Here is a 56,534-nt window from a genome sequence, read left to right on the forward strand (position 1 = left end):
ACGCGACCGGCGTAATATTTTCAAAACGCGCGCGGTTAATTGCCCGCCATCCGGCATATTAACGCGTCCTTCTCCGTCTTCTTCCTGTTGCTTGGGTGGCGTGCTAAATAAAGAGGCTGAAATTAAGGAACGAGACTAATCGTCTGTTGGTTAACGTGCATCGTCTGCCTCCACCGTTCCTGTTACCGTTTGACTGATGATTCGGGAAAACGACAGAAATTCTTGGTGTTAAGTGGATGAACGCAGTTGGCGGTTAAGGAAATTGTCCTTCAGTGTCTTTCGAAAGAAAAATTGTACTTGGCTCTGCAGAATAAACTTGGGGCTTTCTATTTTTAAATTTTTTGGTGATTAATCAGGAAATTTGTTCGTTCAATTGAAATTTATTATTTAACTATTTGTCAATTTTTAAATTCATATGTAGTACATATAGTTAATTCATATAGTTGATATAATTCATACAGTTCACATAGTTCATATAATTAATTCGATAATTACTGAAAATAAAGATAGACACATTTTTTACAAAAACTAACAATAACAAATGTTCTGAAATTGCAAGTAGCTTTTTCTTTTGAGTCATACTACCTATTCTTACGAAAGTAATAAACACAGCTTATGAATAATCCTAGACATTTATAAATTAGATAATTATACAGTCGTGTTATCAACAGATAAATGTAAATGCAATATAATACACATGTTACAACACATGTTTTAATTTATCCAGACGCTAATTTTATTCATTCTCTGTAATAGCTGCAGATTTAATCAGGATCATAAGAAGTGCAGGTACAAAATGGCTGATTATTTATGTATGAACTGTACTCCCTCGCATGTTGCATTCTTAGATTGGTTGTATCACACTGTAGTCTATGAAACAACTGACAGAGGTACTAAATAAATTTTCATTCATAATGAACACCTCTGATATTCCTTTTACGACATCATTTTTTTTACGTTAGCAAGAAATAGCCTTCTCAACATATCTGAAAATTTTTGTAAATTAAAGAGCATGTCTCTGAATTGTTCATATTTTGGAAGCTTCCGAAATTGGGGAATTTCAGGACCTGAAAATTTATGAATTTTAAGAGTTGATGAATCTCTCAAATTTAAGGATTTGATCATAGAAAATTGGGGATCTGAAAATTTGGGACCTCAAGAAATTTAAGATGGATTTGGAGGTTTAGAAACTTTAGGAAGTTGAGGAACTTGATTTGTGAATTTGTGAATTTGTGAATTTAAAATTTGGATATTTAGGAATTTGATGGTACGAAGATTTAGCAGTTCAGAGATTGGAAATATTGGAAATTTGAAAGTGTAGAAATCTGCTAAAGTATAAAAACTTGGAAATCATTGAATCTGAGAAAAGACTGGGATTTGAAAATGTGGAAACTTCAGAACTTAATAAACTTGACACTTTCAAGTAAACATTTTATCTCTTTAGACATTTGGCTTAACTTGTCCAAAAGAAAAAGAAGTAAAAACTTGAGAACTTAATAAAAACTTGACCCTTCCAAGTGAACATATCCCTCCCTAGACTTTTGTCCTAACTCTCACCCAAAAGAAAAAAATACAAAAACTTGAGAACTTAATAAACTTGACACTTGCAAGCGAACATATCCTTCCCCAGACTTTTAACCTAACTTCCCAAAGGAAGCCTCCATCACTGAAATACACATTCCGCTTTCGATTTACCACAACCCATCAACTTCCTCTCCATTCACTTCTCACACTCCTGCGCAAACAGCTTATCATTCGACTGGCTTCCAATAATGAGCCATCAGGATGCCCCTCGGTCCGGTGTCCCCTAAACTGTCCGTTAACTGGTCTGAAAGGGTTAACGCGTCGGGGCATTATTTTTAGCAGGGAAACGAGGCAGGGAGGTAATAGCGCAGTGACAGGGGAGGCAGGGAGAGTTAGAGTGTTCCTTTCAGCCCTGTCCACGGCAGCATAATCCAGAAATCAGATTAAATGTCGGATATCCTGCACAGGGGACGTCTCCCTTCCCGTGCAGTTTGTGAACAGCAGGAAGCTTCAGTCATTACCTCGCTCGGCAGACCCCTCGCGCATCCTCCGCGACACACTCCGATTCACACATTCAAAAAGTCACAGTATGCTGCACACGCACACCCTTACGTCCCTGTGCATCCACCATGCAAAACACCGGAGAAAGAGAGCAACGAGCGGCAAACACATGCAAACACATGGCTGCAATGACTATGCACCGTGTCGTGGAATTTTCGTACGTGGATTTTCGACTACACTTTCGGTTCGCACCTTTCATAGCCTTTGTTTTCGAGATGAGGACTTTTCATCTTCAAGAGCTTTTGTTTCATATCTTTCTCAGAGCTTTGGAGAAGTAGACACTTTCAAGAGCTGGCAAGTTTCGCATCGCTACTTGTAGAGCTACTACTTTCGCATCGAAATATTTTTCGTTTCACACCTTCGACAGGTGAAATTCGAATCGGGAACTGTTTTCTAAGATTTGTGGATGATGTGTATCAGAGGGAGCAAGTTTACTGAAGAATGTACGATATTATTCAGTTCAAACATACACCTGCACCTTTCCTCGTACTTGCTACATAAGTACATCATTATTTCACTATCTTACTATTGCGATTCACAACTCGTTTACAACAGAATCACAAATTTTTAAACAGAGTTACTGGTATATCTAGAATATAAATATCAGTTTTTTCATACAATTGGTCTTAAAATTAAACTTGCTTTTATCAAATCATATCGGAGGCACGCAATTTGCACAAAAAAGAGTTTACCACATAAAGTATCAGAAGGAAAGATATTATATCTTGCGATAGACTCTCTGGCGCTTTCAAAAACTTGATAGCACGAAAGAAACACTCTACGTTAATTTTTAATGTAAAAGCGTCCAAAAGAAAAATTACAGAAAATTTTCCACGAATCTGACAGTGAAGTTTAAAAGCAAAAGCCGCAGGTTTATCGTGAAAGGTTCGCCGATTACAGGACCTCGGGTCTTCCGGTTTCACGACAACGTCGCCTCCTCGTTTCGACCGTGGGAGATCGTGCAATCTCCCCGGCGTTTCTTCACGTACTCGTACCGTGGTTAATTGGTAGCCAGCAGAAGAAACGCGGAGGCAAACGCTTTAATCGCCGTTATATCAGCGCAAAATAACACTATCTCGCGGCTGAGCAGAGAAACGGGTAGGTGCATCGACTTTTGTATCGCGTAAGCGCGTATAACGTTGCAGTAAAACGACACGGTGCCCGTTAATTCACGCGACCGGGTGTCCGGGTCACTTTTGTTCCCGTACCTCGAATCACATTTCCAACCGAGAAGCTGTGAAAGTTGGGTACAGAACGGATTCAGATAAATTCGACAAAAACTTCTTCGGGTACTCCCGTATTTCAATCCTGAAAGATTTAGGTGAAGCAAGATTTGTTGGAGCAACAAACTTTTTGTGTCAGATTACTGTAAAAATATTTATGGAGAAAATTCATTTGACCTTAATTTTTAATCTCTTCGGTAATTTTATACGATGATTTAAATACTTGACCTGTGTAGCTTCATAATATTTCTGTAATTTTTAAGTTTATTTATTATATTTATATAAGGACTTGTTTTTGATGAATTACTAAACTATTTGACTGAACTACCAAGTAGTATATTTTTGATACTTTTATATTTGTTTATTTTGTCCCTTTTTTAAATTCATCTCCATCAGTCCACATCTCAACTCCACCAGTCCATCAAGTTTGTTAATCGATGAGTAATTGTATGAAGTATTTACTAGTTTGAATTGAGTGTGATATCGAAGGTGAATATGTTGTGAACAGAACTTAAGAGGCACGGGTCGTCGCGTACAGCCACGTGGATTATGGTGGGGATTGGCGTGTGTCGACTTCTCCCATGAGGAGCCGGCGTGAGTCTCCTTATACAGTCTCCCCATTACCGTGCTTATTCCTGGAACTTCGTTAACAATGTTCTTAAATCAAAATAGGGTCTTCTAATTAACGAACACGCGGATAAAAGCAAATTTATGATCGTTTCTTTTACCACCGTCCCGGTTCGCTAATAGGCGATTGACCTATATGTGGAAAAGAACTTACAGTCTCATGACTTTCGAAGAATTTAATGGGAACTTAGTATGGATGTGTATCGACGAACGTGCGTTCTACGTTAATTGAATTAATCGGATGAGTGAGAGGAATGTTACCAAGGTTTTGTTAATTAACATTAATATTAATTAACTTGAAGGTATTCGAAATAGCAAGCTAGAAGTTTAATATGTAGACATAGAGGAACACTTTTACTGTTAAATGAGGGTCGCAGTCTGATCAAGATAAGTAGAATAGGAATTGACTGGTCAGACTGTCCTCCCAAAACCACTACTACTCAAATTACCTAGTACAATGTACAATATACGATCAGTACATTGTATAATTAGGTATATTATCAAGTATAATTTATTGTAATAATTATTATCTATAACAACGTTGCATAATAATTCTAAAAGTACACTAAATTTAATTTGCATTTAAAAAACATACGTTCAAGGCTAAAATTATTTATCAAGAAAGTCAAGCTAAATATTTGCAACGTTTAAGAACATGAAAAACATTAAAACAGAAAAATGTTCAGTATCAATCTTATATAACAGTGAATGCATTTTTTCGCTGATCGAATAACACTGGTGACTGCAGCCATCGACATGCACTCGGCGTAGATTTTTTTACAAAACACAGTGCAAAGTCCGTTTATCTTTCAGTTTGCTCGTGTATAGTGTCGAATTCGATTCACGATGCAGAATGATTTATACGTTCCGGTCAACGTCCCGTGAGCTCGGATTCGCGATGCAAGTTATACGCTGCATGCCCGTGACACGTTCACATGACCCTTTTCCGCGGCGTCACAGTTCTCATGAAACAATATACGAGTATATGTGAATGGGAGACATGTCGTTACGATACTTCCGGCGGACAGTCAGCCGTCACGAATAACATTAAAACATAAATAACTGCGGGTTTCGGACAAATCGATTGGCAAAATTTATTTCTGATATTATACATTCACTTTTGTGCAACACTTCATCGTGGCAATTTAAGCTCTTCTCTCTGGGGAAGATATGTGGAGCTAGAATTACTGCTGCGCTGCACTTTTGTCCAACGTAAACTGTGTCAGATGTTAGGACAAAAATAGATGGGTCCGAGAAAACTATGCTCGAAGAGGTGCAAGTTATAATAGTTAACAGATATCAAGTTATATTATGAAACAGATACGTCAAGTTTCTTTGTATTAATATCTCTAGCAGATATCTCAAGAAATCATCACTTTTCAAGAAAACATGATGGACGTTTTGACTGAATAGAATGGTCACTTATCACTGTACTTCATCACACAAAGAAGAAATAAATGTGCACATCATACACTTGTACGTCAATTTCTATTTTGAATAATAAAACCGTTTCTTTCATTTCACATGGATCATACTGTCACTCCTTACCTGACCAAATGTACCTCTTCGATAAGTGTCCATCTTGATCCCCACCCAACGTGTCAAACAATAAATATCAGACTAAGTCTAGAGGTAAAGATCGAAAGAAGTAAAGTTCGAAAACAATGCTATCAAAATTACAAAGAAAACCAGCGTAATCAAAGAGTATCATTTCACGAAAACGTTCTGATCGTCATTCGTCAAGGATGATTAAAGATGAAAGAGAAGCCGTGGCTAACAAGAGAACCAAGCTCGCGGAAGCGAGTGCGTGGGAGTAGGTAGCGAGTCGAATCGTCGTGACGGATATTACCCGGTAATAAGAGTAAGAGTCACGCGAGCACCCATGAGAAGGAAAATTTACGAGGTCATTACGCCAAGGCGCGTTACTTGACTTTCGCGTCTCGCAAGCTGCCGTCACCGCGAAACTAAAGTCACGCGTGTCTTCCGCGAAATCGGCCGAGATCAGTGAATTCCACGAACGATATTGGCAAGCCGGCCGCGAAACAGGAAACCATAACCTAGCACACGAAACTACGTATTCCGCGTGCAAGCTCGTAATCGGCCTCGTGACTCGCGCGTCACCGCTCGCGATCGATTTCCTTACGCCAAGGACGACTTTCGATTCGACGAAGAATGCCGACGATAACGTGGCGCCTTTTAGTACAGTCGATACAATAAGTTACCGCCTGCTTTTTTACTTCCACTGTTTTTAACTTTCACTGTTTAGAGTTTTGTCATTTTGTGTTGGCGGCCATATTGGTTCTGGATATTCTATTAAATTTTCTTTTCATAATTCTTAAGCTTATTTGTTATTTTTATGTTTTGTGATGCTATTCATCATTTTAGGTATCTGATAGAAGTACTTATAATTAGATTAATGAAGAAGTTTCTGATAGGAAATGTAACAGTATGAGGGACAGGTTACGCTTCATCCATGTGGGTGCATATGGGTGATGTGCTAGCCAAGGTGCTAAGTCTGATGATTAGTGATATGTGGATTAACACGTCAGAATTTATTATTTGTGGATGATGTACAGTCAAGGTGATAATATTGATGATTAGTGAATTTATCATATGGGTTTTCACAACCTACTGTTGCTATATATAATGTTCATATATTGACTAACGAATGATTGCCAGTATTTCAACATTCTCCCAGACAATTCTTAATATATCTTTCGACTTCCGACATTTCAATAAATATTGAAAACCCTGAGACTAACAATGCGGATAATCGTCTGAGACCTATAACTTTCCTACAAAGCAACCTACAAGATTACCGTCATCAGTCTCCGTGTCTAATAGTTCTGTTGTTCACTTCTGTTTCGTAACAGGCAACGCACGTAACAAGAAATTAATGACTACATTTATATTTCAAAGAACAATATCAATCCGCTGCTTTATAAATGTACTAACAATAAATGAAATTTCCTGTAACGATTCTTCCTTAAAAGCGTCATCTAGAACAAAGAGAATCGAACGTCGATCATTCCTCGAACGAGAAAATGACCGTCCGATCGCGTCGTTACTTCTCCCTCCATTTTTGCTCCGCGACAAGAAACGAATAGCTACTTGACCCGTTCTCGGTGTCTCGAGATTAATAATTGATAAGGTTTTTCTCGCGGTCGCGGAATCAATGGAAATTTCTGTCTGCCGTTTTTATCTGCGAACCAGACGACGCTCGACGTCCAGCAAGTGGCAGGTAACGAGGCGCCTCGCATCCGAGAAATGGCGTACGATAACGGTGCTCCAGAAACGATAACCAGTTCGAACCGTCTGACTCGACGAATCGGGATCACTGACATCGCTTATCAAACCGCCAATTCCCAGATGTCTACTTTCGTGAATTTCGCAAATATTTTGCACGACCACAGCTGATCGCAGACTTTTTCGAATCTGCGTCGAAATTGGAACGCGTCCTTCGTCTCGTTTTCTTCTGTTCTTGTTTACGAACCGTAAAATACGCTTGTTGATGCTACTGTTAGACCCGGGTTTTAAAATGTTTTGAAACGATAAGGGTTTCGAATGTTTGAGAAGTTTAAGCGTCGGTAAAAGATAGCAATTTAGGAGAAATTTACGAAATTTGTACGCCAAGATGGTACTAAATGTTTATAGCTCCTGCACTTTTTTATTGCGTTACGTAAACCTTTCTTTCCGTATTCCGCAAGATTTGCATGCAATTAAGATAAAGCATGTGTTCATTGATAATGAAATGACTATTTATTTGACGTATGTACACTTGCAAGAATCCAGTTAGATAATAGAGTAGTGCTCAGGTATAGTAACTTTGCAAATATCAAAATCAATTTATAAATTTTAAATATTATTGAAGTTGTCTTTAAAAATTTTGAAATTGTCAGTACAAGTTGTATTAACTTTTATATCCTACATCTAACGCGTTACACAAAGACTAGTCCATATGTGAGGGTACATCATGATGTATGTAGGTACATAAATGACTGTACATCCATTTTGATTTCTATTCAGCCAACTAAATAGATAAAATAAAATACAGCGAATTTGTAGGATTCTCTGAATGTTGAAAGTAGCAGAGGTAAGAGTAATAGTAACTAGGGCACGAGGAAGGAAAATCACGTGAAATCGTTTCCATCCGCCATCTGTTCATTATCCGGGACAATGAACAGCTGTTCGATGGTCGCGCGCGGCTTTCAAAAATAATCCCCGGCACGCTTGGCCACGTGCCCGCGAACGTGATCGTCCATCGACGAGGAAGATCGGCGTCGGCGTCGCGTTCTATTCCCGGAAACGTATGACGCACGGATGGTCTCGCGGTTTCTTCGCACCGTCGCGTCGCGATAAATCGTTTCCATGAAAGGAAATCTGGCGTCTCGTGATCCTCGTCCAAGTTCCACGGCCCTGGCGACCTCTTGCGACAGAATTCACAGGGGAGGAGATGATCGTGGCAATTAAATCGATAGCGAAGTACTCGTCTCCGGACGACGGAAGGCGTCGTCTGCGCTATCGTTTATCGGACGATTCGTCCGGGAGTCGGCACGTGACACCCTCCACGGACTTTGAACGCCTCGTTAAGATTGTTTACGAGGAAACTTCATTAACGACGGGTGTATCGCGGTTCTCGTGCTGCATCCACGTTTTCCGTGATTTATTGACGAATGTCGGTGCAACGACGTACGTGATAATCGTGGCACCCAGACGGATACGTCTGCGGAGCGTCGAGACGCCGTATCTCTTTCGCGGATAAGTGCGAATTATTTTTCTTGTGTATTCTTATTTCATTTGTTCTCATAAGTAGTTTAGAATTTGTTCAATTTTTTGGACAATTTATTTGTCAGAAATTATTGATATCAGAGATAATTTGACATAAATGGTTAAAGTTTGAAAGAAAGTTTATGACAGACTCAGGTGAGAAGTTTCAACATGCAAAAATTTAGTGCCTCTGAAAAGTGCATTTAGTGCAACTGTCAACACTTGATTAAAAGCTACTAATTGTCCTTATTATATACACATGTATAATGTATTGTATATATACATGTATAATGTATATGTATGTATAATGTATATATATGTATAAGGTATATGTATACATGAATAAGGAAAATAATATTCATAAATCCTGAACAATAACGAAATACATTTTACCACTAATATATCTATGATATATCCATATTTGCTTAAATGCACCATTCTATTAGACAGCCATGTACCACCTTCAAAACAACAGTTAATAGCTTGGACGTCAATATGTATATCAATGACAGTCAAAATTAAAAACTTTTTGTTCCGAGTTTCGCGTACAGATGCATATGCTAGTCAGGTTATTAAATGATAACGGATTGGTGGGTTATCGTCGAACTAATAAAGCCGGCATTACACGGTACGGCGATAAGGAAGCTCGTTTTATTTCCCTTGGTTCTCGATCTTCGTCGTAAACGTGCGTAACACGCAAACCCGTCGAGAAATCGAGATAAGACATGTAGATATATCGGTAAGCCGACGCGTACCTCGTCAAAGATTGCGCTAATAAGCGACAACTCAGGTGACCAGCTGATACGCTAGCTACGATGACTCAAAGCCACGAGGAACGTTATTTCTCCTTACTCGCGACTTCGCGATAACCGCGTGAAAAAATACGCGATCGGATCTTGGAAAATGATCGTCTGATTGGAATATGACTTGCAGTTTAGGACGGGATTGATGGAACGTGTGTAAGGGGATAGTTGGTAAAAATGGGAGACTGATTCTGAGAAATCGTGTGCAATGTGATAACTGAATTTATCATTGCTGAGGTATTGCAATAATTGGAAGTGTATTATGACAATTGTAATTAGGAACAATTGCGAGACTTCCAGGAAGATTATATAATGGTAATTGTTACATATAACGAAAAGAAGTAGTTGATTTAATCATAGTTACCACATTATAGGCAATTAACTGTCTCGATCGATTACTCTAACCTCTTCCATCATTTTCTACTTTCTTTAATGGCAATTGTTACGTATAAAGAAAATAAATAGTCGACTTAATCATAATTACCATATCATTGACAATTAACTGTCTCGATCGATTACTCTAACCTCTTCCATCATTTTCTACTTCCTTTAATGGCAATTGTTACATATAAAGAAAAGAAATAATCGACTTAATTATAGTTACCACATGATTGACAATTAACTGTCTCTATCGATGATTCTAACTTCTGCCATCATTTTCTATTTCCTTTAATGGCAATTATTACATATAACGAAAAGAAATAGTCGACTTAATCATAGTTATCACATCATTGACAATTAACAATTTCTATCGATCACTCTACCTTCTTCCATCATTTTCTACTTCCTTTCAAATTTCACTGAAAATAATATTGATGTCCGGAATTTATAAAAGGATCCAACGTTACCGATTAAAAAGAGAAAAGTGCTAACAGATTCCCAGAGGAGTAACAACGTTCCTAATCACTTTCGAAAACACCATTGTAGCCGAGTTTCCAAGCACGTGTCCACGTCAATCGCGTCGAAATATGGCGACTCACTCTCTCGTTTCGGCCAACTCGTTTAGGTCTGTTTTCTATCGTCGTTGCCACTAACCGGCGTGCATATTTAGTTTACTCCGTGGACGGGTAATAATGACTAGGGCAAACGGACGAGCGGCGTGCAATCGCAGAATGCGCGCGTTGAGAAGCGGTACGCGCGTGACCAGACTAAGCAAATTTACTTTGGCCGCTTTCGGCCACGAAGGATTCAACGAGTGTCCAATGTAAATTAACGACCGACCCGACCTCGAGGGAACACGTAAGCGGCCATCTTGGAAATCCCGAGAAAAATCCGGCTCGTGCTGCCCCGAAAGTGCCCGGGGGAAATTAGCGCCTTTTAAAATCAATTAGAGACTTGGGGAAACAGGAGCTCTTTCGTATATTTTGGGAATTGTGGTGGGTTTTTGGTGATTTTAGAGGTTTTTTAGGAAATGAGGGAATTTGTAGAATTTATGGGTTCTACATTTTTTAATTCTTTAGTTTGGGGATTTGTACATTTTCGAATTTCTGAGTTTACAAATTTCTAAATTTTCCAATTTCCATGTCTCTCAATTTCTAAATTTTTCAATTACCACATTTCCCGATTTCTAAATTTCCAGATTTCCACATTTCCCAATTCCTAAACTTCCCAATTCTCACGTTCTCCAATTCTCACGTTCTCCAATTCCCACATTCTCCAATTCCCACATTCCCCAATTCCTACATTCCCCAATTCCCACATTCCCCAATTCCCACATTCCCCAATTCCCACATTCCCCATTCCCACATTCCCCATTCCCACATTCCCCATTCCCACATTCCCCAATTCCCATATTCTCCAATTCCCACATTCCTCAATTCCCACATTCCCCAATTCCCACATTTTCCTATTCCCACATTCCCCAATTCCCACATTTTCCTATTCCCACATTCCCCAATTCCTACATTCTCCAATTCTCCCATGTTCCAATTCCCCAATTCCCCAATTCCCCACTTCCCCACTTCCCCACTTCCCCACTTCCCCATTTCCCCAATTCCCTAATTCCACTAATTTCCAACTCTCTAACTCCCCAGTTTCTCCAACCATCCTATTCCTCAGCTCCCAACTTCTTCTACACCCTATTCCAACATTTTCCAATTTCTAAATTCCCAGATTTCCACTTCTCCCAATTTGTCAGTCTCCAAATTTCTACAATTCCCAATTTCTGAATTTCGCAAGTTTCCACATTTTCCACATTTTCCACATTTTCCACATTCCAAATCCCCAAATTGTCACGCACACAAATATCCATAACTCTCCCAGAAGCATCTAATCATCCCCTGACAGGAATACAACCCCCAAATACACACAATCAAAAAACAACAAAAGTCAATCTACCTAAACTTTATAAAAATCCACACCATTAGTGTTATCCACAATGATTCCAACAATAACGACTGAACTCTCGCAAGTATTACAAAATGGCCGCAGTCACGTGTCTCCGTACCATCCCCATACAGTCTTATAGGGGTTGAAACACGAATACCCTAACAATTACAGAGTGATCACGAAAAAGTCACGGACCCTGTGCGTGTGTTAAACGACACTTTATCGGTGTAACGCCGCTCGGAACACAGATGCTAATTGGATAATTATATACAACATCTATTAAGCCGTGTAGAACGCGACGTGTTCACGTGTATAATGTCCAGGTTCATTTTGCTCTGGCGAACTCTGACGAAAAATGAGAAAGAAGAAAAGGAAAAACAGCGAGGACGAAGCGATCGCTTAATAACGCCAGACATCGCGGCGAAACCGTAGCCTGTTATAAAATATAATATTCCCTCGGTATTATTTAGTCAGCCAGGCGGACGTTAACTGGATAATTATACGCAGGCCCCGTCGTGCATTAATTTAGATATTATTCAAACTCGGCAGGCCTGTCGTGACGCGAAACGCAGCTGGAGAAAATTCCACGGCGGGAAGAGAAAAAGGGGGATGGTTAAGAAAGAACACTTATTATACTCTCCTGCGACATACTCTCTTCGGAATAATTGCACGGTCGACTATTCAAATGATTCTCTTTCGCGCTGAAACTGTCACATTCGTCTTGGCTTATTTGAGACGGCCGCAGGGGATATGTAGACCACTTGTTTCTCTTTTAGTATCGTTATCGTTTCTCAAATAAGATTTGTGGACGATGTAAGAGGTTTTACATGTATTTTCGAATGATTGAATTCATTGTAATATTGATAAATAATTCTACAGTTTGTGAATGAAAATTTAACCCTTCAAAAGAACAGCAGAGTGTGGATGACACTGATTGTTTCTCTTTCAATATCGTAATCTTTATTTTTCAAATGAATTTCTTAAACGAATTGGTTCTACATTTATTTTTGAATGAATTGAACTTATTGTTATTAATAAATAATTCTATAGTTTGTGAATAAAAATTAAATCCTTCAAAGGAACCACAGGATAAATGTGGATGATACTACTTGTTTCTTTTTCAACATCGTAATCTTCCTCTTTCAAATAAGTTTCCTAAATGAATTGGTTCGAAATTTATTTTCGAACGAATTGAACTCATTGTTATTAATAAATAATTCTAGAGTTTGTGAATAAAAATTGAATCCTTCAATCTGTATAAATAATTGCTACACCGAGTTTTGTTAATTCTTCATCCCTTAGGATAAGCATCCCTTAAAGACATTAAAGAACTACTGAACTAAATGTCCTTAACATACTCTTTAATAAACGTACCATATAAAATTATAGAATATGTACTTTATTAAATACGTATTTTAATTGTGGAATGTATCATGCAGCCGATTATCAAACAAAAACAGGAAAGTACATTACAGGAATAAAAATCGACATTCCCTGAAAACAGCAGACCATTTACAACGATGTTCTCTTTCCAGCTTTTACGACAGGCAACGTCCCTTGCAGAGGCGTGTACACGCAGTAAAGAGTAAAACTTAATTACCAAATAATAATTAGATGAGGCAAAAGTCGCGGCTCGATGTAATTTACGATATTCTAGCTTGCCTCCTACTGGCGATAATAATTTCCATAAAAATTACGAGCGTCCCTAAGAGAGCCACACTTTCTTTCGCTTGCTAACGACGATATCCTTCTCTTTCTTGGCTACTTAATTTGCACGCTGCTTTATGGGATACCCACGGCGATAATTTACCCTTCTCGGAGACGAACACCATGTCGAGAGACACGAGCATTTTTACGGGTTTGCCTGAGTCATCTTACTATCTTACTATTATGGTGTAACGCGTTATATTGCTAGGACTGTGGTTGTTGGTATTGATGGAAGTCTTTGTGGATTCTTGTATTTTTAGATTTTTTAATTTTTGGGTTCTTGTTTTAGATGCGTATATTTTGAATTCTTGTTTTTCAAATCCTTGTATTGCGGATCCGTATGTCCTGAACATATATGCATCGAACATATATGTGTCCCGAGCATATATGCACCGAACATATATGTTAATTGTGCTATGTGCTGAATACCTACGTCCCGATTACCTATGTGTCGAATACCTATGTCCCAAACACATATGCTCCAAACACATATGTCCTGAAGACATATGCCCCGAATACATATGGCCCGAACACATATGTTCCGAATACTTACATATGTATCGAATACCTACGTCCCGATTACCTATGTTCCGAATACCTATGTCCCGAATACCTATATGTCGAGTACCCATATGTCGAGTACCCACATGTCGAATACCTATACGTGGAATACCTATGTCCCGATTACCTACGCCTCGAATACCTATGCGTCGATTACCTACGCATCGAATACCTATATGTTGAATACCTATATGTCGAGTACCCACATGTCGAGTACCCACATGTCGAGTACCCACATGTCGAGTACCCACATGTCAAGTACCCACGTGTCGAATACCTACGTCCCGAATACCTATACGTGGAATACCTATGTCCCGATTACCTACGCCTCGAATACCTATGCGTCGATTACCTACGCATCGAATACCTATATGTTGAATACCTATATGTCGAGTACCCACATGTCGAGTACCCACATGTCGAGTACCCACATGTCAAGTACCCACGTGTCGAATACCTACGTCCCGAATACCTATACGTGGAATACCTATGTCCCGATTACGTACGCGTCGAACACCTATGTGTCGAATACCTATGTGTCGAATACCTATATGTCGAATACCTATATGTCGAATACCTACGTCCCGAATACCTATACGTGGAATACCTACATCCCAAATACCTATGTCCTAAATTCCTATATCCCGAATTCCTATATTCCTCGTTCCCCAAATCCCAGAATTCCCCACCTCCCCACATTCTCATCTCTCTAAATTTCCAATACCCCAAAATACCCACATCCTCAGATTTCTACACATGTACCTATCCTCATCCTCATTTCACTACAATCTCCATACCCTCAAACCTCCTTCTTTCCCATAAGAGAAAGTTCCACATCCCAACCTGACATAAATTATTAATCCACATTTACAACAAAGTTCAAACAACAATTTTACCTAAACATCTAAAAAGTAAAGCCTATAAAGAATTGATTTTCTAATTGATTATCGAGTACACAGTGGAATTTCATGTTTCTCCAGCAAAAGAAATTGATTACACAATTACCGCTCGGTACACCATGCAGCATAATGATTAATTATACTACTGGTCGCGCCTCGACAGCGAATTAACCGCGTAATTAATAGCTGGCTGAATAATTAAATATCAAGTTTTGACGAACACAAGGACGGAATATTACCGTTTAACAAACGTTTCACTCCGCCGATGTTTAATCGGGACGAGTTAATGAGATATTAATCAAATTTCCTGATCGAAGAAATTGGAAATTCCTGCAATATCAAACGCATAATTACCGATCACAAAAACATTACTTTTTTATCTCCCTACATGAAATTCCCAAACGTTCTATAAAAATTGATTCCGGTTTGCTTTTTATTACCGCTCGTTTTATTTTTGTTTAAGAACGCGAGAGGTTAATACATCTTTCCCGTGAGAGAATCTTAATGAGTTCTTCCTGAATTGATGATCCTGAATTCACTTTCGAGGTACCCAACTTTCGCTGTATAATTAATAAACGATCGCTAATTGCTGATCAATTAATTCGATGGAAGTTTAATGCAACGACTTGTGACCGTCGGTTCTTGGTTAGCGATTTCACGTCCGCAGAATTGATTGCGAACAAAGAGGTAGTCGAAAGTATGAAACCTTGTTAAACCTTTGATGCATTAATATTTACAAGCATAGGATAATAACATTGTAGTCGGTGAATTATTGCCGCTTGAGAATCGACACTCGAGTTTCTTTTTCCTCGTTCCTCTAACCTGATATATAATGATTGAAATTATTCATTTACTGCGAACGTTTCCCTTGATACTTCGTAAATTCGTTTTATTAATTAATTACAGGCAGAGATACATAGTTTCTTTTGCGGAGAGAGAAGTTTCATTTACTAATTTTTAGGTTATGTAAAATACGAGTTAGGATATACTGAGGTCTAAGAATATTTTCTAAAATCAAAGTAAGATTTAGAAAAATTACAATATAAATCCTCGAGATCTTATAAAAACTTGTATTACATTTAGAGTTAAATGCATTGTAAACTAATACTTCAATTATGTATTTGAATGAATTCAATTTATCTCCACTGCGTAGAAGGATAGTTTGTTTCAAAGTCCTTTGAAAATCGACAGCGTCGACAACAAAGAAAAATATACATCCTGCGGAGTTAAAAGGAAAGGGTAAAATAAAAATTCCAAGCGGTAAAAATGGTGAAAAGGAACATTGTCCGTGAAGAAACGGGAGGGTTCCACTTGACTATCTTCCCAGGAGAGTCCTTTGTGAAACCGAGGAGTCGCTGGTTGCTCGTCTCCGTGGTTTTTTGCGCCAGCTTAATTCTCATCCTTCGGTGTTGTCTCGAAAGAGAACTACGGATAATTTTAGCGAGTCACCGTGTGATGATACTCGTCCGTGTTTCTCACATACTTACCAACTCTGATGATAGCACCACGTGGTGGTCATTAAAGCTTCGCGAAAGACGCGGAACGCGAGGACAGCCTCCTCTGCAACGAGAAATATAATCCCGCGTCTTGTTGCTGGTGCTCCTTTGAAATAACGAGACACGAACCCTCTGCGATAATTCCATCAAATAGAAAATTATCGCAAATCGCCGTGCTTCCACGAACAGATTACTGTAATTACGGAAGAAATCGATTCAGCAATTTATAAATTCTCAAATTTGCACATTCATCAAATTTACGCGCGCTAAAATTATTTCGAAGACAGTAAAAAATGTCTTGAAGAAGGGAAATAATTTCTAAGCTAAAAAGAGGTTACTGTTCTAAATAAACGTTCATCTAAAGCTGTTCGGCAGCTAATCAAAGCTTCTTAAGTAAAAAGCAAATGACGAGAGGTGTCCAAAAGAGGAGGCGGAGGCGGCAAAGAACGACGGAACGTCCAGTACCGTCTTTCTGGGCCCGTAATGAGGCCCCTTACGTACTTGTAAGAATGCTACCAGACGCGTTTCGCGCATCGGCGAACGCGTTAAACACGCCAACTGCCGGTGTCGTTCGTGCACGGCCTCTTCTTACTTTTATTCTCCTCTCTTTAGCTCCTTTTCCCGCGTCATTGTTCGTACTGCGTAGTATTGTTCCTTGCATGGAAGCTTCTCGTTTCTGGTCGCTCGCCCATGGCGAATTTTTCAAGCGGGCTTCAGTGGCTGTGACTTAAAGAGTGCTGCCTTTGCATCGTATTTGCATAAACTGATGCATGACTCCATGCTGAATTGCAATCGTGTTCCTTTGCATACGGATGCTGTTCGATACGTGTTCCACGGATCGTGCCGGTACTTTCCACAATCGCTACCAGAAGGACAACACCTACTACCACTTCCTCGAGAATCCTCTCATACGTCTCCTTTCATGCTAATGTGGAGGAAATGTTCAGACGTGCGCAATTGCTTAGATATCGCTTTTAAGTTGCTCTACTTTCTTTCATAATTTTATCATATTATGATTTTCTTTATGAAAAATATTTATTATCTTCAACCTGTTTGGTTGTGACTGAACAATGCATTACTGTATGTGACTGAAATGCATTTAATTTATATTTAATGTTCATTATGTTACTGGAGATGCAAGGAAAAGTAAGACATAAGAATTGTATACTATAGACATTCCTATTTAAAATTTGAAAAAATTAGAAAGTACAGAATGTAGACCTAAAATGTAAGATGAAACATCATCTAAGGGCATAGAACCGAAAAATGAGAAGGTTACGAACAATTATAATTACAGCGTCTAACTCCGCCGTCAAAACGAACAGACGTATTCATGTCCTTCACAAATAGATTAAACAAAAATGTCACCAAAGTCATTGTCCAGATTCCAAGAAGAGCTCCATTGACACCAGAGACGTATTTCAACAGAAACCAAAATTGTTTCATGGGCACCGTGACAGAAAACCAGTGACACATTCCGCGAAGAACTCGCGCGAACCCTGCTACGTGCTCGTCACACACAAAAGGGCAGCGAGGGAAAATATAAGCGGCACTTTTTATCAGTCCAAGTCAGCTTTGTGCTCGTATCGTTCCCTGTACACGTTATTGTTTCGCGACAAGCGTGCTTTCATGCGACACGCGCGTGTACCTGTGTACCAGCAACCACGGTGGCAATATGCATATGCGAGCGGAGTATGTTAACGACGTTCGAATAGCCTCGGCTACCACCACTGATTTGAATAATACCCGCTGAAATTATTCGTGAACCTTGTTTACCGAGGATGAGTATCCGAGGAGCTTGTAATCGAACGAATTGTCTCGTAAACTTTTTCACTTGGGACCTGTGGAGAACTATTTACTCAAAGTGGAATAATATTTATTTCATTTATTCTTGCTGACTGGTGTGCTGATGATATTGATAGCTTTTTATATTTTCTTGCATGAGACAGCAAATGTCAATATTTAGTAGCTTGTCTAGTAATTTATATTTAGTGCTTGCTCAAATTGTACGAATCAATTTATGAAGAGTCTTGATACCAAAGTAGAATAAGAGACCGTTGATCAGACTTCTTATGAATAATAGAGCTTCCAGCCTAGAGGACTAAGAGACTAATCAGCTTCATGTTTTCTATTTTTCCATTCAAGCAGCGTTTCAGCAGCAAATAAAATCAATACATTAATTTTTAAATAATGTAACACCAAGATAGAGTAACATTAGATGTACTATTAACAGAATTATAATACATAAATTCACAGAAGTTCAATACTCAAAGAAAATCAGAATACGAAGAGGTCGAAGTGATTTCGCAATCAGATCGAAGCAGCGACATTACTTTTAAACACGTGCCTCGAACGAGGCTGGTAATCAGCCTGAATGTTATTACTCGTTAGCGGATGCAGCGTGTGCCACAAAAAAGAGAAATACAGTTCGGAGGACATCGATTTCATCCGTCGAACATTATCATCTTCACGATTTTATCCGACGAGACATCGTCGTGTAATTTTCGAGCGCAGATTACATAGGGTGGTCGGATCCGATTCCGATCTCACGCCGCGAGACATGCTTTTTAACTTGCTAAATCGTTTTTCTCTCTGGCAATTGTAATTTTCGTTGTTCCGTCGAATACGCGACGCTTGTCGTGCGTTCCGAGACATCGAACGATTCGCCGCCCTCGAATTACCCGCTTGTCGAAGTCGACAGAAAAACAGACGCTCGATAAAAACCCATAAAAAACGAGCACTTGATGGAGAATCTCTGCTGGCTATCAAAGAGCAATGGATGTAATTGCGTTCGATCGATTTGCTTCGGAGAATGCTGTCGATTCTGATCTCCGAAGCTGTCGCATGGCATCGCAGTAGAAATCACTGTGTATAGAACGACGGATTATGAGCACAGCTGTTGGGGGTACAGACATTTTTATTTTCTTAAGTTATGGAAATTTGTTTTAGTTCAGAGTGGTAGTAGAATGGAGTGCAAATATATGACTCTAAATGGTTATTTTAAATTTGTTTTGCATGATGACATCTTCTGTAGAAAATCTAAAGTTTCAGTATTTCAAAACTTGACGAGTAGCAATTTCTAAATGTATAACTTTAAAAATTGAACCAAGTATCAAATCTTCAAATGAACTGCAAGAATCCACATAACATGTGGACACCTGTCTAGATAACCTCTACAAGCATCCAGCACCTTCACAGAATAAAAACCATCAAACTCAAAGAACCTCAAAAGTCCAATCTTGACATCTTCCCTCGAAGTTAAAATAATCCCCCAGACGAAAAGAAGAATTTGCATTAAAGAATTCGAACGAAGAGGAAGTTTGCAAGCTCCAGGGTGGGACGTTTTGGACGTGCAAAAACGGACGGGTCCGAGTTATTTATTGGCCCGATCCAGGGATGAGAGAGAGGGTATGGTGGACAGGGGCATCGGTGCCCTGGACCGTAGATATCTTATCTGAGACACAGAGTGTGCGCGAGGGTACGCGGCGCGTATACTTACATCCTCGCCGTGGGCCTGATACCAGTCGTTGATAACGTACGCCTAGTATCTGATGTACGGGCAAAAACAAAAGGCACCGTGCAGCCCCCTCTGTACAGCCACGTTGGACCGTCTACGGTAACGAGGATCGATCTCGTTGCACGCTCGATTTATATCGGAGGCGAATGTTTTATGTCGCCTGGGATATTCGAGAAAGCCGTGGAACACGTGCAGCGGGCGCGTCGCGTTATCGGCTTGAAAAGGGAGGAGAACTCGCATGCACCTCGCATGGGGACCACCTCGAAGGAATATCGCGATCGATCGCAGGTGCTGTTTGCATCCGGGGTATGAAGTTATAGCGAGCCGGAGGTTATGTAATGCGACCGTTCTACTCAAAGGTGCTGAACATACCTACGTTCAATTTATTCTAGTCAAACAATAACCGATACAGCTGTTGATCTACGCCGATGTAGAACACTGATACCTGATAGTCAGACAGCATCAGATCCTCAATGCATCTCTCTTAGGGTTTATTACTTCGATACTTGATTATTGATCAACTTTGCAGCTACTGTCAAGGAATTCTGTTTATACTGTTGTTTATAAATGCGTGCTATAATTTTGTACAATTATTGTCTACATGGTTTTCTTTGAGTGTATTACATTTTGCTCAAATCTGTAGTGCCAGTTCATCCCCTCCATGTGAGCGGCATTCTAGATCACCATTTATGAATGCTGTGGTTTCTATCTACATATGAACATACCTATGAATACTGTGAATACTTCTATCCATCTATCTTTCTATCTATGAACATACTGCCTATGAATATTATGAATATATACAAATTTACAAAAATTATTCGTAAGTGTCGAAAAATGTCATACAAGTGCAGAAAAGTTAATAGTTTCGCAAGGGTCAAAAGGAAGAGAAGAGTGCATTAACCTCGAAGGGAGAAAGGGTGATAAATTAAGCGAGCTTATCGAGGATCGTTCGCGCGAGTATAAGCTTCGCCCAGAAGCTCGAAGCTGCCCGGCGTCCTCCTGCCGGCGCGAGAAGAGCAGCAGGACGAGCACACTTACGGCGTGCGCTGCTCACGGGTTTTGTTTGCTGCATAAAAAGCGGACATATTGGTTTTACGTTCCCTTATTTACGAGACCATAAACTCGTAGGTAGGATTCGCCAAGTGCGTCGCCCCTGCAGGCGGAGGGGTGTATTTTTTGTTTTCGGAGAGTTGTTTATAATGGACAGAACGGAGAATACGAGAGCAGGGGCGTTAATAAATTTCCTAGAGAGCTATTCGCGTGACGATGTTGAATGGATCCGGAGATTTATGGGGACCTCGCTGTCTGATACGCCGTCGATATATCTGTGAAATCTGATGATTGGTGGCGTAATAACATTTTCATGTTTGAGGCCCTTGATTTTATATTAGTCGTAAACTGTTATTTTAATTTTGGGAATTTTTAATTGGCGAATGGGTTTGGACACTGTGAGGTTATGGGGATTTTAATGGACCGCTTTAGGTGACTGGTTATATTTAATTTGATTGCAATCTTTAATCCGTTTATTTCCATTTTGCAGAAATTTCGATATTTTAATATTTTTACGTTCTACTTACAGTGCCTGCGTTTATGCATTTTGCCGTATACTTTAATATTTTAAATTGCTCGGTGGCTACTTTCTGAGTCATTACCCGAGTAATATGTCCATAAATTTATCAATCGTATTCGAATTATGCGAAGAAAAGAACGACCTGTCCATGCGAAAGAAACTTTAAATACGTAATTAATTTGTCAAATATTTCAGATAATATCTCGTACTAGGAAAATACTTTCGTAAGTGTTTCCGATGAAAGAAGAATGTTTATCGACAGATAAGATCTTCCGAGAAGATTAGGTAGATTTTTGAGTGGAAACCAGTTTGGGGAATTCGCGGGTTGACTAAAAATTCGCGAAAAGGCAGTTCCGATATCTCTGCTCGTGTACGAGGTGTTTGCTCTGGGCGAGACTATCAGCGACGTTCAGTTTTTTCACGATAATCGACGCCGAGGAGTGTCACCGTTATCGAATCGTGAACTTCTACGACTTTAGATAACAAAAGCTAACTCTTTGGCGACGCGTACCAAATCCTACGTACACTTTCTAAGAAGGCTATCGAACAGTTTACTTCGCTCGATATTTCCTGATAGTTTGTACATACCTTCGTGATCTTTGTACATTCAACTCAAAGCTATGACGATGTACCAAAAACATAAATGATCCCAGAATGACATAACAAAACAACCTCAAAACTACATCAATTCTCATCATCTTCAAATCTTCTTGAACTCAAAAGATTCAACTCAAGACTTTGACGATGTAGCAGAAACATAAATGATCCCAGAATCCTACAAAAACTTGACTTCAAAACTACATCAACTTCCATCATCTTCAAATTTTCTTGAACTCAAAAGATTCAATTCAAGACTATGACGATGTAGCAGAAACATAAATGATCCCAGAATGACATAACAAAACATAACCTCAAAACTACATCTACTCTCATCATTTCCAAATTTTCTTGAACTCAAAAAGTTCAATTCAAGACTATGACGATGTACCAAAAAAATAAATGATCCCAGAATCATACAAAAACTTGACTTCAAAACTACATCAACTCCCATAATCTTCAAATCTTTTTGAACTCAGAAGATTCAACTCAAGACTATGACGATGCACAGACTTTCTCACAAAGAATTACATAAATGTATCAAAACATAATGTATCAAAAACATAAATTACGCAAAAAAAGTAATCTCAAAACCACATCATCCTCAAAACTTCAAATCATCGTCAAAACAACTGAACATAAAAAATTCAGCACCGAACTATAATAACGTAGAGTGCAATTCAGTGCTCATAAATCGTGCTCTTTGTATCGTACAAAACGCAGCAATCTTTCGGCCATACATCAGAACAACAGCTCGTAGCCAAAAACTTGGCGGAACCTAATCGTCCACGATGATGATGATGATCACGCCACAAATGGCTGGCACCTCAGAAGAAGGATGTTTTATTAACGAAACAAACGCGAGAATCCGTTTCTTGTTTCCGTCGCGGTGGCGTGTTACATGTCTAGTTAGGATCGCGTTGAACACGCGATGCAGTAAATCGCGAGTCGGCTCCAACGATCCTGGACGCGTATCGCGAATAAACTCGCGGCGGCACACGTGTTACGTTTGCAGCGCGTGTAGCGTGTTATCGTGGCCGCGTGTCGCGGCGCGTAAAAAGCTCGTTACGCGTGTAAATCCGCCGCACGAAGCCGTGGGACGAAGGGAGCGTATTGACGAGGACGAAGCGTCATTCGTGGCGAGCCGACATCAACGACGTGCAGAAAAACTGATTCGTTCATTTACCAAGTTTTCCATTTTTACGTCATTAACTCTTTAATTGCGGATGGCTATTATTCGTGTTCGTTAGTGGACACGTATTTGGAAGATTAAAAATTTATTTTGTAGGTTTGAGAGGTTGTGTAGAGACACTTTTTATGCGAAGTTTGGTGTCTCTTGTTGTAGGAGACTTTTGTCAGAGTCTTGCTTTCAAACTTGCAATTTGGGTTGTGGTTTCTGGATGATTTCAGATGTTTGAAGGCTACAATTTGAGAGAGATAAAGTTTTAAAGAGAATATTGAATTTTGGGAGGTCTACAATGTATTAAAATCCTAAAGTTTCAAAATTTCAAGGTTCTAAAGTTGCAGAATTCAAAAAATTGATAACCACTGTCTTAGTGTCAAAGTCTCTAGGCTTCAGAGCTTTGAGGTTCAAAGGTTTGTAGGTTCTTATATTTTAAGCGTATTGTTAATTTATTGAATATATTATTAACCCTCTTGTAAAAGTGGTATCGAAGATGTGTATACATATAAAATCTGTCTGAAATTGTACAATATGAAATAAAAATGTTAAGACATTACACACAACATTATACCCGAACATTCAATTAAATCTTTACAAAATCAAAGATGTATCCATCTCATCATTCAACTGCATTTTAATAAAAATACCGAGTAATCGCATAACACTTCATTTGTCATAAAAACTCCATGAAAATGAAACTTAATAAACTACCCCAAAAAATGATCAATAAATTACCCCAAAATGATTACTCTCCCTTATTATCCCTCATAAACACACAAAAAACATCAGTAAACCTTCTTCGTGCTCCAGAAACGAAACAACCAAAAAAGCAAAAGAAAAAATCCTCTTAAAAATGTTGCAAGAAATGTTTTTATACACGAAATTCTCGGATTCGTTCCGCTAATCGTTTAAGGCGTATTTAACTTAATTAGCTGGGCGATTAGCATAATTCCACGACAGTCCCTCAGGCTGACCACCGAGCGAGGGAATCAATTTTTATGCCCGCGTTTCGAGCGTTGCTGTTAAAAGAAACCGAGCAAACGTACCTTGTCTCCTTTTTCTTCCTTTCGTCGGTCCACGTGGGCCAGGAAAGTGCCAGTAAAAGTTTCGGGGCGTGGACAGTAATTTACGATACCGTGCGGTAACTATCCGTAAGTACCGGCGAGAGCAACGCTAATATGTTCGTCCTTACGCGAGAGAGACGAGGAGGAACAAAAGGGATGCAAAGGACGTCGAACAGAACGTCCGCCTTTACTACGCATAAATCTGCGGTCTTGCCTGACCTCGGCTTGCTTTATTGCCGTTCCACGAAAACATATACCCAGAAAGCTTCGTTGCAACAATATAGGTCTCTGTGTATTCGGGTTGCAAATGAACTCAGGCGAATTCAAGCTTGGTAGAATTTAAAGAAATTCATACTGAGTTTCAGAGGAATAAGTCTGAGTTTCAAAGGTCTTGAGGATTTGGGAATTTTTCTGGGTTCAATTAGCAGCTTCTCATATCGACCATTCGTAAGGAGATGCATGGGTCTTCAAGGTTTCAGAGTTTGCGATATTTGGACTTAGTGAAGGTTTTGGACTCAGGGATTTGGGAATGGTGGAACTATGGATAGAGAAGTCTTCGATTTTCCTGAGTCCAAATATCACTTTTGATATCTACTTCTAAGGATATCATAAAATTTCGAGGTCTTCGATATTCAAAGGTTGTATCATCTTAAGGTCCATGTGTAGGTTCCAATATCCCAAGGTTTCAGTGTCTCAAACTTCCACCTTCCAATCTTCCATCTTCCAATCTGCAATCTTCCAAAGTTCTAATGTTTGGAGGTTCAAATTCCTCAAGGTTCCAATGTTTCAAGGTCTAAATATCTCAAGTTGGAGATCTTACAGAGTCCAAATACTTCAAAGTCCCAACATGTCAAAGTCCAGAAGTCTTAAAGTCCAAATATGATAATGTTGAATGACCTCAAGGTCCAAATATCTGAAGATTCAAATATGTCCCAACTGAGGTTGAAATTCTTCAGGGTTCCCATGTCCCAAGGTTTAAATACGTCAAATTGGAAATCTTACGAGGTCCAAGTATTCCAAAGTTCCAAAATGTCAAATTTTCATGTGATCCAGAAATCTCAAAGTCCTAATGTGACAATGTTGAATGACCTCAAGGTCCAAATATCTGAAGGTTCCAATATGTCTCAACCAAAGTTCACACACCCAAAGGAATATCTCAAGCTTCTAATATCTGAAAGTTTAAGTACCTCCTCAGTCTTCCAACAAATTAAAATACTTGAAAATCCCAAGATAGTAATACATGAAAATCCTAAAGTTCCAAGCCTAGAAGCTAAATAGCTTATCTCACTTCCGAGTAATGACTCAAAATCATGTAAAAGCAAGAACCCTTTCTCGAAGCATTTACCGACGACTGAAAGTAAACGTAGCATGCTAATTAAATAAAACGTCGAAGAGAAATCCGAGTTGGCAAGGATAAAAACGAACTTCATTAAAAGTGACCGTTTCCAGGCTGTTCGTTCCGCTCGAATGTGTCCTTACTCTTACACGTAGGCGAGTTATTAAAGAGATCCGGATCTTTACACCTCGGTACGAAGCCCCGTTCAAGATACGCGAAATAATAAACGTCATCGGGATATTAAATCACGTCGTTTAAGCGGTTTAAATTGCTACAACCGTTGATACGTTAAAGAGGACCCGGCACGCCGGCTAATTTCTCGATTGGATCTTTTGTACGTCGCTGATCACGGTACACTTAATCCGAAGAGATTCTGCCTTAATCAATAAGATAAGCCGCCGGATGGGCAATTAATATAGTAATTAGGACGCGTGGCGTTTACATGCCACACAACTCCACCCATTTCTTTGCCACACGGTTCGTTACGTATTCGAGCGATGCACACGCCTCGTGTACGCACTTATGCAACGTCAACGTCGAATAAAACCAACCGAACGGGAATAAAAGCTCGACGGGGGCTTCCTGACCCAACCGAGATGCTTGTTACGATCGATCTACATAAGGACATTACGAACATGGCTATCGATTCTGCGGGACATACGAATATTTCCATCCCAAATACAGCGAACGAGGTTCGACGCGGCTCGTATGACTTGCTTGTACAAATTTCGCTTGATTAAATAGTTTGAAAAATGCGGGACATGGGACACGTCGGGTACCAACGAAAGTAATAGATGTTCGGAAGGGAAAATTGATTTCTGAGGTTACGGGGAGCTACTTGTCTGACTAGCTATGGATATTTCTACTGTCGAACTGACAGATTGATTGCTACAGGGAAAATAGACATGTTCAATTAAATTTTAAACGAGTATAATAATATTGTTATTTCACATAATAATAATATTATTTAACACACAATAACATATAATATTATTTAACACACAATAACATATAATATTTCACATATAATAACATATAATATTTCACATAATAATATTATTAATATACATTGTTCTTTATTTCGTTATTTGTGTCACATTTAAGTAATAAAGTATCACAAACCAAGAAACAGTCTTTCAAATTTAGTTTCAAGTTTTTTATTTTTTTTTGACGTTCAGAAATTTAATTTATAGAATGGAAATTTTTAAAGAGAAGACTATGTGTACGTAAATATATTTATTCACACTTCACAGGTAAATCTATTGATTATAATTTGTGAAATATGTAGAGTATGAACATTTCAATTTCAATTCACAATACAATTCATTTATGAAATTTTTTACCGTCACTGATTAAACAGAACAGCATTCTTCTTCAGAGAAATAGCAGCGTATTTTGCACATGTCAATGCATACCGATAGCAAGTGCACGGAAAATTGCATCGGAATAAGTGCAATCGGAAGTGAAATCAAATTAATTCCACAAGGACAGATAAGGTTCGAACAAGTGGAAAGCAGCTGGCAGATACGCAAAGCAGTTGGAATCCGGATCAATATCAATCGGGTAGCAAGTGAATCCAGAAACTTGTAACCAGACGCTTCCCATCCAGTCGACGTGAGAATCTTCCAGTTCCCATACGCGATGTGGAAAGTGGGAAATTGTGCAACCTTCGTATTATCAGACGTAAAGAACTCGATGTGTATGGGAAAACTCTGTTTTATGTCGAACGCTGGCGTTAAAACTGCTATCTGATAATTCCAGGAAGATTTATGCTGATTTATTCGAGACTGAAGTCTGATACACTTCAAGGTATTGCGTTCTATAAGCTCCTTATTTTCACATTTTTGAGGATTTATATCGATGATAAATTTATGTGTTCTTTTTTTAATTTGGTGTGGTGAACTAATAGCTCTTGGGCAGCTCCTGGACTATTGTAATAATTAACAGGGTTCCATTACTGCTAGGTTGCATATTTACAAAATTCAAAGCATTTTTTATTAATGATGTCAATATGTTATTCACTTCGAAATAGGAAGGTGCAGAATTTATTATAACTTCCACTTTTCCAAACTAGTGCCCACTTATTCTCAAGCTTTAAATTTTTTTCTGATATCACTTTAAGCAACATCAAGTTTGAAGCTCCTTTTCAGACTTGTCTCAGTCATTTTCAAATGCAAAATCATCGATGAGTCATTCCTATTGGCTCCTTCAAAATCTGCAGCTTGTCATCAGACTCTCAAATCTTAAATTCCTTTGAGACCACTTTAATGGACATCAAGTTTGAAACTCCCTTTCAGCATTGTCTTAATCACTTTCAAAGGCAAAATCATTGATGAGTCGTTCCTATAGGCTCCTACAAAATCTGCAGCTTGTCACCAGACTCTCAAATCTTAAATTCCTTTGAGACCACTTTAATGGACATCAAGTTTGAAACTCCCTTTCAGCATTGTCTTAATCACTTTCAAAGGCAAAATCATTGATGAGTCGTTCCTATAGGCTCCTTCAAAATCTGCAGCTTGTCATCAGACTCTCAAATCTTAAATTCCTTTGAGACCACTTTAATGGACATCAAGTTTGAAACTCCCTTTCAGCATTGTCTTAATCATTTTCAAAGGCAAAATCATTGATGAGTTGTTCCTATAGGCTTCTTCAAAATCTGTAGCTTGTCACCAGACTCTCAAACCTTAGACACTTTTGAGACCACTTTAATCAACATCAAGTTTGAAACTCCCTTTCAGAATTGTCTCAGTTATTTTCAAAAGGCAAAATCATTGATAAGTCGTTCCTACAGGCTTCTTCAAAATCTGCAACCTGTCACCAGACTCTCAAATCTTAAACACCTTTGAGACCACTTTAATCAACATCAAACTTGAAGCTCCCTTTCAGAATTGTCTTAATTATTTCCAAAAGCAAAATCATTAATGAGTCGCTTCTACAGACTCTTTCAAAATCTTCATCTTGTTACCAGCTTTCTAAATAATCACCCCAAATCAGACATCTGGCGTAAGTTTTCAAATGCAGTCCCAACAATCCTTTCCCAACATACAACTTTAACAAACGTTACAATTTCGAGAACGTTGTATCTGAGCATAACACGTATATCGATAGTGATCTTGTTCGAGAAGGCACATTCAGCTTCCCGTCGATTAATCGACGAAAGTTCCAGCGAAATCCTTACCAGGTAATACGACAAGCTTCCCGGGGCCCGTAACAAAAGATCGAAGGGCAGGAGGGGCATCTAAGGGAGTGCAGGATGGCGCAGAGAAGCAGGAGAAAGAGTGGCTGCTGGCCACGTGGGATCAGCGGCGATCGTTAAAGAAATATCGACGTCGTATGCGGCTCCTTGCCAACGATCCACGGAATAGTATCTGTAATGCGATCGCTTTGGCACTGTATGGCGATAGCATCATTAACCCTCCGTGAGCCGAACACTGAATAAGATCTTGTTACGCGATATCCGAGCGAGGAGGGCCCGCGGTCGCCCCCGACTCCCTCACGCTGCACAATACTCGCTAATTAAACGAGCTGGCCTGCCCGCCACCGCAGATACCAGAGCGCGATTGCTTTGTTTTCGTACACGGGACCACGCCACGCTTCCACGGCCAAATTAATTGGAGACGCGATAATAAATAGGGAAGCGCGACGGTTTTCGCAGACAAGCGGCTACGACTCTCACCGCGAGACACGACAATGCGAGACAAGTTGAGAAACCTTCCAGCCGACACTTGCGGTTTTTGGAGATGTGCAAAAAATTAACCGGTTTTGGGCAATTTGTTGTTTTGACAGATTTGGATTTTTGAGATGGCAGTCGAGAGGAGTTTTTTGGATTCTCGAGCTACAAGTTTTTTTCAGAGTTTGAAAACATTCAGAGTCTTAAATTCCCCAATCCTTAAAATCCTAGAGTGGTGGACTCCTAAATCCTACATCTCCAGATTCCCAAATGCCTAGACTCTCAAACTTCTGGACCCCAAATCTATAGACCACCAGTACTATAGGTCTTTTGATTCATAAGTTCCTAGGTCCCCAGATCCCAGAATCCCTAATTCGCTGCATTCTAGATCCCCAGAATTTCTAAATCCCCGGATCCCTAAGTCCCCAGGTCCCTAGATCCCTGAATCCTCAATTCCCAGCATTCTAGGTCCCTGGAATCCCTAATTCTCAGCGTTCTAGATCCCCAGAATTTCTAAATCCCCGGATCCCTAAGTCCCCAGGTCTCTAGATCCCTGAATCCCCAATTCCCAGCATTCGAGGTCCCCAGAGTCCCTAATTCCCGGCATTCTAGATCCCCAGAATTTCTAAATCCCAGCATTCTAAATCCCCAGAATTTCTAAATCCCCGGATCCCCAAATCCCCAGGTCCCTAGATCCCTGAATCCCCAATTCCCAGTATTCTAGGTCCCCAGAATTTCTAAATCCCCAAATCCCTAGATCCCCAGTTTGATTCCCAAGTTGTCCAGATTCCCAGGTCCCAAGATCCCCAAATTCTCAAATTTCGAAATTTCCAATTTCCTACCCTCAAATCCCCAAATCACCAAATCCCTAAATTCCCAAATCCCCAAATTCCTGTACCTGTACCTAAAAATTAATTATCACCTTTGCTTGCTATTAGCACTCAATGTACACATATGCCCACATATGTACACACTCCCTTTAACTCTTGAAGATATATCTCAATATATCTCCCGATAATAAATCATCAGAGTCATTCGAAACTTGCCACGAATCGATCGATTCTCGCGTCAATCGTGTTCCATTTTCTCTCAGAAGGCACCCGAAAATATATACGATATTATTAAACGACGACGCGATTCTTGTCCGCATTCCAAGGCTCGGTGACAACGTCAGGATTCGTGCATCGGTGCTTAAATTTCACGGCGAGCACGGACGTGCTAATCGCGGCAATCCCGAGGGGAAGCACCGCCGGAATGAAAACATTTCCAGCTGTGACTGCCAGTCTGTCCGCGAAAGGAGCCTTAACTGGCGATAAATCGTCGTTCGATCGCGACGAAGGCGAGCTTAATTGGCGATATCGGCACGACTCGTTCGCTCAAAGAGTCGTGAAAATCCGCCTCGATGCCTGTCGACGAACGACTCCACGCACGTGTCATTTTTTACCCTTTTATACCGGACCGAACTGCCAGGAATCTCGCGAATAGAGCCCGTAGAACGACCCTGTTGCGATCCGCCTTCGACGCGATCGAACGAACGACTTTTTTCGATGGAGGGGTCTAAATTGCCCGGAGAAAAAAACATTCGAGACGTGTCACGTTTAATCGTCTAATGTTTAGCTAGAAATGTATCCTTTCCGCTGAATTCCTTCGGGAGAGACCTGTTTCGAGATACTCTCGCATCTTGTTTCGTATCTTTGATCACCGGTTTATTGCCATGGCCTTTTGATATTTTGTTGCACTTTGCAGAAAGCTTTATGGATTTAGTTCTTGTTGAGTGCTGTTGGATTTTGATAGAAATATTTCGGGTTTAAGATACAATGATAGACTGTGCAGTTTATTTATAAAACTTTGAGAAAGAACATGCTCATGAAGTTGATTTTAAAGTCAGTTTGCAGGTCTTATATTAAATTAGGAGATTAGGTTATGAACATATAAAAAAGTTCTTATAAATATATTTATGTCTATACAATTTATGTTGTGTTTATATTTATTTTACAAAATATTAAATATATATTACACTTGCAATTTAATGTAAGTTACATATGTATGCAAACTGCAAATTATTTAAAACAAGTATCTTTGCTTAAACACGTCTTTACTATAAACAGTTGCTTTCATTATTATCAAAACTTCTTAATTTTAAATATTACTAATGTTTTCATTTCACAAATGATTATTCAAACATTTTTATATGAGTTCATTTATTTTTCTAACCTTAAAATACATTCATCCTTCAGCCACCATTTTTCTAACCTTAAAGTACACTCATCCTTCAGCCGCCATTTTTCTAACCTTAAAGTACACTCATCCTTTGAGCGCCATTTTTCTAACCTCAAAATACACTCATCCTTCAGCCACCATTTTTCTAAAACGCATTTTAAAACGCCTCAGAACGCATTCGTCGTCCAAATTCTGTTACTGCGAAATCTGTGCAGGTGGATTTAACGATATGCACCTTTTGTAGTCAGAGAGCAACTCATCGGTCGAAATTAGTGTGATTTCACAGACCGGTTGACCATGTAGATAATTAAAAATAGGCGCGGCTGAATTCCAAATCAGTGAACGACCAAACAGGTGTGGCTGCCACGGGAGACTATGTAGGACCCTCACGCACGAATATTTGAAAACAGGTGTTCGATCGTGGATGTGCGAATCGAAGGTGATGGAGAAAGGTGTGCTGGCACCATTAGATACGCAAATGCCGTCATAATCTGATTAATCTGACACGTTTTGACGACGCGGTGTCTGGAGTATTCAAAGGATGTGTTAGTGACTTCGGATGAAGTCATTAGCCTTGAATTTTGAGAGCACTCGTGTTACAGGACCATACATTTTGCAAATGGCCGAAATTCTGAAGGCCTATAATTCATTGAGATTCCAAGGTCCAGTCTCTTGAGGTTGATTCACATTTTTATGCTTCAAGTTACAGAAGTTTACGGTTTCTAAATCCTGAGGTTGCAAGATTAGAACTATTCTTATTTTGTGAAGTTGTGGAGTGCAATAATTATTTATGGAGTATAAAGATTTAAGGTTTGAAAAATAGCAGAGGTCCACGGTTTCAAACCCGTAGTTTGAATGTTTCAAAATCCCTGTATTCTAAAGTTTAATAATTTTGAATTTTCATGATTGAAAGGTTAAAGAGAAGTTCGAAAAGTTCCTAAATCCCAAAATCCTCAAATCTCCAAATCCCCAAATTCTAACTTCCTCAAATTTCAAAATCTCAATTCCTAAATTTCCCAATTCCCACATTCCCCAATTCCCAAATTCCCAAATTCCCCAATTCCCATATTCCCCAGTTTCCACATTTCCCAATTCCCACATTTCCCAATTCCCACATTCCCCAATTCCCACATTTCCCAATTCTCATATTCCCTAATTCCTACATTTCCCAAATCCCACATTCCCCAATTCCCACATTTCCCAATTCCAATATTCCCCAAATCCCACATTCCCAATTCCCTCATTCCCCAATTCTCACATTCCCCAATTCCCATATTTCCCAATTCCCACATTCCCCAAATCCCACATTCCCCAATTCCCACATTTCCCAATTCCCATATTCCCCAAATCCCATATTTCCCATTTCCCACATTCCCCAATTCCCACATTCCCCAATTCCCACATTTCCCAAATCCCATATTCCCCAAATCCCACATTCCCCAATTCCCACATTCCCCAATTCCCAAAATCCCAAAATCCCAAAATCCTCAAATTCTAACCTCCTCAAATTCCAAAATCCCCAAATCTCCAAATTCCAAAATCCCAAAATCCCCAAATCCCCAAATTATAACCTCCCCAAATTCTAAAACTCCAGAATCCAAAAGTTGCATCTAACACGATCCTAAAAAAAACTGTCCGTGAATTCTCCGTGAAAGTGTATAAAATAAATTCAACACCTGAGCATATTTTACTTTCTACTAGATTGAACCTGAGAAAAAGAAGGCAATCATTTTTCCGGCGACGCATATAACTTCCTGTAGAAAGGATCAGTTAAAATGTAACAGAATACGAAAGTGTATCATTAATGCGATTCCAATTATCTTCTAAAAGACTCATAAACATAGATCGAGTTCGCGATTACAAGAAATTTCACGAACAATCTTTCACTAGAAGGAAATCTCCACGTGCTCGTTCACCAGGAAACTGTCGTTTGTTATTCCAACGTACTGTATCACGATTTGAAATTATAATTCGAAAATTCTACTAATGCACACGTGCGATTCCTTTTAACCTTTATCCGCTATTCGTAACGCTCGAAGCTTTTCTACGAAACGTTTTAGCTGAAAAGAACTGATCTCATCTGCATGAAAAACCGGTGCTCGGTCATCGAATAATTAATTAACAAGACTCGTCTTGTTTAATGTCTCGAAGCAGTTGCTGACAGGTAGCCAATCTGGCGATGAACACATAAAACACGTGTCGCCCGGTTTATTGATCGATGAGCCGTTTTGGAGGAATTATTCCAGACTTTTTCTCCGCGTTGCTCTTTTTCCGTCTGACACGTACACCTTTCGAAAACGATCGGGGATGAAGATTTGATAAGCCGCATTTTTGTAATACTTCGCATTTCATTATATATTTTGTTCAGAATCTTATACATATTTATAGCTTTCAAGTTGGTGAAATGACTTGAAATTTTTAGCGCGGAATTTTGTTTTTGGTGGCTGAAAGGTTAGAGTTGGGAACTGAAGTTGCAGGAACAATTAAGGAAAAATTATAAATATAAAAGGCTGTGGATGAAAAGATTATGTTAAGTGAAGTCATTTTTTATGCCATACTTATTTCCACTTTTACTGTGATTGTCAATTATTTATCTTTTCTTTATCACGTTGACTATAGTAGAAGCAGTAAGTAGTCAGACATAGATGCAAACATTAAAACTATGAGGCTAATCAATTTTACAAGTTCTTACACAAGTCCACATATTCAGATTTCACAGAACATGAAGATTCTCCAAAATCTATTCATCAATAAATAATATAATTTGTGAATAACTCTCGTTTGCCAAATCTACAAGTTCAAATCGTACAACGAAAAAATAATTTATGGACAACGTCAAAGAAATCAAGAGAATGCAATCGCAGGGAGCAACGGTTTCAGAAGAAATGTACGTGACGGGTCGAGCAACGAAGAAAAGGATGTTATAAAAGTGTTGAATAAACCACTTGACAGCCGTTTGATCACCGAGCGAAAATCTGCAGGTTTACTTTGCCTCGTGTGGAGTCGATGAACATGTAAACGCAGCTGCAGGGCTTAAAGGTCCGCTCTCGAACACGAGCAGCAATCATTGACGATGCAATCGCGGGGGACGCAACGATCCGCGAACGAAGGCTCGATCGAAGCCTGTACTTTGGTCGTACGACCAAACGCACCCTCGAGGATTCGCCATTGTGATAGTAATTGCGAGCCTTCACCTTCGATGGGACCAGAAACCGGATCAACCGTTCAATCCAGATCGAAGATGGTCACAATCCCATCGTTCTTACAGAAAGGTCACAACTTTAGGATCTCTACAAACTGGAGGATCTAGCTTATGAGCTAGATCATATTTAATTCCTAAAAGTTCTAGACATCGATATATAAAATTATAGATTTATCGAAGAAGTCCTTCGTTATTACCGATAAATTATGCACTGCAACTTTCAAGACTTCATATGTTCATTTGTAAGTGTGTTTATAGATGTGGACGTTCATTTATAAATGTGGTGGTTCATTTATAAATGTGAATACTGATTTATAGACGCACTTGTGACGTATAATTCTGCAAAGCGTACGTAACATGCATGTAATTCACAAGATACGTAGATTACATAATTTGTTTATACTTCGTAAACCTTGACGTATGGAAAACGCACATCCGTATGTCATCGACAAACAGTATCAAACTGATCATATACAGCTTTCGAAGAATTGATTGATGTGTACAATATGATTAAGATACACGAAGGATACTCGAAGTAATGTAAACCTTGATCGTACAATTACTACCTAACTGTAACTAATTATAAACGTCACTGATTCTGTGGCATCAGTTTTACAGCCGTTAATGATCACTTCACATGATTGATGCAATAAAGTCTCACGAACAGGTTCAGTGAATAAAAAACACTTTACAGGAAGACAATTCCATGTCCCAGAAAGGACAAGATAGTTAAGCAGTTAATAGAGGAAATTCCTGGCGTGCTGCGGGGATTATAAAATCTAAATTGAACATCCAAGTAGAGTAAGGTATGGCTACTAATAAAGCGGCACACGTAATCGTTATGTGGTCGTATGTAAAAAGGTAATATTCTTTACTGGGAATAAAAAGGGGACCTTTGAACTATCTGGGAAAATGTGCATGAGAAGCACTGAATTTATGTGAAACTTTAATGATGCACGTTGGAGGAGTAATAGGGAAGTTTGATAATTCAAGTTGAAGGATAGGAGGTGTAACTTGACTTCAAGATGGGGATTAGACTCAAGCTAATAGCTGGACTTTGGAGTTGGAGGTTTCGGTTTGAGTTTCATTGCTTAGTTTGCAAGATGGAGGATTCAGCTTGGGTTTAATTACTCAATTGCTAAGATGAGGGATTCAGCTTGAAGTCAATGGCTCAACTTCCAAGTCTGGGGATTCAGCTTGAGTTCAGTGGCTCAACTTCCAAGTTTGAGGATTCAATTTTAGTTTCATTGTTCAACTTCCAAGTTTGAGGGTTCAGCTTGAGTTCAATGGCTCAACTTCCAAGTTTGGGGATTCAGTTTGGGTTTAATTACTCAAATTCTAAGGTTGGGAATGCAGCTTGAGTTTAACTATTCAGCCTCCAAGTTTGGGGATTCAGCTTGAGTTCAATGGCTCAACTTCCAAGTTTGAGGATTCAGCTTTAGTTTAATTACTCAACTTCCAAGTTTGGGGATTCAGCTTGAGTTCAATGGCTTAACTTTCAAGTTTGGGGATTTAGCTTGAGTTTAATTGCTCAGCCTCCAAGTTTGGGTATTCAGCTTGAGTTTAATTACTCAACTTCCAAGTTTGGGCATTCAGCTTGAGTTTAATTGAACAACTTATAAGATAGAGGATTCAGCTTGAGTCTAATTGCTTAACAGACAGGCTAAAGAATTCAGCTTAAGTTTTATTGATCAACTTCCAAGATAGAGGATTCAGCTTGAGTTTAATTGAACAACTTACAAGATTGAGGATTCAGCTTGAGTTTAATTGCTTAACAGACAGGCTAAAGAATTCAGCTTAAGTTTTATTGATCAACTTCCAAGATAGAGGATTCAGCTTGAATTTAATTGCTTAACAGCCAGGCTAAAAGATTCAGTTTAAGTTTAATTCATCAACTTCCAAGATAGAGGACTCAGCTTGAGTTTAATTGCTTAACAGCCAGGCTAAAGAATCCAGCTTAAGTTTAATTCATCAACTTCCACCTTTATGATCCAGCTCGAGTATAATTGCTCAACTACCAAATTAAAGAACCCTGCTTAATTTCAACCCACTTTAATTTCCCTGTTTGTTCAATAACAAGGAAGTGATCAAGCATAAACGTGACCTTAAAAGGAACCCAAAGAACAACAAGCCATTTTAAGCAGTCCCGTTTTCTGAACGGCTCAATCGCTTCACCGATCATTTTTTCGCAGCTCCAAGTTTTTTCCTCATGGGTACCTTTTTCTGCAGGATCGCGAAAAAACAAGATAAATGGCCGCGCGAGCAGAATCGCCGACGGCGTGCAATCAGCCGGCACAATACGCCGGAATACGTCACAGTTAATGGTCCACCTTGAACCCGTTATCCCGAGGACTCGTTCGACCGGCGGAAAAGAGGAAACGTGTCGAGAGCCGCATCCACGTTCGGTTTCAAGGGTGCAGTGGATATACGCGGTTGCAGGTTGCTGGCAAAGGTCGTCGGGAGGCTTCGAGGTGAGGAGTTCCCACACTTCGAAGCTGCCTCTAGCGATAGAAGCGCACGGGTCAGACGCTTGTGGCCGCCTCGAGCGGAGATCGTGATCCGAGTAAGTAATGTTACACGAGACGAAATCATGACATTACATATTTTTCGATTCTTTTAAATTGTTTTTGTGTGATTATCTTCGAGGAAATTGTGGTGATTGAGGAGAGGAAATTTGGATGAAGTATGGTTAGTGGTGAGTGGGTTTCATTAAGGTGTGATGGTTGCAAGGGTTAGTTATTTGTCACCCTAAGAATTTTCTTAGATTTGCCTAAATTTTCTAAGTTTCCCAAATTCCCAAAATTACAAGTCTCCAAGTTTCCAAATCTCCAAATTTCCCAAATTCCCAATGTCCCAAAGTTCCAATCTCCCAAATCCCTAAATTCCCAAATTCCCCATTTCTCCAATTCCCAATCTCCCAAGTTCCCAATCTCCCAAATTCCCAATTCTCCAATTTCCAATCTCCCAAGTTCCCAATCTCCCAAATTCCCAATTTCTCCAATTCCCAATTTCTCCAATTCCCAATTTCTCCAATTCCCAATCTCCCAAGTTCCCAATCTCCCAAATTTCCACTCTCTCAAGTTCCGAATCTCCCAAGTTCCCAATCTCCCAAGTTCCCAATCTCCCAAGTTCCCAATCTCCCAAGTTCCCAATCTCCCAAATTTCCACTCTCTCAAGTTCCGAATCTCCCAAGTTCCCAATCTCCCAAATTCCCAATCTCTCAAATCCCTAAATCCTCAAATTCCCAATCTCCCAAAGTTCCAATCTCTCAAATCCCCAAATCCCCAAATTCCCAATTTCTCCAATTCCCAATCTCTCAAATTTCCAATCTCCCAAATTCCCACTCTCTCAAATTCCCAATCTCCCAATCTCCTAATCTCTCAAATCCCCAAATTCCCCAGATTCTCCATCCTCTCAAAATTTCCTAACTTCCCCAAATCCCCAAACTCCCAATTCCAAAACTAACAACTCCCAAATTCCCAACTCCCACTTCCCCAAATTCCCAACTTCCCAAAAGCTACAATTCCCCAGTCCAAAATTAAATTTCCTCCCAGTGAATCCCCTTCCGTCACAACCATCAAAATCCCAAGGAAAAGAATCATCCGAGAAAAACGCACGAACAATTTTTAATCTGTCACCAACAGGAAGACGTACACACACTCGCTTGTTTAGGAACTCGAGTATCGAGTTCGCTCGCGGAACCAACTTTCCGACATAAAAACGTACTTTACGCGTCCGGAAGTCGAGGAAAGGAGAGCCGGTGCCTCGTGTAACAGCGTCTGAAAGTGGCTCGGGGCACGGCGCGTGCAGCACGTGATTGTGTCGCCGCTCTTCCCTCTTTCTCCGTTCTCCAACAACCGCCATCTTGCTGTCCTCCTCTGCCACCACCTCTCACGTTCATCCCCTTCCACGCAGACCTCGTACCTTTTCGCCGTTCGACTGCTTTTTGCTTCTCTTTCGCCACGATGGAGAGGACGGGCTCCCACCGCCTCCGCTCGACTATACAGCCTCGGCTCGTGCTGCTTTTGCTGCTTTTCTTGTACCTAGCAGACTACCATTGACGTAGGTAGCGACGTTTCAACATAGCTACAACTTTCTAGGATTTTCACTGAGCTCGTGTCTGACTACCTCTTGTTTCAAACTCTAATTTCTTTTTGCTTTATTTTGCGGTTGGGTTGAGTTTTGCGGGGATTGATTTTTGAATTGCAGATTTTGAAGATGAGATCGGAGGTGGTGGAAGTTTCTGAGGATTGAGGAGGGGATTTCTGAAAATGGAGGAGGAAATTTTTTTGCTGTGTTCGGCTTGAAAGATGAAAGATTCAGTATTTTATTTTTCTGTTATTGTACTCAAGTTTTGAATGAACGAAATATGTTGAATGAACCAAAAATGAAGTATGATACAATTAAGCATAATTAAGTATAATTAATTAAGTACAGTTAAGTATAATATATATAATATTATCATGCATTCATAATATATTCACAACAGTTTAATGTATGCAATAAACCATCCCAAAAAAAACAAAGAGGAACATAAGATGCAGTCGTCCAAAAAATCAAGTATAACTAAACCTTAATTTTCCAAACTATATCAAAATCCTCAAAGTCTGCACATCAATCACTAAATCGTGACTTGCCATAAAAACCCACCACAAAAACGAATCCGATCACAATTTTTCCTGGTAGAGAATCCTCCGTAATCGTGGCCTTTGTTCGAGCGAAAGAATCCGCAAGAAAAGGCCGCAAGTACCGTTTCCAATTCCAAAGCCGCAGAAGCAATTCAGCGAGTTACATCCGGTGACAATAGATCACCGGTAGTGGTATTTCACGAGCGATTGCCCGGTAATGGTGATCGTGATGAAATCGGGGTGTTGTTATCGAGGGGCGTGAATGGGTTCTTGACAAATCGTCCCGTTTAAGATCGGTAGTTACGCCAGTGTTCCTAGGCAAGGCGCGTGGCTGGAATGCGGCGCGGCCGTGCTGCCGCTCGCGACTGAAACGCGGCCTGGCCAATAGGAGAACGAGATTGAGAAGCGAGCAAGGTTTCCAAATGACGACTAGCTGGCGTCAAATCTGGCGACTTTTCTTTTTATTTCTTCCTCGCCGGGTTTTTTGTTTAACGTGTTCATCGACGGGGACCGGTCCAGACTCGTAACTCCGTCATTAGCATATACATTGCCAGTCGAAAATTTTAGAACGCTGTCCTCTGACACTTCGGATACTTTTATTAAAGTTTGGTAATTATAAGGGAGTTTTATCAGTCACGCGATTGCGGTGGTAAACTGACATGGGTAATTAAAGTTTAGGGCGTTCGTATATTTGGGTATTGAAGCACTGATAGGGGTTGGCATTCTTATTATAGGAGATAACTATCATAGTAAATAAGATGGTGTAGACAGGTTTTAATATTGTTATAATGATGGCATGAATATTAGTTAATTTTCAGGTTAGCGAGATTTGTAAGTTCACAAAGTTCCAAATTTTCAGACTTTGACAGCTTCACTGAGTGTTAAATAATTTTCAAAACTTCTACGACACCAAATCTTAAAATTCTTGAAGTCCTCAGGTTCCAAAGACGTAATTTCCTAAGTTCCCAAATCTTTAAATTCCAAAATTCTCGATTTCTTACTGTTGCGAACGTCCAAATTCACAATTTTGCGATTCCTCAATCGTCCAAATCCCCAAAGCCTGAAATTCCCAATTTCTAGAACATCGTCAAATCTTGAAATCCCCGCATCTCAATTTCCAAGACGTTCAAATGCCCAAATCCCCAAATTTCCAACGCGTCAATTTCCTATATGTTCAAATCCCCAAATTCCATAATTCCCAACATCCCAACTTCCTATACGTCCAAATCCCCAAGTTGCGAAATTTCCAACAACCCAACTTCCTATACGTCCAAATCCCCAAATTCCAAAATTTCCAACATCCCAACTTCCTATACGTCTAAATCCCCAAATTGTGAAATTTCCAACATCCCAACTTCCTATGCGTCCAAATCCCCAAATTGTGAAATTTCCAACATCCCAATTTCCCACAAATCCAAATCCCAAAATTCCAAAATTGCCAACATCATCCCAATTTCCTATAAATCCAAATCCCCAAGTACCAAAATTACCAACATCCCAATTTCCCACAAATCCAAATCCCCGAATACCAAAATTACCAACATCCCAATTTCCCACAAATCCAAATCCCAAAATTTCAAAATTACCACTGTCCCAATTTCCCACAAATCCAAATCCCCAAGTACCAAAATTACCAACATCCCAATTTCCCACAAATCCAAATCCCCAAATACCAAAATTTCCACTATCCCAATTTCCCACAAATCCAAATCCCCAAATACCAAAATTACCAACATCCCAATTTCCCACAAATCCAAATCCTCAAACTCTCCCACATCCTCAGCTCCCCAGACACCCAATTCCCAACCCAGCGTCGATTACCGTACATTACAAGAACCGATTACTCATCCATTATTCAAATGACTCAACGCAAGTAACCTCGTTCGACAACCGTATCAGACAGAACATTTATTCGAAAACGATTTCGCCGATATCCACCCCCGCTCGACGAGTGGGCGTACAGCGCCGTAGCTCTAAAGTAGCGTAAACGGCAGCGGTCATATATCGTGATGGCGCCAGAATCGCAGGATCTGTGGCCTTAGACATTAACGTTCATTAGGTGGGTCGTTAAGACGGGGAGAAACGACGAGCACCGGAATTTCTGCGACTCGAAATAATATTTCTGCCATGCCCAGGATGGCGGCTTGCGTGTGTCCCTGAAAGCGTGCACAGAGAAACAGTCAGTGAGACAAGGAGAGAGCGGTTCCCGTGGTTTATTCGTAAGAGACGGCAGAGAAAGAGGCTGAGTATGCAAATCGAGGCTTTAGATTCGATATAGAGAACCAAGGTGCACGATTCGAAGGGACTGGCCTCCACCATTCGCCATATATCCTCGTAATTAAGTCGGTCCCTCTTATTAAGCACCGCTATAGCGTCGTTGATTAAAGGAGAGAGTGACGATGTTCTCGTAAGCTTTATTTCTTTAAGTTCGTGGTACTTGGACAAAATTGTTAGTTTGATCACTATTTTACCTTATTTTTACTATTTTGGTGTTTTGATATTCTTTGCAGTTTTTAGCGTTTTGACGTCACTCGACTAGTTTGGTATTCTACCATTTTATTATTCTGTCAATGTACTGCTTCGTCATTCTGCTATTCTACTGTATTATCATACTAGTGTACTACTATTTGAATATTTTATTCTGTCACTGTATCATTATACTATTTTTGCTAAACTCACATAGTCACATGTGTGTACTCACACATGTACTCATGTGTGACTATGTTTTATCTCACTCTTTTAGTGCTCTATAACTTATAATATACTTTTTCGTTGCAATATCTTTCATGCTTAGTACAGTATACTTAACACTGAACACTCAGAATAAAATCCCTATATCCCTTCATCTCTCTAACACTAAACCTGCCAGCATATAATGTGTACTTAATTTGAAATAAAAAATGAATAAACAAACGATGAAACATAAATTAGTACACACATTTATTCTTTATCTTAATGAAAATCAATGTTCATTTCATAAAATATATTTTAATAAAATGTGTATCTTATAATAAGAAACTTGTGGAGCGGTCATTTGACCGGTTTGGTAGTTTCAGTGTTAAAATAATATTAATGCACCTCTTTCAACACATTAATCTTCAAACGCGTCTCCAAAAAATAAAAAAAAAACCTATTACAAAAAGTAAACCAAAATATATTCTGACACGCACTCTCGCCAAAAATATCGAACGAAAACGAATTCATCGATATCAAAAGGAGAAAGAAGACGAAAAGGGAGGGCGAGAAGAATTTCGGTGCGACACCTACCTGAGCAAGCAAAGCAAAAGGCAGCAAGGGCATCGATGCACAGCACGGATCATGATTTATGTAGTGGTACCAGGCTATATGGCCTAGAGTATATCATTGTTGCCATCACAATGGCACGAAATGCAATACTCGTACTCTATCGGGTGCGCTTTCGCATAATGTGTCATAAATAGGCGGCACACAGCGCCGCATGCATACCGTGCTGAAACAATAACCATTGTGGTGGATGGTGGTGGGCACTACCTATAGGGCTCACCATCGTACCGGCTACGAGAAGCGCAAGATTTTTATCTGGAAAGGGCCTTGACGCGCAGGTGGTCTTATCAGCTCGTCCAGAAACACCTCTGTATGCTTGCCATAAGCTGGGGAATTCATTCAATACTTTTCATTCATACTTTTCTCTTTCTGTTCTACGTGTGTGTTTGACTCTAATACTTCTAATAAAATTATTTATTGCTTGAACATTATTCATTCATGCTTGAAATCTGTCCAGTTTATTGGGAATAATTAGTTTGTTGTAGATAACTGTTGTTGTAGATAATATTTGCATCTTGATATTTGATGTTTAGGATACTGTTTAATATGTTAATATTATTGACAGTCTCTACAAAGTATGTCATATTGTCATGAACATTCTATGAATATTAGAAATGTTATTCAAAATAAAAATACTACTTGGGTGATTGATATATGTATAGTGGGTTAGTGAGTCTTGTCACATTTTGCAGTTAAAAAGAGAACATACTGACAATTTTTTAAATGAACAACAATAATGTTCCCCACAATGTACAATAGTTTAACAACTACATTATCTATAAACCTAGACAAAGAGATTAATTTCAAAGATAGTTAATTGTACATGCAAAATGAACCCAATCTAATGAAACACCTAACCAACATTTTTATGGATCGTTCAAAAATTGATAACAAAAATTATATCGTTTCCTGGTGGGTATCATCTCTAAGCATAAGAACGGTCCGATGACCAAACATTAAAAATTCCTCCGATGTACATGCACACATGTTTGATTCGCTTCCATCAGCGGACGTGAAACGCGGCAGCTTGCTGCACCTGCATGTTATTGCACGCCGATTAGAAGCACCGATGCAGACTAGCAGCAAGAACTGTGCTGCGTGATGCAAGAAACGCGAAATGATCGCGACTGCAATCGCGATAGTACGAGATGCGTGATCGTAAAGAGAATTTGTGTACACACGGCTGCGGCTACTAAGTGGAAATTAGCCGCGAAAAGGTCTTCAACTTTTTACACCCGTGGTTTTGCGATAACTTGCCAACCTGTCGGACGATTTTATCTTCGTCGTATCTCTTCTAAATGCCTTTGCGGGTTTATGTTCCGATGCCGCTGCGGAATATTTCACAAATAAAATACGTTCGATCCTTACTTCCATGTTATTCGAAATGAAAAACAAGTATACCTCGGTTACTGATCGTTGCACTTGAGTTACTCTGCGAGAAAATCATTTTATATTAACATTAACGTAATTGAAGAATGTTTATAAATACCTTGCAATTTTCTTTTTTATGACTGCGTTATTCTATTATCAGTTTTATTACTTTTTATTAGCAACAATTAAAATTTTACCTTATTTTTTAATAAGAGGATTCAGTTACAACCTGTGGTTTATTTAGAACTTTTTCGTCTCAAACGCAGTACTACATGAGGAGATAATAAATAAGTTTCACCTTGAGTTTGAAGTTCAAAGTCAAAGTCAATTTTAGGATAAGCTTTTTCTAATAGCTGATACATGAGTTTGAAGTATCCTATGTACATGAATATTCTTTTATTATTAAGTTGATATATACTTTGCTTTTACAAACACATGTTTCATATGCATGTTCTATATACATGTTCGACACACATGTTCCATACATATGTTCCATATACATACATGTTCTATACACATGTTCCATAAAAATGCTCCATACATGTTTCATATGCATGTTCTATATACATGTTCCACACACATGTTCCATACATATGTTCCATATACATGTTCCATACATATGTTCCATATACATACATGTTCTATACACATGTTCCATACACATGTTTCATATGCATGTTCTATATACATGTTCCACACACATGTTCCATACATATGTTCCATATACATGTTCCATACTCATGTTCCATACACATGTTCCAAACACATGTTCCATACACATGTTCCATATGCATGTTCCATATGCATGTTCCATACACGTGTTCCACATACATGTTTCATATACATGTTCCATATACATGTTCCATATACATGTTTCATATACATGTTCCATACTCATGTTCCATACACATGTTCCAAACACATGTTCCATACACATGTTCCATATGCATGTTCCATATGCATGTTCCATACACATGTCCCACATACATGTTCCATAAAAAAAATCACAGCGCATCTCTCCAAAACATACCAGCCTCAATATCTCCACAATTTCTTCCCTAAGAACTCACCGAATAATAAAAATGCCTAACACCAGAAAACGGTGTTACAATGTCGACGGTTGTAGCGCGATCTTGTCCGCGGCATCTTGCGGGCTAATGAAATTGAAAATTGAACGGCCGCGGCTCGGCCGATAAAGCAATAAGGGTTCGGAACAAAAACTTTGGTACAAGGCTGCGGTCCGAGGCGGCTCGTCGGGGTTGGAAAAAGTCGTGAAATAATCGAGGTTTTGCGATACCGTCCAGCGAATTCCTGTTCTACTTGCTTGTACGCATCTCTCCGTTGGCTGGACAGGAAAGTTCACGCGCCACTAGTTCCTAACCGCAAACACGATTGTCATCCAAAAAGCTGGATCGCAAAACTAAGCGAGTGACCGCACTCTTACCGTTAAATGGAACTTCCAGTCCTGCTGCATTTCATTTTCTGTAGTATACGACCTCGCTTGGTATACCGAGAACTACAAAAAGCTTTCAGGATTTTCTTCTCTTTTACGGTGCATGGCGAAATAGTTTATCGGGCTGAGTGTCGTTTGAGATACTCAATGTTAAATGGATACATAGATAGCATAACATGGGTAGCATATTATGGATACCAACATGAATGCATTAGTTAGCATATGTGAAGGATAAATAATTTTTTGAATATTTGAAACATGCTTCACATGTCATTATTTTGTTCTGTATTATTTAAGTACGTGATTGTTTCAACGGTACGATTTATACAAAAGTTGTGTCAGGTTGTAAAATAATTTTTAGAATATTTGAAAAGTGTTTCACATGTCATTGGAACCTTGTTACTATTTAGGTACCTTATTGTTTTAAAAATGTGATTTATACAAAAGTGTTATGTCCGGTTGTATGAGCACATCGTCTGCAAGTAGTGTCTGCTCCACAAAAAGGCTCCTCCCACAAGACACGTCATTAACACATTTTCGAACAAGAACGTGGTCGAAAAGCATGACGTTACCGGGAGGTGAATGCATTTCAAGGAACATCGAGTGGCGAGACGTAGACATTGTGCGGATTCTCTTTCCCTAAGCTCCGTCTACATCCTGAATAATCCTTTTCAGCGTTCCCAGTCGCTGGCGGGCCGTAATCCTTGCAACCTCATCCTCGTTTCCAACTTCTACATCCGCGATGTGGGAGTCGACTGGTGGCCGACTGCTGCGGCTCTCGGCCGTGGGTGTTGGAATCCTTTCACGGATGTTGAAGATGGTTTACGGTCTTGCGAGGCCTCCGACCTTGTTCATCGCGGCTAAAGGTCGAAACACGAGCGTGGGGAATATTAGATGTTATCGTGGACCTCGTACGATACATGTCGTCTTGCCCAACTCGGAGTTGAAATGATTATAAAACCCTTGGCAGGATATTTGGTCTTCGGATGTTGAGGATTATTGATAAATTCTGATCGGAACTTTGACTAATTTATTACTGCAATTGGCTCAAGATGAGTGGACAGACATGTGACATAAATTAATTTTCTTTAATATGGAGGAATTTGTGGTTGCGGAGAAACATCGATGTATCACTGCAAACTTCAGGAACTTCAGTTGAAATTGATTTGTAATAACATTTGGAAATATGAAGAAGATTCTAGGTATCGACGAATGATTGTAGGAGTACCATTCTTAGTATGCGAAAGTGACGCATCCACCTGAATGAAATTTAAGCTCCATTCGTTGAAAACACCAGTCTGGCTGACTCACACAGCACCATTGTAAGAAATCAGGATTTTCTTGGTTCATCCTCTGAACGAATGATGCACGGTCTTATATGCGTTGATAATTAGCGAAAATTAACTTTAATATTTATGTGATATCAGTGTATGAAACTTATATCTCCTATAACCCTATTCTAGTTTCAATTCTGAATGTAGATGCGAACAATGGGAGAAATTGCAATAATAAATTGCAGTAATAAAAAACTGCACTTTCAGTTCTAGAAACTCCGAAATAAATTTCTAGCGTTTCACAGTCATAAATTTCTAAAGCTTCAGCAGATACGCAAACAGGTTTAACAGTGTCTTAGATAATCACTAATGAGGTTTTCTACTGACCCCAGAGCTAATGGCCACCAGCGATAGTGCTATGGTAATAACCTTCTGAATAATCACACGATAAATATACGATAACAAATTCGCTTTTGCAAAGGAAATGAACGATATATCCATTCAAGGAAGCAGTGAAAGTTAGCTATAGAACTGGAAATTTATCGCTGAAAGATGAAACCGCAATTTACAACCTAATCCCATTCGTATATAAAAACTTCCTCCATAAAATTAATTAACGTCATCGTCTGACCACAAACAACGCACTAGTTAAGCGACCACAAAATCCTCTTTGTATTTCGATAAAAATCTGAATAATTGATGAGCATCAATTTCATAAAATATCAAAATAAGGAAGGAACTATGGCATGCGGAATTTTGAAGTTTGACGTCAAAAAATAAACAGGTAGATTCAGAGAAGGTAAAAAATTTGCATCGGTTCTTCCAAAGTTTTTCCTGTTTTGATACGTGGACGCTCGATAAGTAAACTAATCGGCACTCGTATGCAACTAGTGAGGTGTCCATAAAGGAGGGCATGACTCAAACATAGTGTCACCAGCAAACCTGCTGGCGTCATCGCGTTGTTGCACGGATTGACTCATGTACGTGGGCTAAAGTATGAGAAATGCGTACGACGATCGTGCGAGAAACGACACGTTGTTCCCGCGCTTTGTGGGACGACAATAAATCCGCGTGTGTGTCGATAGAACGCGCCGATGACGACAATGCTATCGGTGACAGCGCCGCAAGCTAACGCAGAATAGAGCGACGAAAAGAATTGTGTCGAACGCTGAATCGTAATTCGATATCGCATTCATAACAACTTATGACAGACAATTGTATTCTCTAGTATGATCTTTGAACTTTTCCTGTGGAGAAATTTGGTTGTTCTTTACACTTCGAATTCAGAGACATTTAGCCATTTTCAGAGTTTTTACATTTTTAGATCTTGCACTCTTTAAATTTTTTTATTTTTAGGTGTTTCATTTTCAGGGTTTCTAAATTTTTAGATCTTGCACTTTTTAAATTTGTTAATTTTTAGGTGCTTCACCTTCTGAGTTTCTAAATTTTTAGATCTTGCACTTTTTAAATTTTTTAATTTTTAGATGTCCAAATTGTCAAATTTTTTAATTTTTAAGTTATGAAATTATTGAGTGGATAAACTGTATTTTAATAATTGAGTAAGCATTAATTTCTTCGAATAAAATAAAAATGGTAGAAATGACGAGATAAATTCTTAACCTCTGAACGGATGATATTTGAGGTTAGGAAAGGAAATGATCTCACTTTTTATCTGATAATATTCCTCTTACGTTAAGTTCCTAGAAATTTACTAAATAAATATCAGAATCTCAATATGCAAAATAAATGATGATATCGACTTATGTGATCGATAGTTCATGTTTAACCAAAAAACAAAATGTCCACATATGTATCATCCACATCCTCAAAAAAATTATATAAATTTCCTACAACTTTCAGTAAATAAGTTACTCATCTCAAGATAACTCTTCCAAACTTGTCGAACAAAAAATTAATTATAAAATAAATGAAATAAGCACAGTATAACTAAAAACAGTTTTTCCTACAAAATTTGTCCTCTATCTAACATTTCAGCACCGATTAAAATTTTCTAAGGATAGAAGTATATAAAAAATTCTCTCTTAACTGTAAAGAACTCCATCTTAACTCTATCACAACTCTATCTTCACTCTATCTTAACCTTTTTAAAGTAAAATTTTCTCCGGAAAAATAATTGTGACTCGAAAGGTAAGAGTGTCTCGACCGACACGCAAGGTGGGTTGCAGAACGCCAGGCGCGAAATAATCTCTCGATCTGCAATTTTTCCGTGGCCTTAAAGTTATGCCATTCTTAAATTGTACGAGATCGATTCACGAGCGTCGAAATATGCAAATCGCGAATGGAAATGGTTCGATTTTCGAGTTGAGCTACGAGTGAGTCATAAGAGAAATGGGAATTCAATTTGAAGGCTGCACAGCCCCGCGAGTTCTGCGCCAATTTATAACGGCGGCCGTTTTGAGACCGTGGGTGTGAGCAATTCTCCAGTTCATCTAACAATTCCTCAGACTCCCACGCGAATTCTGGACGACGACGACGTGACTCCGGGCGTCGACGTCTGTTCCCTTTGTGTTTGACCAGCCAGCGTAACCGAGAAACGCGCACTGACTTTATCTTCACGCGACACGGCAATTCTCCCCTTGACCCGTGTCGATCAATTAATCTCTCTGTCCAACCTAATCCGAAAAATGAATCGTGACACGCAAATTTATGTACACCAATTGCGTACAGTTCAATAAATTCCTTCGGGCATTCGGAATTTTCTTGTTAGAGCTGCGTTCATTTTTTGATGCATTTCGTTTCATAATAATTTATACTAAATTTTATTTCATGGTTGTATTTCGTATTTTAGAGAATAGAGGACTTTATTGTATCACACTGGTTTTGCAACTTGTATAGTCAGAATGGATAATTATTTTTAGAAGTTCGAATTTTACATCTTTTGTGTGGTCTCAGATTAATCTGATTTTGAGCAGAATGAATTTTCAAATATTAACAAGTATTAGTTAAAAAATTATCATAGTTATTCTTTGTTAAAGAAATTAATATAGATCGTATAGGAAGTATATATTGCAAATTTGTAGCATTTTGAAAAGACATAAAATGTTACTATTAAACGTAAGCGACGTTTTTAACTGTTTTTAAAAAATTTGAAATTATTTCATAAAAATTGTGTTCCATAAATTGTACTCCAAATATGAATTATAGTGTGATAGTAATAGAACGGATGAATCATGGCAATAAATTTCTGAAGGACCATATACAGCAGCTTCTGAGATTCTTAAAGTCCTTAAATGGAAGCAACCACGTGCGAAATTGTTGCACGATCGCAAGTCGACCTAATGCAACTTCTAGATTCCGCAAATTAGACTTTCTCTCTTAGAAAACAACTTTCCCACGGTTAGATACTAGGGTTATTAATAATCATTTATAAACACATTTAAAGCAGTAATCTTAACTGTGATTATAAGACCAAGACGATTCTAATGATTAACTTTCTTTAGTCATTAGTATCACTTTCTCTATGTATGCTTTTTATTTGTCTTAAATTTAAATGTATTCAATTAAATTATTTGTGAAGGTTATTTAATTTAACTCAGGATGAAATTTTATTTTTATGGATTTTCTTATATTTTCTTGTATGTATAATTATGTAGTCTTGTATTAATAATTGTATATATTTAATTCGATATATTATTTGGCGAGATTATCGAAAATGTGTCTTCAGTTTGATTTTAATGATAATCATACTAATTTAGTTTCCTAATTATTATTTAGTAATGGAACTCTCTTTTCACTAACATAGTTAAATCTAACAAAGTTAAATAAAATTTAAAACACACTTACAACGGATACATTTCAATCGAAACATATACGTATAAATTAAAATGCACCAGTAAAAAAATACAAGTGCAGTTGAACTTATCAATGATCATCTAATTAGAAATCCTCATTAATAACACGTTCTATTCCGTCTTCAATATCTCTTCGAATCATTCATTTTCCCAGTAATTACTTCGTACCTCTATTTTCATTAATCTAAGAGGATTGAACATCTTCCAAACATCGTTTACTTCGAATTTATTCAATTTATTTATCATCGCATCGTTTATTATCGCTTATTCAATTAAACCGGTACACAGAACCGGGGGAACTTTAATTCTTCGAGGAGAGGATTAATGATCTCGACACGATGTCTGTGACCACATTTCACGCGTGTCTCCGATAATTTCGCGGAATTCGGGCCACGGCGATAAATCAGACCGATGTAGATGAAGTTCGTCCATGGGAAACCTGTTCGTGCAAGGCCAATGGAGACCATGATTTGTCATAGGTATGCACGGCCTAATTGTACCGCGACCGTACAATTATCCGGTGCTTACGACTAATTTAGCCGATTGAGATCGCATAATCGACGCTGGCTCTTGCTTAGAAATCGCCTTTCTTCGTCCTCCTCTGAGTCGCTTCGTCCTCTTCTAACAGTCTTCGCACGTCATCTACGTGCTTTATAGTTATTCCATCAGAACATATTTATGAGATGCGAAAGCGTTACGCGAAATTTCTACCCTGCTCAACGACTTCCTCCTCGCGAAACCGTGAGAAACGCGTTTCCATGTATTCCGGGAAAGTTGATAAATGTTTCTTCTGCCGTGATTTGCTGTTTGTATGTAACTTGTCTGCGCGAAATTTTAATGTCTTTGATATCTGATGTTCTTTTGGAGAAATGGATGAGAAATGAAGTAGAAAGTTGATATCTAACTTTATATAGATCACAATACTTTGCTGGAATGTCATGATAGTTGGAATTTCATTTTGGATGTTTTGTTGTGGATTTTTAAGGACATTTTTAGATCACAAAATTATTTGATGTACAAATTGATAGATTGCAAACCTTCAGATCTCAATATAGTTAGGTACTTTATGTTGTTAAATCCTTAAACAGTTAGATCTTCAAATATCTAGCTTCCCAAATAGCTAGATTCACAAACAGCCAGATTCCTAAAGAGCTAAGTCTCCAGATAGCTATATGTCTAAATAGCTAGGTCTCCAAATATCTAAATCACCAAATACCTAGACCCTCAAAGTACCTACATCCCCAAATCCATAGTTCAGCAAACATTCAGATGTCTAAAGTCATAGTTCACCAAATACCTAGCTTCCCAATTACCTGCACTCCCAAATACCTAAATCCCCAAATCCATAGTTCACCAAATACTTAGCTCCTCAAATACCTAGCTCCCCAACTACGTAGACCCCCAAATACCTAAATTCCCAAATCCATAGTTCACCAAATACCTAGCTCCCCAAATACCTAGCTTCCCAACTACCTACACTCCCAAATACCTAAATTCCCAAATCCATAGTTCGCCAAATACCTAGCTTCCCAACTACCTACACTCCCAAATACCTAAATCCCCAAATCCATAGTTCACCAAATACCTAGCTCTCCAAATACCTAGCTTCTCAACTACCTACACTCCCAAATACCTAAATCCCCAAATCCATAGTTCACCAAATACCTAGCTTCCCAACTACCTACACTCCCAAATACCTAAATTTCCAAATCCATAGTTCACCAAATACCTAGCTCCCCAACTACGTAGACCCCCAAATACCTACATTCCCAAATACCTAAATCCCCAAATCCATAGTTCACCAAGTACCCAGTTACCTAAATTCATAGTTCACCAAATATCAAACTCCCCAACTACCTGAACCCCCAAATATTCAAATCCCAAATTTCAAGATCCACATCCAACTGCCCAGATTTGCAAATTTCTGGATCTCAACATTCCTCCATCCCCAAATACCTAAATCCTCAAATACTTATCTCAGCAAATACCCAAATCTTCAAACACCTTGCCCTCCATGTACCTATCTCTCCAAAAACCCACAACCCTCTCCAAAAATCAGCAAACACCCAAAATCCCAAATTGCAGTAAATTTTGAGATAAAATTTAAAGGTGTAAAAATCGCAGTTACGCCAATGGTACCTTATTTATCAAATTTCAGCAGTGCAACACGGATCGAATAATCTCCCGGTGTATCGCGATCAAACTCAAGGATTAATAAAGGGAGCGTACCTGTCGGGTCAAGATCGAAAGCATCGATCGTCCACACAACACAGACACATTCGAAACAATGTAGCCACGATTCGATTACGATTCCACAGTTCATCTCTCATTGCCGCCTACAGGAAACGCGTTGGGTGGAGAGGGTTGTCTGAAATTGCCAGCTGCGGCTTCAGATTTATAAAGGACCGGTCGTTCGTTCGTTCGGTTCGAGAGTCCAGCCTCTGCGATCCGATCTTGTCGATCCGCCAACTTCCTCGCGAGATTGTGTGTGTCAATCGAGTCACCGTTACTATATCACTGTGTTACAGTCCCTAAAAAGTCCACGCGGTTCCCATGAAGCCACTGTCGGCAAACTGCAAAAGACTGGATCTCTCTCATTGGTATTCTGCACCATTCCCTCCGATGGAGTGCTCTATTTTAGGAGCGACTCTATATGATGCAGACAAATTGGCCAGACGAGAGAATTCGGCGTGAAAACGTTTCTCAGGGTTTTTGTACGAGAACGGGGCTGCGATAGATGAATTTTAAACACTTGTTCTTGTTAATGGATCTGATTTTTATGGGTCTTCAGTTTTTTTAGTTTATGGCTTCGGGTTATGTAATTTTGGAATTTGAGAGGTTGGGGATTTGGGATGGGAGAATTGGAAATTTGGGAATTTGGGAAATTGGGAATTTGGGGATTTAGGGATTTGGGGATCTGGGGATTTGGGGATTTGGGGATTTGGGGATTTGGGGATTTGGGAATTTAGGGATTTGGAAATTTAGGAGTTTGGGAATTGGGTGATTCAGGGATTTGGTGACTTGGGAATTTGGGGATCTGGGGATTTGGGAATTTAGGGATTTGGAAATTTGAGAGTTTGGGGATTTGGAGACTTGGGAATTTAGGAATTTAGGGATTTGAGGATTGGGTGATTCAGGGATTTGGTGACTTGGGAATTTGGGGATTTGGGGATTTGGGAATTTAGGGATTTGGAAATTTAGGAGTTTGGGGATTTGGTGATCAGGGATTTGAAGACTTGGGAATTTGGGAATTTGGGGATTTGGGGATTTGGGGATTTGGGGATTTGGGAATTTAGGGATTTGGAAATTTAGGAGTTTAGGGATTGGGTGATTCAGGGATTTGGAGACTTGGGAATTTGGGAATTTGGGAATTTGGGGATTTGAGAGATTGGTAATTTGGAAGATTGGGAATTTGGGAGGTTGGGAATTTGGGAGATTGGAAATTTAGGAGATTGGGAATTTAGAGATTTGGGGATTTCTTAGTTTGGAAACTTAGAAATTTGAAAAGTTAGGTATTTGATAATATATAGATTTGGAAGCTTAAAAATTTTAACGATTAAAAATTGGAAATTTGAAGGTATAGAAACTTGAAAAGACTAATTAGAAATTTTTGACTTGAGGTATCTACAAAGAGAACCTGAATATTCAATAATTTACAACCTTAAAAATTCGTGATCTCAAAAATTTAAAAAGTTCAAAAATTCAGAATTTGTAAATTTACTAAACAAATTTCAAATCTTGTAAATTTACAATCCTCGTAATCTCTAACACTCCACAGACTTTAAACCCCTCCATTCTGACCTCCACCCTCCACCTGACTCTTCCACCCTCAATCCACCCTCAATCTTCCACCTTGAATTCCCTCATAAATCCCCTAAATACATAACCTCTACCCACACATTCCCATCATTAAGCTTGCGACTACCAAACTATAACTTGTTTCAATCACCATAAGATTCGTCCTTAAACAGCCAGTAATACGAAAAGTATGTGACCATAGCGTAGGATGTCTCGTTTTCCCGCTGAAATACACGCGTATATGCGACCCACGGTAGTTTAATTAAAGCGTGGCGCAAAGTTAATTTATGGGAAAAGTAGCGGCCCATGAAGAAAGCAACGGAAGCCAATTAGGACAGAGCCACTTCATCGGCAGCAGCGCCTTCGCTTATCGGTTAGCTCGTTTTTTCTTTCTTTCTTTCGTTCTTTCTTTTTCTTCGTTCGTTCTATCGAGGAAGGCTCGTTTGTCCGTTGCACCGCCCTTTCTTTTGTCGCTGCCTCGTTACGATCCTTGAGAATGCCATGGAAACACGGCTTCAGCACGATAGAGTACGCGACGCCTTCGATAATTAAGACTTCTAATTACTTTCAACGAGCTACCTTAACAACTTCCACTATCTTATATCGCTCTACGTTGTGACACAGTTGTCATGTCCTTTTCAACTGCCTGGAAGTTTCACTCTTGTTCACTTTTACTTCACAATGTTTCTTCCGAGAGTTTGCAAGTTCTGAGAGTTTGAAGCTGTGGAATATTTTGGGTAGTTTGGAGATTCAAGGTTTGGGGTTATTTTTGGAAATTTGGGAGTTTGGGGGTTGGGGAGTTGAAGAGGGGAAGGTTTGGAGGTTTAGGAGTTTGGGGATGTGGATAATTTGAGTGTTTATGGGTTTGGGGTTTTTGGAAATTGGGGAGTTGTGAAATTGGAGGGTTGAGAATTTAGGGGGGTGAGAATTTGAAGGGTTGAGAATTTAGGGGTTTTAGAATTTGGGGATTTGAGAAATTGGAGGGTTGAGAATTTGGGGATTTGAGAAATTGGAGGGTTGAGAATTTGAAGATTTGAGAAATTGGAGGGTTGAGAATTTAGGGGCTTGAGAATTTTGGAATTTGAGAAATTGGAGGATTGAGAATTTGGGGATTTGAGAAATTGGAGGGTTGAGAATTTGAAGATTTGAGAAATTGGAGGGTTGAGAATTTAGGGGCTTGAGAATTTGGGAATTTGAGAAATTGGAGGGTTGAGAATTTGGGAATTTGAGAAATTGGAGGGTTGAGAATTTAAGGGTTTTAGAATTTGGGGATTTGAGAAATTGGGGGATTGAGAATTTGGGAATTTGAGAAATTGGAGGGTTGAGAATTTAGGGGCTTGAAAATTTGGGGATTTGAAAAATTAGAGGGTTGAGAATCTGGAGATTTGAGAAGTTGGAAGGTTAAGAATTTGGGAGTTTGAGAAATTGGGTATTTGTGAAATTGGAAATTAATGGAATTGGGGTTTGAGAAATCGGACATTAGTGGAATTAAAGTTTGAGAAATTGGAAATCTGAGAATTTGTAAATTTGAGAATTTGAAGAGTTGAGAAATTAGACATTTGTAAATTTGTGCATTTGAGAATTTACTACTTTCCTAGCAAATACATCTGATCCACCCAAAACACCCCTAAAAAAACACACTGATTCTAAACAAAATTTTCCTACAAACCTCCAATCTTTCCAAAACTTCCTACAAACCTCCACCATCAAAGTACCAGTATCGAAATCTGATATATTAATTATTATCTCATCAAGGTCTACCGCCGAAGGTAAATAACTTTCATCAATCAAAGCCGAACTTAATGAAACCTTTAGCCCGGAAATTTCCAAAGTTACTCCAACGAAAAAAAAGGTAGGAACGCCAGAATGGATTAGCATTGGACGTATGATGAATTTATCTTGTTCGTCGGCGTAAATTGAGAGTTTCTTAAGGACGGAAGACATCGCAAGGTTAGACGAGCGTGTCAGCTGGTGCCCGCGAGGAACAGTGCTCTAAGGAAAGGTCCTACATCACGTGTGTATAGAATTCCTTGTCGT

At 39.1% G+C, this 56,534-nt stretch overlaps 1 long non-coding RNA gene across 1 annotated transcript; it reads right to left on the reverse strand.

Annotated features, from left to right (window-relative positions):
• Positions 1-15,530: 15,530 nt before the first annotated feature.
• LOC143264596 (uncharacterized) lies at positions 15,531-17,825 on the reverse strand. Its single transcript, XR_013038398.1, has 3 exons — positions 16,998-17,825; positions 16,488-16,689; positions 15,531-16,425 (listed from the first exon to the last, which is right to left on the reverse strand). It is a non-coding gene; the product is annotated as an uncharacterized LOC143264596 (long non-coding RNA).
• Positions 17,826-56,534: the final 38,709 nt, after the last annotated feature.

The sequence above is a fragment of the Megachile rotundata genome, chromosome 6 (genome assembly GCF_050947335.1).
Source record: "Megachile rotundata isolate GNS110a chromosome 6, iyMegRotu1, whole genome shotgun sequence".
Lineage (NCBI taxonomy): Eukaryota > Metazoa > Arthropoda > Insecta > Hymenoptera > Megachilidae > Megachile > Megachile rotundata.